This window comes from Bombina bombina, chromosome 2 (assembly GCF_027579735.1).
Source record: "Bombina bombina isolate aBomBom1 chromosome 2, aBomBom1.pri, whole genome shotgun sequence".
Lineage (NCBI taxonomy): Eukaryota > Metazoa > Chordata > Amphibia > Anura > Bombinatoridae > Bombina > Bombina bombina.
In genome coordinates this window covers 1,301,419,422-1,301,491,510 of record NC_069500.1, presented here as the reverse complement: position 1 = coordinate 1,301,491,510, position 72,089 = coordinate 1,301,419,422, and positions in this window count along the sequence as shown.

The following is a 72,089-nucleotide window of genomic DNA, read 5'->3' as shown; positions in this document are numbered from 1 at the left end:
TAGGCAACTGGAGATATTTTGTCAGTAATGACAAAAGGACCCTTCCATGATGGAAGAAATTTCTTCTTCTTAACTCTTCCAAAATTATAAAGATAAACTTTATCATTAATTTCATATTCCTTTTTGGAAGTTTTGAGATCATATTAGGTTTTAGCGGCAGTTGCGGACTTCTCTATGTTCCTTTGAGCAAATGCAAAAGCATATTGCAGATGCTTTCTTAAGTTTTCCACATATTGATATGTAGTAGCAGCATTTATTAAGTTCTGGTCTGATGTACGGTACAGTAAATGTTGAGGTAGAACCATTCTTCTACCAGTCATCATTCAAAAGGTGACATCTTAGTAGCACTACTTGGTGTTGCTCTTAATGCCATTAGGACTAGAGGTAATTTTACATCCCAGTCCTTACCTGTTAAACTCACAAACTTTTGAGTATTTTTATAATGGACTGGTTGTAACGCTCTACACCACTACTAGAGTAAGCTCTATATGCTATATGGAGCTTGATTTTAACCCCAGTATTTTCCACATTTTTGTCATCACTTCACTTGTGAAGTGGGTCCCCTGATCAGAATTCTCTCTCTCTGGGGTAAACCAAATCTGGAAAATACGTGGTTGATGAGCAATGCTGTGCATGTTGCAGCACTGTTGTTAGGTGCACTGATGCACTATACCCATTTAGTGAACAGACAGTTTACTGTCAACATGTATCTGTTACCTCTTGATGACCTAGTTACTGGACCAATAAAATTAATTTGCATGTCTGACCATGGCATTACCATACCCCTTTTCTACAATGGCGCTCTGTGCGTTGGCGCAGTGGGTTGGAACTGTGGACAGATTAAACAACCTTGACAGTAGGTTTAAACATCCTTCATCATATGCGGCCAAAAGGCATAGTCACACAATATTTCATATGTTAATTTGGAGACACAATGACCAGATCTGGAAGCATGAGACCCCTGAACTGGGTAGGCACCACCCATTGCTGGATACCAGTTTTGGAGGTTCTAATTAACAAACCATCCTGTAATTTGAATTGTGATTTGGACTTCATTAAGATTCTTAGATCTTCCTTACCAATATCGTCCTCTTTTGAGATGGGGTTGTTTTCAGGATTTTCTATATGTTTATAAAAAAAATACCTATAATGGGGTCTTCTTTTTGACTTGTGATCAGGTCCTCACTAGGAGAATCCTGACTCCATTGTACGAGGTTAGGCTCACTTTGTTGTTTAGCCTGGTTTCTGTTAATGGCTTCTACCTGAATTGCACCTATTAAGTGTTCGATATTAAGGAGTTCTCCAGTTATGGCTCCTTGTTTGGCTAATGGATCTGCAAGATCATTGCCTTCCTTGTCAGGACCTAGAATCCTGAAATGACCCTTGGTCTTTTTCCAGTGTATGGTTAAACCATTGGACACCACTAACATCAACCATGTTTGACTGGTTTGTTGTTAGTTTTCTGCATGCCATTTCTTTTCCAAGTTGGCAGGTATTCAACAAAACTGTCACGCACATAATTTGAGTCAGTAATGATCACAAATTCATGAATACCTTGTTCAGTAGCCATCTCAATGGTTTTTAGAACAGCAGTTAGTTCTGCTACTTGACTGGATCTTGGTCCAATGTTGAAACCTACAGAAATATTTGGGAATCCATTTGCCCAAGTTATACCAATGCCAGCGACTAATCTGCACTCATTATCAATAGTGGCATGGTAAGAACAACCATCAACATATACCCAAGGTAATGTTTGACAATGGTCCTCATTGTAATTTTTTTGGGGGGAAGTAATTGTTCCTCCAGGAAATCATCTTCTAATAACTCTTCCTCATGATCCTTAGCAGTACAGTCATGGAGCTCAGCTAGCCCCTGTGCGACTGGGTTCCTTTTGTTTTGCATATAGCAAATTTCTAAAGGCCAGCCTTATAAGGAAAGAGTGCAAGCTGTTATGCGGCTATTGAACAGGTTACCATCTCTTATTCTCTCACTTTGCAAATATAGCAAAGGCTGGTGGGCCGTTTCTACAATAATTTTCTCACCCTGTATATAGCTGCAGAAATTTTGTAGAGCGCATACAGTAGATAAGAGGACTTTTTCGCAATCACTAAATTTTATTTCTACTGGGGATAACATTTTGCTCGCATAAGCAATGACTTTGCTTAAATTATCATGTTTTTGGTTTAAAACATCACTCATGCTTAAATCTGTGTAACCTGTCTCTAAGTAGAAAGGTTTACCACCCTCAGGGTAAGCTAAGCAAGGTGCTTGAGTGAGTTTTCTCTTCAGCTCTCTTGTGGCTGACTCTTGAGCCTCACTACAGTGCCATTTCACATCCTTCTTTAGAAGATGTAGCAGTGATTTAGCTAATTCTGCATAATTATCAATACATTTGCGATAATAATTTGTCATACCCAGCAGGATCTTAATTCCTTTAAGTTAGTTGGGTTCTTAGAATTTATTATAGCTTCAACCTTTTTCTTCTGAGGATTTAAACCTTCAGAAGTAACTTCATGTCCCAAGAAGTTTACACAAGAGCTTTTTTGTAGGGATAATGTTTAAATTCTGTGATGTGTTTTTCAAAGTCTGTGCTTTTGATTAACACATCAACATAAGATAAGGTCCCCCTTTCCAGTGCATCAGGCATAGCCTTATGCATGAATACTGTAAATTCATGTCCTGAATTTATGTATCCAAATGGAAGTCTTTAGAATGCATATTGGACCTTCTGGAAGGAAAACACTAGCTTATACTAGTCCTCCTCATGTACCTTTATGGCCCACTATCCCTGTGCACAATCAATGGCAGTGAATATCTTAGATCCCTGCATCTGTGCTAGGCACTGGTCAGTGTATGGCACAGGCCAGCCAGACATGTACACTCATTTGTTCAGCTGTCTTAAATCAGCACACAAATGCCATTGTCCATTGGCCTTAAGAATACTGAGAATAGGATTATAATAAGAGCTTTGCACCTGTCTGATGATATCCTTTTCGTCCAAGTTCTTTATGATGTCTGCAAGAGCATCATAGGAGGCTAAAAGAAGTCTGTATTGTTTTTACGAATACAGGTTGTGCCTTGGGATCTGTTTGGATTCTCGCAATGTGTAGGTCTGTAGTCCCACATTCATAAGAATCCCTAGCAAAAATGTCCTGGTATTCCATCAGGATTTCTCTTAGCTGTTGGCCTTCATCATCACTGGAAAAGCCATTAGCTAAGGAGATTTGCTCTTTGACTATTTGCTGAAATCCTGAAAATATTTCAGACTGTCCTATCTCATAGGCATCTTCAAGCCTAGATTTGAGGTCCCCTTGATTATAATTTACATTACCCCCAGGATTCTCTGTGTTGGGGTATTCTTGTTCTCTGATCGGCTGATCAAATACCAGGGAGGCTTCTTCAATTTTACAGATGTCTTCCTCTGAGCTGAAAGGGTTAAATAGACTGAATTGTGAATAATCCTTCTGGCATGGATGCAAAGGATTGTTCTATTAACTGTTCTTCAGTTAAGTACCTTTCAGGTATTAGCCTAATTACATTATTGTCGAATCCAAAAGTGTAATAACTAGATTCCAGAGCATATCCTATGGTAGTTCACTTGGATAAGGTGATACCCTGTGGGGTCATGTTATGCACGATAACATGTATTGGAATAGTTCCAATATTTACCATAGGAGTATGTGTCATTGTTATACCCATATTTTGCATTCTCTTGGAGATGCAAATTAGTGCTTCAGAAGTTTTTAATTTCTGGCCCCTTCTTACCTGTAAGGGTAAGAGAAATTTATCAGCCCCAGCAGGGATTACAATATCACTAGACACCTGCATATTTACAGCATATGGCATTTGCTGGTTTGATTTCAGGGCTGCATTTTCATCCTGAAATATTTCAGGGTCCCCTTTCAACCTGCTCCAGAGGCAAAGGTTAATCAAATCTATTTGTATGGCATATCTATATTAAGAGATCATTGCCAATGTATATTTGATTATGGGGATTATTTAAAACTAAAAACAGGTGTTTTGCTGATTTATTACCTATGGAGATAGATAATAAATTTAGCTGTGATGTTATATCTTTCAGAGTTGTCATCCAGGTCATGGACCCAGTGATCTTGGGGAGAAAGATATTTAATCACCTTAGTTTCAGCTATCTGCTTGAATAAGCCTTTGTTTATGTAGCTAGCTTCCTGTTTTAAGCTTAATTTGGCATACTTGGATTTTCCAAGGTCATGCACTTACATAGGGATAAATATATCATCCTTAATTCTCTCAATTTCTGCAAGGAATTGGGAGTGATTTCCCCCTTTAGGGAATTTAGGACCCCCCTTGTGGAGAGATATGGTTAATACAACGCCGTCTAGGGAAATATTGGCTATCTTTCCTGGTGAAATTTTAAAAGTATTACCATCAGAGCCACTTAGGGGAGTCTGATTATCTGTTTGTAAGACAGTTATTTCAGGTACAGAGTTATTCCTGAAATGAATCTCCACAGCATCTGGCTTCTCTTCCACCACGTGACAGTTATGTCTGGTATGAGGTATGCTGGACCACTCATAATTAATAGGTCTTTTGACTTGTGACAGAATTACATTATTTATGCAATCAATTATGTTACTTAGTCGCTTAAAGGGACAGTATACTGTAAAATAGTTTTTACCTTAATGTGTTTACAATTGCTTTTTTACCAACTGCAGAGTTAAAAATGTATGAAAATTAGATTTTTAAGGCTTATTTGTGTATATTAAAGCTCTGATTTTTTTGTTTTGAAGCCACAACCTAATAAAATGGGTTGAGCTTGTAGGTATAATCAGATCTCATTACTGTATCACATTGTGCACATATACCTGCTTCTTTATCTTATATCTGTCCTTAAAACAATCACCAGTACTTTGAGAGAACAATGGAAAATCAACATTGTATTACCTTATCTCTGTTATATCCGACTGGGAGTGTAATTTCTTCTGCTGGCTGTGTTTACACAGCTTATCTATAGCTGGTACGCGCGGCCACAAACTTTCAGAATAGGTGGGGATACCACATGCTAAATTAACAATTTCAAATGCCAATATAAGGGTAAAGGAGCTACTTGTAAACAATTTAATACACTCCAGCAGGTAAAGTGGATCATTGGGAACAAATTAAAGGGGAGAACATTTTTGAGTAAACTGTCCCTTTAAGGAGATCAATACCAATTATTAAACGATCAGCTGGTAGACCCACTATAATGATAGGGTGTCTTATTACCCTGTTCCCCAGCTTTAGCTTTAACCATGCAGTACACCAGAGTTTGAGAGAGTCACCCCCAACAACTATCAGTGAACCTTCAAATTCAATGAGTTTAGGTTTGTGGGGCGTTTGCTCATTCAGCTGTGTGTAGTACCTGTGGGATAAAATATTTGCCTGAGATCCAGTATCAATTAATCCCATGATAGGGTTAGTATCTGAATCATGGAGCTCAGCTAATGCATAATATCTCCCTGCAGTTTCTACCATTTCACACATAAAATTTGCATGTTTACACATTTGTGGCCTTCGCCACATTTTACCTGTATCAACCACTTTACCTGATGCAGAAGAATTTTCACTCTTACCGGTCACTGCCTCTATAATAGGGATAACAGGGTTCCTGTGTACTGCATCTGTGGGAATAAGGTTTGGGGACAACTGCAAAAGAAGAGATTCATTAATGCTTCCAGGCTGAGGATACCTGTCATCACAATCAGACCCTACATTTCTGGGCTGTAGGGAGAGAACATGATTAGTACCATTATTGACATTTATTATTTCATTTGGTATTTATCTCCCCTCACTCTCAGGTAATACCTGAGTATTTATGACTGTGCCTGTGGCTCGCTGCTGGCCACTGACTGTACCTCTAAAAAAGGATTATTTGGGTGCTGAGTAGTCAAAGCTTGACTCATATTAGTAAATAGTGTACATAATTGATTTAACTGCGTACTGAGTTGGCCCACTTGATTGTACAAGCTATTTTTACCCATGGACCGATTTTTTGATATCCCAGGGTATTGATTCCTGGATCATTGGGATCCCTCAGAATCATAACTATTTTTTCTATTTTGATGCAGTTGCTCTTTTGGTTCAACTTGTCCAGCATTAATATCCTGGGGAGCACTATTTACTTGGGGTGTCTGGTTACCCTGAGAGGATTTTCGCCACTTTTGGTATTTATTTTTACGGGGATATTGATTACCTTGTGGGTATTCATCTCTTTGGGGATACCTATTTATCTGGTTATGCCCCCCCCCCATTTTGAGTATATTCGCTCTGCACCTTAGCCCTAGGTTGGGGAGGGGCAGACTCAAAACTTTGTGGGGAAGGCCAGTTTTCTCTGGCCACCTCCACATAAGTTTTCTTTTTAGACTCTAAATTTAAGGGGCTAGGTGACACCCTAGTTTTGGTCACAATTTTTGGGCTGGGCCTTGGTTCTCTTTTAACCCCCTGTTCACTGGACTGCTGAATAGAGTATATTTTTTTTACTCTCTCTGATCAGCCAATCCAATGAGCAGCTATCATCAAAATCTCTAGCCAGATTTATTTTGATGTGTGAGGGCAATGCTTCATAAAATAATTTTACAAATTCTAAACTTTCAAATATGAGGTAGTTTTTGGCCATACTGTAAGCACTTTTTAGTGCAGAAAGGAATTTGATTGGGTTTTGATTTGCGCCATACTTCAAATTGTATACAGCCACCTTAGCAGCTGTTGTTTTGCGATATGGCCCGTATACTCTTTTGCATTGTCACTTTACTTTACTCCAAGAATTAAAATTCATATCTTTTAGTGAAGCAATTTGTGATGCTTAGGCTCAAATACCCATACCAGAAATTCAATTTTAGATTTCCCATCATTTATATTTAATACAGCTAGAGCATTTTCATAAGCGTCTAACTGATAAATTATGGAAGCGGTCCCTTTTTTGGAAAAGGGGTGTACTGCTCTCCCTTAGGCATATTAGCATTATATGGGCTATCTGGGTAGCGGGCTCCACCCTCTGACTCACTATAACTACTGATTGGAACAGCCAATAGAATGCAAGCTCAATCCCATTGGCTGATTGGGTCAGCCAATAGGATTGAAGCTCAATCCTATTGGCTGATTGCATCAGCCAATAGGATTTTTTAGCCATAGAATTTTTTAGCCATAGAATTCTATCAGCCAATCGGAATTCAAGAGACGCCATCTTGGATGACGTCCCTTAAAGGGAACCTTCAGTGTACGGCTGGGACCGTATGAAGAGGATGCTCCGTGCTGGATGTCTTGAAGATGGACCTGCTCCACGCTGAAGGATGAAGATAGAAGATGCCGTCTGGATGAAGATTTCTGCCTGCCTGGAGGACGACTTCTTGCCGCTTGGATGAAGACTTCTCTCGGCTGGATGAGGATGGATGTCCGGTCTTTCAAAACTGTAAGTGGATCTTTGGGGGTTAGTGTTAGGTTTTATTAAGGGTTTATTGGGTGAGTTTTATTTTTAGCTTTGGGTTTGGGCAATGTAAAAGAGCTGAATGCGCTTTTAAGGGCAATGCCCCTCCAAGTGCCCTTTTCAGGGCAATGGGTAGCTTAGGTTTTTTAGGTAGGTTTTTATTTGGGGGGGTTGGTTGTGGGGGTGGTGGGTTTTACTGTTGGGGGGTTGTTTGTATTTTTATTTGCCAGGTAAAAGAGCTATTATCTTTGGGGCAATGCCCCGCAAAAGGCCCTTTTAAGGGCTATTGGCAGTTTAGTTTAGGCTAGGGGTTTTATTATTTTGGGGGGGCTTTTTTATTTTGATAGGGCTATTAGATTAGGTGTAATTAGTTTAAATATTTGATCATTTCTTTTTTATTTTGTGTAACTTAGTGATTTTGTTGTAATTTAGTTAATTGTATTTCATTAATGTAATTTATTTAATTTTAGTGTTATGTTAGGTTTAACTGTAAGACAGGTTAGGTTTTATTTCACAGGTAAATTTGTATTTATTTTTACTAGGTAGCTAGAAAATAGATAACTAATCAACCTAGTTAAAATAAATACAAACTTACCTGTGAAATAAAAATTAAACATACGCTAGATACAATATAACTATTAGTTATATTGTAGCTAGCTTAGGTTTTATTTTACAGGTAAGTATTTATTTAGTTTTAAATAGGAATAATTTAGGTATTAATTGTAATTTTTATTTGGAATTATTTTAATTAGGTTAAAGTTAGTGGGTGTTAGGGTAAGGGTTATGTTAGGGTTAGACTTAGGGTTAGGTTTAGGGGTTAATAACTTTAGTATAGTGGCGGTGACATTGGGGGCAACAGATTAGGGGTTAATAAGTGTAGTTAGGTGGCGGCGATTTTGAGGGCAGCAGATTAGGGGTTAATAACAGTAATGTAGGTTGCGGCGATGTTAGGGGCAGCAGATTAGGGGTTAATATGTGTAGTTAGGTGGCGACGAGATTGGGGGTGGCAGATTAGGGGTTAATAACTGTAATGTAGGTGGCGACGATGTTGGGGGCAGCAGATTAGGGGTGTTTAGACTCAGGGTTTATGTTAGGGTGTTAGGTGTAAACGTACATTTTTTTTCCCCGTAGACTTTAATGGGGCTGCGTTACGGAGCTTTACACTCCGTTATTGCAGGTGTTAGGCTTTTTTTTGCTGGCTCTCCCCATTGAAGTCTATGGGGAAATCGTGCACGAGCACGTCAAAGCAGCGCTGGTATTTGGGTGCGTTATAAAGCTCAACGCTTCCATATCGTCCGCAAATGCCTGCTTTTTGTAAACTTATAAGACCAGCGCTTTATGGAGTGAAATACTGCTGAAAAAGCTGCGGTCCTTACTTTCCCTATAGCGCTCAAAACTTGTAATTTGGGCGATTATTATTTTAGCTTAGTATTTAATTAATTTAAAACGCTAATACAATTTTGACAAAAAAATAATAATAAATATATATATATATATATATATATAGCAAAGTAGAAAACAGCACTCTCTGGACTTAAGTTTCAAACAAATAGTTTAATTGGTAACGTTTCGGGGAATGCTCCCCTTCATTACCAATTAAACTATTTGTTTGAAACTTAAGTCCAGAGAGTGCTGTTTTCTACTTTGCTACATTTCACCTACTCTAGCACCCTGGCCCTTGGAAAACTGTTTGTGAGAGTGCAACTGACTCCTTTTGCCTATATATATATATATATATATATATATATATATATATATATATATATATATATATATATATATATATATATATATATATATATATAAAATTTCTTTTTTTAAAATATAAAAAAAATTCTATAATCATTTTTACTTTACTATAAAATATATGATATCAATGTGATAAAGATGTAATGATTTCTAGGGGTTCCTCCAATTATGTAGATACTATTATATCTGTTAGAATATTACCATAAATATTATCTTAGCGGTGTAATCCTACGTGTTAGATATAACCTAGGTTACAATATTAATTATACTCTATTTCAGTGGTAACCTCTAAACGTATTATATATTTATGTAACAATATTTCCAAAGTTCTGATCAGTTAATCCTTATTAAAATACAATTATTATATTTACGTAGTAAATAGTGTATTAATTATGGCCAAATATATATATTTGTCTATGCTGTTACAATATTCTATACAAGGCAAGCTATAAAGATATTTCTATAAATTAATCTTAATTCCAAATGAATCGCTTTTAAAAATCACACCTTACCATTAAACTTACAAGGCAATTTGTAATTAGCTAACAACACAAGTCCAATGTCAAAATATGGATCACTAATTTACAATAGAATGCGAGGTCAATTCTATTGGCTGATCCAATCAGCCAATCGGATTGAACTTCAATCCGATTGGCTGATTAAATCAACCAATCGGATTTTTCCTACCTTAATTCCGATTGACTGTTAGAATCCTATCAGCCAATCGGAATTCGAGGGATCTTGGATGACGTCATTTAAAGGAACCTTCATTCTTCGTTAGGACTTCGATTGAAGAGGATGGCTCAGCGTCGGCTGGATAGAAGATGGCTCTGCTCCGCTCCGGAAGGATGAAGATAGAAGATGCCGCCTGGATGAAGATGTCTGCCGGTCCGGATGTCCTCTTCTGCCCGAATAGGATGAAGACTTCTGCCGGTCCGGATGTCCTCTTCTGGCCCATCGGTGCCCGGCTGGGTGAACACGGCTCAAGGTAGGGTGAGCTTCACTGGGGTAGTGTTAGGTTTTTTTAAGGAAGGATCAGGTGGGTTTTAGAGTAGGGGTGTGTGGGTGGTGGGTTGTAATGTTGGGGGGTATTGTATTTCTTTTTTTTTACAGGTAAAAGAGCTGATTACTTTGGGGCAATGCCCCGCAAAAAACCCTTTTAAGGGCTGGTAAAAGAGCTGATTAGTTTGTAATTTAGTTTAGGGAAGGGAATTTTATTATTTTGGGGGGCTTTTTTATTTTATTAGGGGGCTTAGATTAGGTGTAATTAGATTAAACTTCTTGTAATATTTTTTTATTTTTTGTAATTTAGTGTTTGTTTTTGTAATATAGTTTAGTTTATTTAATTGTATTTTATTATAGATAGTGTAGTGTTAGGTGTATTTGTAACTTAGGTTAGGATTTATTTTACAGGTAATTTTGTAGTTATTTTAACTAGGTAGCTATTAAATAATTATTAACTATTTAATAGCTATTGTACCTAGTTAAAATAAATACAAAGTTGCCTGTAAAATAAATATAAATCCTAAAATAGCTACAATGTAACTATTAGTTATATTGTAGCTATATTAGGGTTTATTTTATAGGTAAGTATTTAGTTTTAAATAGGATTAATTTATTTAATTATAGTAATTTTATCTAGATTTATTTAAATTATATTTAAATTAGGGGGTGTTAGGGTTAGACTTAGGTTTAGGGGTTAATAACTTTATTATAGTACCGGCAACGTTGGGGGCGGGAGATTAGGGTTTAATAATTGTAGGTAGGTTGCGGCGACGTTGGGGGTGGCAGATTAGGGGTTAATAAAATTTACTATAGTGTTTGCGAGGCGGGAGTGCGGCGGTTTAGGGGTTAATACATTTATTATAGTGGCGGTGATGTCCGGTCAGCAGATTAGGGGTTAATAAGTGTAGGTAGGTGGCGGTGACGTTGGGGGCGGCAGATTTGGGGTTAAGAAATATAATGTAGGTGTCGGCGATGTTAGGGGCAGCAGATTAGGGGTTCATAGGTATAATGTAGGTGGCGGCGATGTCCTGTCGGCAGATTAGGGGTTAAAAATATTTATTTAAGTGTTTGCGATGTGGGGGGGCCTCGGTTTAGGGGTTAATAGGTAGTTTATGGGTGTTAGTGTACTTTTTAGCACTTTAGTTAAGAGTTTTATGTTCCGGCGTTAGCCCATAAAACTCTTAACTACTGACTTTTAAATGCGGTAGAAGTCTTGACAGGAGAGGGTTTACCGCTCACTTCTTCCAAGACTTGTAATACCAGCGTTAGGCAAATCCCATTAAAAAGATAGGATACGCAATTGACGTAAGGGGATTTGCGGTAGCCTCGAGTCGCGGAAGAAAATTGAGCAGTGAGCCTCTACCTGTCAGACTTGTAATACCAGCGTTAGGTAAAAAGCAGCGTTGGGACCTCTCAACGCTGCTTTTTAAAGCTAACGCAGAACTCGTAATCTAGCAGAATGTTCGCACACTCGTGTCTCTGTAAGCAAAAATGTCAGCAAGCAGGATTGCAACAGTCACCAAGAAAATTTCCAGCAAAAAAGGGCCTATTCTCTTTGTACAAGGAGTTTTTGTCAGAGATCAAACTCCTCCCCATTTCTTAATCACCCAATTGGCTTGGATGCACACTTTTCAGAGCTTGTCCTTCATTTGTTATTTGGAAATGCCTCTCTTTTAGCAGTCAACCCTTTTGGCTGTTATACCAGTTTTATTCCATCGGGGGGCAGCAGACATAGAAAAACGGTTTCATTATCAATATTTGCTACAGTTTAATATATATATTTTGAAGTGTATATTTAATATACTATATTTTCTAGTATTAATAAACTTATCTGGTCAACATATATGGGACTGTTTAATATTACTGAAGATGTGCATATCAATACCAAACACGAGTATCTAGATTGTAAGTTCCCATGGGAATAGGGCCCTCAATTCCCCCTGTATTTTGTCTGTAAAATGTTGTCTTCTATCGTATTGTTTCTCCATTGTACTGTTATCCTTGTACCCATGGACAGCGCTGCGGAATCTGTTGGCGCTTTATAAATAAAGAATAATAATAAAAAAAAAATTTAGTATGTATTCCCATACATTCTAAATATTAGGCTTGTGCATAATCTATATAATATTACATATAATACATACTTCCTACTGACAGTGTCTCAAGAGATGTATTTTAAAGGCCTATTTCCATGATGGCACTTAGAAGGATTTTAATTTAATACTTTCAGTATGAATTTAATTAATATTTTAGTTCATATTCTGATATAATATTGCCGCATTTTCCAATTATCATCTTATATCATATACATACCAGCAATAGAATTCTGTAGCAATTTAATTAGATATACATTTTTGTATCTGATCTTATTCCATTTACTAATACTTAGTGCATAAGCTATATGATATTATTAAGGGCACACATTATATAGGCATTCATATATCAGTATCTACTAGTCATATCTGGAACCTAATTTTGTACATCAGATGTCTGAAAAACAAATGAATATGTTATTTATTATGAAATAAGTTAGACATTTTAAATTCACCATACAGTTATTTACTCAATATAGCAGACACTATCTAATATAGTACTGTTAGGCATTTCTCTAAGACCCATTTATTTATAATTTTTTTATTATTTATACAATAAATATTTGAAACATTTGAAAATTATATAATTCATATAGATGAATCTCTAACTTCTCCTTCTGCTATTAAGATTTAAGCTGCCAGTCCATCTGGGAGTTTGTGTATTGTTACTTATCATGGGACAATTTACACTGAAGTGTGCATGGCCACCTTTTCTGAAATGTGTTTCTAGATTCAGACATAGGGGCTCCCTGAATACAGGAGGTCCATTATCAGTTAACTTTATCACCAACTTATTCCAGCAGGAAACCTTTGAAATTTATATCTCCTAATTTGACAGATGTTTGCTTTTGAACACTGAGATGTGTATTATTTAAATTGCTGGTCATCCTGACGTCTTGCTAGCTTCAAATAACTAATTATTGTAGACTGTCTCTCTCTGAACAGCAGGAGATCTGAGTAAACATATTTTCTGTGCAGCAAAACCTACAGTATGGGATTTTAATGAAAGCTTTTATATATATATATATATAGATGAATTAATCAACATGATATCTATGCACATAGCTTCCAATGATATTTCACCTTTTACTTAACAAGGTTTAAAGGTTATAAAGTATGATAATATAACAATGTTGGTTGTGCAAAGCTGGGGGATGGGTAGTTAAGGCGTTATCTATCTTTTTAAACAATAACAATTTTGGTGTTGACTGAGCATCCTGGGAAATATAGTTCCAAAACCTCTGGAGGGCCAAGTTTGAGGATGTCTGGACTGTTGACTGTCCCTTTAACAAAACATTTTTTCCATATCTTTTCTAACTTATGGCTCAATAATTTTAAGTATTTTATCATCTAAGGCCATTTCATATCTAATGTTGTAAACTGTAAATAAACATTTGGATTAACAGCTTATTTTACTCAGTATTCCTACTCGTAATAGTTTAAAAATATAACTTTACAAGTTTACAAGTTTCATTGTGAACATGGAAAAATGGTGTCATATATTTATGATCGTATTGTATTTAATATAAATATAATCTGTTTTGCCTGTTTAGATAATTAGATTTTAGAAAATATAGTCATTTTGTATTTAAATTTTAATATTTATATTTATGTGAATAATATATGAATTATAATATAATTCAGCAATTTTAATGTGACAGAGCTGTGTCTAAATGTGACAAACGTAAACATTTGCAGATTTCTTAGCCTAGTTGATCAAACAGGAAGAGATTCAAACTATCCATTTCATGTGATTTTACAGATCCATACTGTGATCTGGAGGACAGACCTTAAAGGGATATTAAACACAACATTTTTCTCTTATGAATAAGATAGAGCATGCAGTTTTTAAAAAATGTCTAATTTACTTTATCACATTATCTTAGTATCTTTTGTTGAAAATCAGGGCAGACATATGCTTGCTTCGGAGCCGGCCCATTTCTGGAGCACGATATGGCAGCAGTTTTGCAAGAATATTATTCATTTGTAAGAGTACTAGATGGCAGCACTGTCTCCTGCCATGTAGTGTTCCAGATGCCTACCTAGGTATCTCTTCTACAAACAATATCATGGTAACAAAGCAAATTTCATAATAGAAGTAAATTGGAAACTTTTTTAAAATGGTATGCTCTGAATCAAAAAATTAAATGTTGGGGTTTCATATCCCTTTAAAGTAACATAAAACCAATTTTTTTTTCTTTCTTTCAGGATACAGCTAGAACATACAATTTTAAACAACTTTCCAATTTCCTTCTTTTATTAAAATGTCCTTTATTCCCTTGATATCCTTTGCTGAAGAAGCAGCAATGCACTACTGAGAGCTAGCTGAACACATCTAACCAGCTAATCACAAGAGACAAATGTGTGCAGGCATTAATCACCAGCTAGTTCCCACTAGTGTAGGATATGTCTTTTACCTATTCTTTTTCAAGAATGGATACCAAGAGAACAAAGTACAATTGAAAATAAAAGTGACTCTTAAAGTGTCTTAAAATGACATAATCTGACTCATGCAAGTTTAATTTTGACTTTCCTGTGCCTTTAAAGGGACAGTAAAGCCAAAATTAAACTCAAACATATTGGATATAGCCTAGTTTCTCACCTGTGGTACATGTATACCCCAGTATACCTGTAGCTTTGGTAAGGGGTACTCAGTAGCTTGTGTGGTTATCTATTAATTTAAAATATCTTTACTTTCTACTAAATATAATATACTAAATCTCTATGGTGAAACCACTAAAACCAACACAGATAAATTGTTAAATAAACTCTATGAGAGGGCCTCCACTATTTGCCAAACAGTTTATTTAGGAATCAATATATGTTAATAATAAGATAAATATTTACAGGTATATATATATAAATCTATTTTACAGATACAGTCCACATTTTAAGATACAGGGCAACTTTACTACACACTAACCACAATTTGTTCAATACTGCTAAAATAATCATAGGAATGTACTTAGCCATATTTCTTCAGAGTTTCAGCCATCTTTACAGCATGCCCAGGATAAAAAAAGAGAGAAAGGTTCTGGTGTTACAGTATTTTATACCCCAATTCAAAAGGGAGTGGCTTATCAAATGCCACTCAAAAAGACCAAAGGGAGTGTCTATAGTTCAGAGAGAAAGGTGTACCTGGGGGAAGGGATCCCAATAACAGCTAAGTGAATATTCCAGTGATAAAATGTCACCACATTCCCTCACTTTTTCTTCTCCTATGTTGCCCCGTTTTCTAGTTATACCCACTAGTACAGAAGAACACAGTGGGAGTGAAAACCTTACAGGAAAAATTCTCCCACCATCCCTTAAGACTCGGCGATATGAGCTCTTCTGTACTTTCCTAGGACTGTCAATTCCTAGTCTAACTTTATACAATTCATAAAAAAAAATGCATTTAAAATTATACATAGAAACACAAAATCCTATGCTAAACCCCATTAGCAACATTTATACAATGGTCTTAAATATTGGGAAAAGTTCATGTATGAGTGCATGAGTGTGGGTACACTAGATGGGTATGTGTGTAGTAAAATCTTTATTAAGAAAGTGTGAATTGTGCCTGTAAAACAAAAGTTATAATGGTTCACTGAAGTTCTTTGTTGTCATCTTTTGGCATCTGGTCCTTGCTTTTGGCATCTGGTCCTTGCTTTTGCTTTACCAAATCTCTCTCTTTGAACCACTTTGTTTTTTCCAAGACCCTCAAAGGAATGAAAAAAGATTAAAACCAGGCATATATTTACTTCACACTACAACACTCCATCTGCAGTAGAAATCACATTCACAGTTATTAACTTTAAGTTGGAAAGTGCCTCTGTTATTGCATCATCCCACTCGCACCCTTACTTAACTTATGTTGCTTGATTTATATGATTATTTACCCCTTTATGCTATATATATATATATAATTTTTTTTGGCCTAATGCACCATTTTACATCTCCATTGTGATACATTATACTTATTTAATTTGTCCAACGCCACCATCATAGCTTCATGGTAAGATCAGTCCTGAAGACACCTGAAAAACAACAATCTATAATATGTGTTATTGGGGAAAAACTGGAAGGAAAGGTGAGAAGCCTTCTATCTTCATTGGTTTTCTTCCTGCAAGATAAGACTTCAGACAGTTTACATAGAAATGGTATTGTATGTGGCCTCCCAAAACTAATCACAATGGAGGTATCTGTTATTGTTTATTTTTAGAAAGAGAATGCATCAATTAACTATACATTCTTAATATTGGCATTTAAAACTTAATAATGAAAAACACTTAAAATTATTAATTGAACTTAAAACTAAAGTACACATTACACAATACAAATGTACTGCAAACAAATATGCTTATAAACAAAAATGAATGATTTAATTTGAGCCCTCCAGCTCTGTCAGTTGCTTCTTTAGAAACCCAATTTGATCTCTCATTCTCCTGTTTTTTTGTTTGAGTTCCCAATAACTTAAGTTGGCCTTATTGTTTATCTCATTTGACCTCAGCCTCCAATTTTCTCCTCTGTTAATATCGCCATTTAAATTCCTGTCTCTCCAGTTTTCTGTATTTGATGCTCTACTATTCTGATTTCCACAAACATTCCTTCTATTACCCCTCTCTGATTCCTGCCTGTGAATAGTCAGATTATTCTCCATTGACTGCTTCACTGCAGAATTTGCCTTAATGGTGTATGGGTGATAATTCCACCACTTCTCAGCTCTAGTGAGCACCATATGGAGGTTTGTGGAGTTTGGATCATACAGCTTTACAAACTCCTGACATTTTCTGGGGAGAGCTTCAAGTACCCTCTGTATGTGAGCTGGTGACCCTCAGACCATTTGGGTCTGTGGCTGGCGCAGCACACACCAGAATAAAACTCTTTTTGCTACTTCAAATGGCCCATCTAGTGGTCTCATGGTAATTTCACTAATCTCTTTTTCTAGACTAGTAAAATTGAAAAAGGTTTTAACTATCCTGCCAGCCTGATCACATATACGTGAATTAAATCCTAATAACCTGTTGGCATAGGGGCCCATGGCATCTTGAAGCAATTCTGTCCATTCCGGCATGCTCATACCTAATTTTATGGCTTTTTCAGTTCCCTTGTGAAACCAATGTGAAAAGTTATTAAAGCTGTTTGTGGGGATTGTGCCCCACCATTTCTTAAAAATTTCTTTATCTGCTACAGTCATTGGCCTAGTCTGATTTGAAAAACCTGTAGGAACTTTCAGGTTGTTAAAATTCTCAGAAATTAAGACAGGGGCAATTGGAACAGAACTTGGGTTTTTAGTGGGGCCCATTTGCATTTTATCTTGTTTTACTACTTGTTTTGGCTCTTTCCTTTGTGGCAGTAAGTTATCACTATCTGCATTGTTCCCAGAAATATCACTAATTATTTTTCCTTTTTGTCCAATTTTCATCTGTAACTCAGTAATTTTGTTTGAGTATTCAACAAGATAATGTCCTCCAGCACTGGTGATGGGAGTGCAAGCCTGAGGAGCTCCTGCCAAAGCTCCAAACAAATCAGTATATACAAAAAGTTCAAGCAGGACCTCCACTTGTACAAAATTGCCAATTTTATTGCACCAAGACACAAAGATCCATGACGTTTCGGGCTCAAATGCCCTTAATCATATGACTTAAACATACTACACACCTCTCTTAAATACCTTATACCACAGGTGTTGCTAATTATAACATTAACCAGTATCAAAATTTAACTCTTAAGTGTAAATGCCACCTAGTGGTCAGTATATAAAATAACATACAATATACTTTGAAAAAAAGTCTAAAAGTGCTACATATATGCAATGAAGTATACAAGAACACTTTTTCACAGAATTTTTTTACAGGAAAACATTTTTTTACAGAGAAACATCTTATAGAATAATTACTAATCCGGAGGAAAGGATTTCTTCTTCACAGTGTTCATAATAGGGGGAGTAGAATCTAAAGGAATTCAAAAAGGCTTTGTTTAGTATTCGTTACTGCTGTGTTCTGTTAATTTTAATTGACGTTGTAATTTACTGGTGTTAGTTAAAGCAGAAAGCTTAATACAATCTCTGTCAGTCTGTGCGTTATCTAACTTTAATTTAAGGTCTTTATTTTGCTCTGTCAGGTCTCCAATAATGTCCGTTAATCTCTTTATTGTTGAAATCACTGCCTGCGCTATCATACATTTTCTTTTATTATTATTCTTCTTTTTAAGAGTTAATACCTGTGTTAGTATATCTAAAACACTTTCACACTTGTTGTTTTTAGCTTCTGGTATGAGGAATGGACCATTATATTTCTGAATGTAATTGTTAAAGTAATCACAGATTTCCTGTGAAATATAGTTTTTTTCCAGACATTTTTAACAGATAGCCATTAGAACTAAAATAATAAAAAAATATATATCTATATATATATATACACTAGAATAGTGTGTCTCTCACAGCATAGTATTTTTTTTTTTTTTTTTAAATGTTAACACAGGATGTACAAGATACCATTGAGATGCTAATTTTACACAACAAAGGACATAGCAGTTAAGCCATGTAGAAGGGGTAGTAATTAGATCTGTTTTTAAGCAGGTCAGCATTCCAGCAGAGGTGGTAATATAGTTAAATTTAGTTTTTCTAACCACTGCTCATTATTCTTTATTTTAAATCTGGGGAACAGACTTAGAATAGTGTGTCTCTCACAGCATAGTTTGCCAGACTATTTTAACTGCCCCAAATGCAAGGAATTATCATCTCTATAGGGCAATGAAACACCAGACTAAACAGAAATTAAGCAGAACAAAATTAAAAAATTAAATATTGTTCTCTTTTAAAAGGTGTGAACCATCAATAATACTAACCTAAATAAAATAAATGAACAAAGCAAAGCAAGGAATCCTTTTTACTGATATTTTCCCAAATTGAGGAAAAATTATAAAAATATTTTAAGTACAGGAAGATTCTAAAGAACTTCTAAATGCTAATTTCAACTGTAGTTTTAGTTCCAGGATCTGCTCCAAACACAGGAAATGCAAATTTTTAACTTTGTTACCCAAAACAAAGGTTACACCTTTTGTATTCCATACAAACTTAATTAAAAATCTGAACAAAGAAATGGAAGAAGAAGGAGGGAAAAACAAAATATGCTTTAAACTGCTTATGGCTTAGCATATTCCCAAAATTAAACTGTAATTTCTTAACTTTAAATTCTACACAATTTCCCATACAATTCAGAATTAAATTTCTGTATAGGGCAAGCTTCAGCTCTGGGTGTAACACATTCAAAGAAATGAATCCTTTGTAAAAAGAAATAAATAAAAAAATGTGCAAGAATATTACAATCTTTATAAAAATGGACATTATATTCAATCACTTTAGCCTTACTGTGGCAGCTATTAAATAGTACTGTAAAGCTTTTGTTTGTAAAAACATTTAGATGGGACCAACACAACACATGTCTCTAAAATTCATTAGAAAACTGATAGAAAACTGGCTCAACAATAAAAGTATCCAGTTTCCAAAAACAAGAAAAATACAAGAGTTAAAGGGACAGTCTAGTATAATCAACTTCCCAATTTACTTCCATCATCAAACTTGCTTTTTTTTCTCTTGGTATTCTAAGTTGAAGCCAAACATAGGTAGGCTCATATGATAATTTCTAAGCCTTTTAGGGTTGCCTCTTATCACATGCTTTTTTTTAAAATCTCTTTTCAACACAAAGAGACAGAAAATACACATGGGCCATATAGATAACACTGTGGGGGTTATTTAAGATATAGCAGGCTACAAAACAGGCTTGCTGAAACCAACCATTATGTGCTTCCCCTATGCAAATGCAAATTTATACAGACAGGTTTTTTAAAGCCATGCTTTTCTTGAGAAACATACAACAGGTCTTTGAAACCAACCACTATTTGCGCTTTTTAAATAAAGTACTACATACAAAAACTTTGCTATAAAACACCAAATCTACATTTACTGCAGTTAAATTTAAAATAAATCAACATTCATTTGATTCCTGCAGAACTAAATGGCATATGGATTCGTCTACAACTTCATGGCTGCCAAAATGTGGTTATCTATTAATTTAAAATATCTTTACTTTCTACTAAATATAATATACTAAATCTCTATGGTGAAACCACTAAAACCAACACAGATAAATTGTGAAATAAACTCTATGAGAGGGCCTCCACTATTTGTCAAACAGTTTATTTAGGAATCAATATATGTTAATAATAAGATAAATATTTACAGGTATATATATATATATATAAATCTATTATACAGATACAGTCCACATTTTAAGATACAGGGCAACTTTACTACACACTAACCCCAATTTGTTCAATACTGCTAAAATAATCATAGGAATGTACTTAGCCATATTTCTTCAGAGTTTCAGCCATCTTTACAGCATGCCCAGGATAAAAAAAAGAGAGAAAGGTTCTGGTGTTACAGTATTTTATACCCCAATTCAAAAGGGAGTGGCTTATCAAATGCCACTCAAAAAGACCAATGGGAGTGTCTATAGTTCAGAGAGAAAGGTGTACCTGGGGGAAGGGATCCCAATAACAGCTAAGTGAATATTCCAGTGATAAAATGTCACCACAGCTTGTACTTTCATTATATTGTTGCCCACATTCTCAGATATTCCCAATTGCCTCATTATTTTTTTTACCTAATAATAATCACCTGTTGCAGTTGGGGGTACTTCAAGAAAAAAGTGTACCTTTAGGGGTACTTACTACGGAAGGGTGAGAAACAATGGAATAGATCATGACATTTAAAAAAATAAATTTATTTTATTTAATTACAACAGAATTAAAGATTAGAATGAGTGGAACCCATCAGGCAATGCATAAAAAGACAAAACAAAGTTTTCCCACAGCCTCGGGTAAATCAAGATACAAAAAATATACAATAAAGGCCCACCCTGCATTCTGTTATCATAGATTTATACATGCTATTTTGTTTGTCATTAACAAATATAAAATAAAACAACACCAGTTGCTGTAATATTCAAGAGCCTGTTGTAAGCTTTTTAAACTTTTGTCTTCCATACAACAAAAAACACTTAAAAACAAAAAAAGAACCAAAACACAGAAACAAAACAAAACAACATGGAGAAGAAAAAAAGAAAAAAAGGGGGGGGGAGAAGGGGAAAAAGAGCAGAGATGCATGAAGACGACAGGTTACCACACACCCAGCAGAACAAGTTCTGAGTTTCTAAATGGGTAGATTAAATAATCAATTTCATTGGAGAGAAGAGTTTTAATGAAGACTGACCATTTCAGGAAGAACTCCCCTATGTCACATTCATCATTCAAATTGGTATCAATCTGTTCCAAGATGCATTGTTTCTTCAAACAGTTCTTAATTTCTGGAATACTGGGGGTGGCTCTCCCTTTTCATTTCTTAAAGATTAGATATCTAGCTGCTAATATAGCCATATTAATGATTTTATTATTACCTCCTGATTCTTCAGGTCTGTCCAGAGGAACAATATGTGCACCAATGTTAGAGTCAGAGAGGAGATCCCTAATGTCTTATTGAGCCAATACTGTAATTTAAACCAGAAATATCTGATTCTTGGGCAATCCCAAATGATATACACCAGATTGGCTGATAATAACGAGCATTTGGGGCAGCTATTAAAATTAGGATTCCCACACCTAGAGCCTTTCTCCAGTGTAAAATAAGTCATGAAAAGTAATTTGGTGTGATATTCTCTCCAAGAAGAGGAAAGAGTAGTTCGCATAACTTCTACAATTGAGGACTGTGCAAGACTAACATCCACACTGGTTTGCAGTATTGATGCAGCCCATTTGGAAGAGATCTTTTCCAAATTGAGAGCACCCTTAAGGGAACTTAGAGATTGGTAACAGAAAGAGATTGACATGTGCCCGTTTTTGACTAGAGCAAGCCAATTCTCAATGCTCCCCAGGGACCAGTTCCAGCCGAAGTCACTTGTTAATTTAAGCGCAAAATGTCTTGCTTGTAAATCGGCAAAGAAGTCCTTTTGAGGGAGATTAAACTCCCCTCTGAGGAAGCCAAAAGTTTTAACACACCTCCTATTGAAATCTAACAAATGAGAGACATTACCGAGACCTAAGTTATTCCACCTTTGAAAAAGTGCCGATTGGAGCTACGCTTGAAATTGGGGGTTACCCAGCAGCGGCATGTATTTAGAAACCCTATAGTCTAGATCTAAAGAGTTATAAATCCTCCTCCAAGCCTGTAGTGGATTAAAAATAGTTCTAAGTTTTTTCACTTCACGAGGTATAAAACTGACAGAAGTGTATAAGTTACACTTCTTTCCAGCTCGCTATCTGTGACATAATCTCTCTGGAAAAGATCCAGTCCATTACTATACGCGCAAGAAAAACAATTATAGAGTCAGAGATCTGGCAGAGCGAGCCCGCCGTATTACCTAGAAAGAGAGAGTTTAGGTAATGAGATTCTAGTTTTTTTGTTCTGCCAAATAAGCTGCCATATTAACGATTTTATTATTAACCTGCTGATTCTTCAGGTCTGTCCAGAGGAACAATATGTGTACCAATGTTAGAGTCAGAGAGGAGATCTCTAATATTTTATTGAGCCAATACTGTAATTTAAACCAGAAATATCTGATTCTTGGGCAATACCAAATCATATGCACCAGATGGAGTGTTCTGAAGAACATAAAGGAGTTTAGGGAGGAGAATCATCATATATGGGGCTACTTGACCGGAGAGGGAAAGGATGAGATTTTGCCAATTTTTCAGGTTTTCTTTGATTTTATTTAGCACCAGGAGAATATTTAAACTGTACCAGCTGTCTGGGTTAGAGGAGATTGAAATACCAAGGTACTACTCATACTCTGAACACTATGTTTAGAAAAGACTCTTTGGTTTGCTTAATCCACAGAAGTTCAGATTTTTTGTTGTTCACCCTGTATCCAGAAAAAGATCCAAACTTATCAATAATTAAGAGGAGCTTCAGAAAATAGGTGCAAGTGTTTGTGATATATATAAGAATGTCATCGGCGTAAAGAGCTATTTTAAGCTCCTTCTTGCCTATCCTAATGCCTTCCAGTTGCTGTCTAATTAAAATAGCCAGGGGTTCAATGGAGATGTTGAAGAGAAGAGGAGAGAGGGGGCACCCCTGTCAAGTTCCTCTCCTTAACATTATATCTGAAGAAATCATGCCATTTACTAGCATCTTTGTAGAGGCCTTCTTGTATAGATTGTCAATGAACTTAAGAAAGCTACCTCTAAGGCCAAAGCGGTGAAGAGAGAATAGTAAGTGATCATAGTGAACTAAATCAAAGGCTTTTTCAGCGTCAATTGAAATAATTGCTAGGTCAGAGGTGCCCTCTCCCCCTCCACACCCCAGTCTGTCCATGGTTTTGAAATAATCTATGGTAAGAAAGACTTCTCTTACTTTTTTTCTCAAGAGTTCCGTTTGAATAAGAATCCAGCTTGATTTTTGTGGATGATGCTAGGGAGAAGGGATTGAAGCCTTTGTGCTAAGATAGAGGTAAGTAGTTTATAATCCGTATTCAACAAGGATATAGGTCTATGTGATTCTTTCTTACCAGGGTCCTTCCCTTGCTTTAAAATTAAGGTGGTATAGGAAGCAGCAAAATTAGAAGAAGCCAGATTACCCTCAGTATACATATCATTGAAAAGCAAAGTTAAATAAGGCACAATTACAGGAGATAATATCTTATAGAGTTCATTGGGGAGAGCGTACAGGCCAGGGGCTTTATTTAAAGAAAGATCTTGAATTGCTCTAGACACTTCTAGCTCAGAGATAGGAGAATTGAAAGTTTCGGCTAACTCAGATGTTAAAGTCGGATAAGAGATTTTACTCCAGATATCCTCACGCTCTAGGTTGTTTGAGGTCTTGAGGGAATACAGATCTTAATTGTAGTCTGAGAAAGTCTTCAAGAGCTCTTCTGCTGTCGTCAAAGTTTTACCTTCACTCTGAAGGGAATAAATTAAAGATGAGCCTTTATCCCTCTTCACTAAGTTTGCGAGGAATTTCCCTGTTTTTTTTCCATGTCTAAGTAGCTTAGCCTGGAATCTTAGATATTTCTGAGTAGCCCTAAATAGAAGGAAAGAATCCCTTTCCTTTAATGCTCGAGTGTATCCCGCCCAGCTCTCTGGTGTTTTCTCTAATAAATGGCGATTGTATGAGTTAGATACTGACTTCAGGACTTCCCTTTCCCTTAGTTTGAATTTCTTTGTCCTAATTATACTGTAGGCTTATATCTCCCCACTAAGAACTGCTTTTGCGATTTCCCAGAAGATAGCAGATCGATTAACGTACTCCTGGTTGAAGGAAGCATATTCCTCAAACTTAGATTTAAGCCAGTTTTTTAACTTAAAATCTGATGACAAATATACAGGAAAATAAAACCCACTATTTCTAGGATCAGGATCACTAAGCTGAAAATCATGAAAAATAGGAGCATGGTCCGAAATGAAATAGGAAGAATTCATGATAAAAATCTCAATTTACACAGTCATCAGTTCAGTTTCATCTAGTAGAAGTAGATCGATTCTAGAGAGTGTATTATGTGCCTTAGAAAGGCATGTGAAATCTCTGGTGTCAGGGTTTTGTGACCTCCATAGATCCCTAACCCTGAGATTCAGAAAAAGCCTGATAAACAGTTTTGATTCTAAATGATCTCTTTACTTTTAAGCCAGTTCAATTTTTACCATTAGGAATCTCCCCTCTGAATCTGCGTTAATATGAAGAACTTCATAGTTTATCTTTTTCCCTAGGAGGATCGTGACACCTCCTTTCCTCTCCACGCTGGGAGAGGAAAGGACTTCCTTGACCCATGAACATTTAAGCTTTAGGACTTCCTCCAGTTTTAGATGGGTTTCCTGTAAAAAGGCAATATCAGTGTTTATATTTTTCAAATGAGATATTATTGTTTTCCGTTTAATAGGAGATGTAATGTCTCCAATGTTCCAGGAGGTTAACTTAAATCTACATGCCGCGTCCATCATCTAAGGAAAAAAGGAGAGGGAGAGAAAAAAACGAAAAAACTTCCATAAACAAAACAGATAACATCCCAACCCTAGTTAGTTCACCTTTTTCCAACAACCATAAGGACCAGGCCACAGAAGAATTAATACTTAGATAATACAGTAGTTTACTATGTAGCTCCTCTATTAAGCAGGAGGATAAGTCTCAGCACATAATTTTTCTGCATCTTTAGCAGAGTCAAAAAAATGTGTTTGGTTGTCCACCGTTATCTTCAGCCTAGCTGGATATATTAAGGTAGCTCAGAGACCCTGATTAATTAATCTCGTGCAAATTGGGGCTAAATCTCTCCTCTTTGCGGATGTCTCCGCAGAGAAATCCTGAAAGAGCATAATTTTTGCGTCTCTGAGATAAATGGGCTGATTCTTTTGAAAGAATTGCAGCAACATGACTTTATCTTGGAAATGTAATGTTTTGGCGATAATTGGCCTAGGTCTTATGTTCTCTTTGCCAGTTGTGTGCCAGCCTAGCCTATGTGCCCTCTCTAACACTATTTGGGGCTGAGAATGCAGAATTTCTAGGCGTTGCGGTATGGTAACAGTTAACAATTTATTAAAATCCTCATATAGCTTTTCTTCTGTTACTCCAATAACTCTGAAGTTGTTCCTTCTAGAAGGATTCTCTAAGTCTTATAGCTTACTCTGAATTTTTAAAAGGTTGGTGTTTGTGGCTTCTATACTAGAGACCAGTGATTGGATGTCCAATGGCTCACTTTGATGCGGAGGGTTGATGGCAACAGGATGTAAATCCGCCGAGGTCTCGAGAGTGTTCTTGTTCTTTCTGTCCCTTTGTATAACCGCCATAACTGAGGGTGAGGTTTTAGGGTGAGTGTTAAAAAATGTATCCATGTACTTATAAAGGTGAGAGAAACAGTGATCAGTTCTCCCAATTAGTGTGGGAGAGTACAAAGTGACAGAGCCCCCTGGCAAGATGAAGTGAAGAAAAGACTAGCAAGTAAGAATGATTATTGTTTACCCCCCCCCCCCCAAAAAAAGAGAGAGAATTAAGTACACCTCCCAAGTGAATCTGTGAGTAAATGTGATCTGTGACTATTGATGAGAAAAAAAAATAAAGTGAAGTGCTTAGAAGAATTCTAGGTCAGTTATGGAAGGTAACAAATGATGAACACAGACCTGCCAGAACAAGAGTCAACCAAGAGGCACCACGCAAGCAACCGTCCTATCCAACTGTACCAAAAGAGACAAAATCATAAATAATAAAAATGAGCATCCAGGAGTTAATTCTTGCCTATCCCCACAAACAAACACCTCTATGAACAAATGGAAAATGAAGAAAGTTTTTCAGTTATTTCTATGTGGGGATAGGGAAAAATCCCATTGGTATAGAAATTCCCTATTACGGCAACCCCAATACAGAATGGAAACGGTACAAAGGAAAAGGAGAGAGACAAATTAGTAAAAAAATCACTTTTTTTAGTTTAGAGATACCAATTCTAGAAGGCCCCCACCTTGGGGAAAGGAGCAGAAAAAAGTTTTATTAGTCTCAGGTAACCTAGTAACCCCCAGATGGCTTTAAGAATTAGGGTCAGGGAGCTAATCCTAAAAAAGAAGGTTCTCTTTTTTTCCCTTCTCTCCCCTTCCCCCTTTTATTCCTTTCTCTTTTTCTCTCCTTTGCCAGGCCAGTTTACAAAGTACCAAAACTATGAGCTGTGTGAAGGAGTTATTGCTGCCTCAAGGCCCATATAATGCAAAGTACTAAACAATTATTTACACAGCTTAGTTATAAATTGATGCAAAAAAAGAACACAAAAAAAATGTTCAACCAAAGCATTACTGTTTGATGTGACCAACCAGGAAAAATTACAAAACCAACTCTGAGCTACATATATGGTTAGAGTGTCCATGGTAAAGGAGTGGACCAATATGCATTTTAAAGAAATTGAGTGTTCTTCTGTCCCAGTTCTTAGATTGAGTTAATATGGGATTCCTGCACCTCAAGCCTGCACAGGGGAGGTGGATGCTTTACCAGGACAGTACAAGATTTTTTAGCCCAGCAGAGAAAGGAAATCGTAAGAAGACAAGAGGATCCCTAAAGGGTAGAGGACCAAGCAGTAAGACCCACACGCCACTCACAGTGAGTCCAGGGTATACCCCACATCACACTGGGCCAGACCTCAGAATGAGCCAAAGAACTCGAAGCCGGCACAAAAGAAGCTTAAAAGTGCGGTCTATGTCAGACCTCCAATGTGGCAACCTCCAAGGCAGCCGTCAAAGAAGCCCCTCACGCATCACCGGTGGGAGGAGGCAAGCAGCAAGAACCGGGCAGAATCAGGACCCCGATGGAAACGCTCCTCAAGCTCAGCCACACCAACAGAATTTCCTCAAGGGCCTGCTGAATCCAAGGGGTGAGACAGACCGCCTTACACACAGCCACGGTAGGTGAAGTGGAGCGACATAGCAGGCAGCACCTTGGTCCTACGTGGAGGGCCTGTGCACCTGGGAGGCAAAGTATAGCACCCCTCTCGCAGCACTGGTGGGAGGGGTGACATAGCAAAGCAGGTAGCACCTTGGTCCAAGGTAAGAACCCGTAGGAACAGGCAGGAAGGATAGACCGACCCTCTCACAGCACCAGTGGGAGGGAATAAGCAGTGGATCAGCTAGTGGCTTAATCTTAGAGAGGCCTGCAGGGATGCCCCAATTCTGGTTCTTGATTCACCGTAGGTCACGTCTGGGTCGATCCGTAGTTAGTCTCGATCACACAGGGATCAGAGCAGGTAGGCAGCAGCCTGGTTCGTGAAGGCACTTAAGGTATTCAAGCTCAGATGTGAAGTAGCCGGGCGGACAGGGATTTACCCCCCTCACACAGCACCCCTGGGAGGGCGAGGAGGTCACCAGCTGTAGTCCTTGAAAGAAATACTTGTTAGAGGAGGTATAGGGCTAATACCAAGTGATGTAAACAAGGAGGGGGCCAGTCCTTTAGAACAGTAGAATTGCAAAATCAAGTTCATAATAAAAAGACAATTCAATAGATCTTACTCTGAATTTTAAATAAATAGAATTTTCTGACAAATTTCAAAGTTTTACTTAAAGGACCACTATATATAGTAGACTTGCATAATGAATGAGTGCATAATAAAAACACAATTCAATAACACTTACTCAAAATTTCAAATAAGCAGTAGAGGTTTTTTTCAGACAAATTTATTTTTTCCCCCATTTACCGGCCCCCTATATCATGTGACAGCCATTAAAAGAAATGTCAAATTTATTTCTATGTTCACATTTTTTTAATTCTCATGCACATCTGGAATACTACAGAATTTGTTTCCTCTGAAGATTATATATGAATTTTAATGAGGGTATGCGTATTAAAGGCATATGAAAAATAAAAAAAATATATTGTGATTCAGACCGAGCATACCATTTTTAAAAAGTTCTTCGACTCAGTGCTAGATTAATGCTAACAGCGATAAGGGGTATAAGGGGTTTGCAGACGTCGGAAGTAGTGTGTGTATTACAAGTTGAAAGTAAACGCATTCGCTCGAGTACAATTCATTTTAATGCATGTTGTTTTAGTGCAACTTCAGAGCTCTGGTTAACTGTTATGCTCTAATATTGGACAAAACACATCAAAAATACATTTAAAAGTACAGTTACACCCATAATAACACTAATGTTTTTTTGGTTTGTTTGTTTTTTAAAATTGCATAAGAAAGGTATAAGTTGCTCAATTATATGACCACATGATTAAGGGGCATAGTTCCCCGAAACGTCGTGGCTGTTTGACTCTGCACTTGTCTCCAATAAAGCATTGACAATTTGGCATTCTGGTGAGCTTCATCCTTATTGTTTTCAATTATATGAGGTCTCAGGTTAAAGAAATATGTATATGAATGTATATATAAATGTCTATATATGTCTACATATTATTTATGTATTTATACAGTATCTCACAAAAGTGAGTACACTCCTCACATTTTTGTAAATATTTTATTATATCTTTTCATGTGACAACACTGAAGAAATGACACTTTGCTACTACAATGTAAAGTAGTGAGTGTACACCCTGTATAACAGTGTAAATTTGCTGTCCCCTCAAAATAACTCAACACACAGCCATTAATGTCTAAAACGTAGGTAACAAAAGTGAGTACACCCCTAAGTCTAAATGTCCAAATTGGTCCCAATTAGCCATTTTCCCTCCCCGGTCTCATGTTACTCGTTAGTGTTACAAGGTCTCAGGTGTTAATGGGGAGCAGGTGTGTTACATTTGGTGTTATTGCTCTCACTCTCTCTCATACTGGTCACTGGAAGTTCAACATGGCACCTCATGGCAAAGAACTCTCTGAGGATCTGAAAAAAAGAATTATTGCTCAACATAGAGATGGCCTAGGCTATAAAAAGATTGCCAAGTCCCTGAAACAGCTGCAGCACGGTGGAAAAGACCATACAGTGGTTTCACAGGACAGGTTCCACTCAGAACAGGCCTCGCCATGGTCGGCCAATAGAAGTTGAGTGCATGTGCTCAGCGTCATATCCAGAGGTTGTCTTTGGGAAATAGACGTATGAGTGATGCCAGCATACGTATGAGGGTTCCGACCATACACCACACATTGCATCAAATTAATCTGCATGGCTGTCGTCCTAGAAGAAAGCCTCTTCTAAAGATGATGCACAAGAAAGCCTGCAAACAGTTTGCTTAAGACAAGCTGACTAAGGATATGGTTCAGCTGGTGTCAAGCATGTGTGGTGGCAACCAAGTGGGGAGTACAAAGACAAGTGTGTCTTGCCTGCAGTCAAGCATGGTGGTGGGAGTGTCATGGTCTAGGTCTGCATGAGTGCTGCCGGCACTGGGGAGCTACAGTTCATTGAGGGAACCATGAATGCCAACATGTACTGTGACATACTGAAGCAGAGCATGATCCCCTCCCTTTGGAGACTGGGCCGCAGGGCAGTATTTCAACATGATAACGACCCCAAACACACCTCCAAGACAATCATTGCCTTGCTAAAGAAGCTGAGGGTAAAGGTGATGGACTGACCAAGCATGTCTCCAGACCTAAACCATATTGAGCATCTGTTGGGCATCCTCAAACGGAAGGTGGGGGAGCGCAAGGTCTCTAACATCCACCAGCTCTGTGATGTCGTCATGGAGGAGTGGAAGAGGACTCCAGTGGCAATATGTGAAGCTCTGGTCAATTGCATGCCCAAGAGGGTTAAGGCAGTGCTGGAAAATATTGGTGGCCACACAAAATATTGACACTTTGAGCCCAATTTGGACATTTCCACTTAGGGGTGTACTCACTTTTGTTGCTAACGGTTTAGACATTAATGGCTGTGTGTTGAGTTATTTTGAGGGGACAGCAAATTTACACTGTTATACAGGCTGTACACTCACTACTTTACATTGTAGCAAAGTGTAATTTCTTCAGTGTTGTCACATGAAAAAATATAATAAAATATTTACAAAAATGTGAGGGGTGTACGTATGTGTATATGTGTATTTACTGACATATATACACATTTAAACAAATAAATACATATGTATACATAAATAGACATATCTATAAGTGCATTGAAGCCCTTTGCAGTCAAGTAGCTGAAAACATGAAAAATCATATTTATGCAATGTTCATATTTAATAATGCGCTTAAAGGGACATGAAACACAACATTTTCTTTCATGATTTAGGTAGAACATACAATTTTAAACAACTTTCCAGTTTGCTTCTATTATCAAATGTACTTAATTCTCTTGGTATCATTTGTTGAAGGAGCAGCAATGCACTACTGGTTTCTAACTGAACTCATGGGTGAGCCAATGACAATCGGTATATATATGCAGCAACCAATCAGCAGCTAGAAATTAGGTTCTTTGCTGCTTCTGCGCTTTTCTAGATAAACCTTACAGTAATGAATAACAAGAGAAAGAAGAAAATTAAATATTAAAAGTAAATTGGAAAGTTGTTTAAAATTGTATGCTCTAGACTAAAACATGAATGTCTAATTATGACTTTACTGTCCCTTTAACCGTGTACTGTAAATATTTAACATTCCAATGTTCTTCACTTCTTAATATTTATAAATATATATTCCTATATGTATTTATATATATATATATATATATATATATATATATAAAACTATATATAATCATATATATATATATATATATATATATATATATATATATATATATATATATATATATACACAGGTAGCCCTCAATTTACGCCGGGGTTAGGTTCCAGGAGGAATGGTTGTAAATAGAAACCGTTTTAAATTGAAACCCAGTTTACAATGTAAGTCAATAGGAAGTGAGGGAGTTAGTTTCCAGGCCCCTCTCAAATTGGACATAAGTTTCCAGTTTCCAGGCCCCTCTCAAATTGGACATAAGTAACCTATAATACATTATTTTTAAGGCTTTGAAATGAAGACTATAAATGCTAAACAGCATTATAAACAGTATCAAATAATGACACAACATAGAATGCATCATCAAACTAAGTTTAATGAACAAAAACATTTTTTTACTTGCATTTTTCTGCAAAAAAGGTCTCTGCATCGAAACAGTAGCATACACTTTTAACTAGCTATTCTATGCATTCCAGTTTGTACCGATTTATAGGCACCCTCACCTCAAGCAGCTGGGATAGAAGAAGAAAGGGAATTTTCCCTCACGGCTGCTAGATCTTGTTGCTTTGAATGCTGCTCGATAGCTCAGGGCTGATCTGTTCACACTGATTAATTTCAGCCTGCTTGGCTTGCATATCTTTGCTGCAACACAATCGGACAGCTCCACCTACTGGCCTGCCCTTATTTTAATCAATGTGCTGCTTCTCAGTGCTTTTCAATAGCACTCACATGACCGAAAATAAAGGGCGTTATTCTGAAACGGAACCAAATTGAACCAGTGCAAAACGAGGGCCACCTGTATATATATATATATATATATATATATATATATATATATATATATATATATATATATATATACACACACACACATACACACACAGTACTGGGCAAAAGTATTAGGCCACCATTAGATTTGTTGTTTTAGCATCTTTATTTTTTGGTCTCTTTTTTAAGATACAAACAGAAAATAAAGGAAATATGTATAACAAAATGGCTTCTTCAGGCAAAGGTCAGTATTTAGTGTGACCTCCCTTGGCCCTAAGAACATCTTGAACTCTTTTGGGGAGTTTTCTGATGTAATCTTCTGGTATATTATACCAGGCTTCTTTCAGCATTTTCCAGAGTTTTTCTTTAGATTTAGGTTGTCTTTAATTTCTTTCTCTGTTCAGGTGATCCCATACTGCCTCTATAATATTCAGGTAATCTGTTTTTCTCTTCAAATATGATTTTACTGGATTAGCAGTGTGCTTGGGATCGTTATCATGCTGAAAAATAAAACCATTCCCAATCAGGCACTTTCCAGGAAGACAAAATCACCAACACCACTGGCAGAAATGCAGCATCAAACCAGGACAGACCCTCCACCGTGTATCACTGAAGGCCACAAGCACTCAATTCTTCCATCTCTTTTTAACTTATCTTCTCACATATTGTCGACGATTGGACCCACAAATTTCAAACTTGGATTTGTCTCTCCATAATAAATATTTCCACTGATCTTCATTCCAAACTTTGTTAGCTTTAGCATATCCTTTTCACCCTGTTCCCCTTTCCAAAAAAGTGTTTTTTTTTGCTGCTACCCTTTCACAAAGACCATTCCTAATAAAGCTTCTTCGGACTGTCTTTGCATCCCGATGAAGCTGCTAGTTGCTTAGCCAGGTCCTTGCTGGACTTCTTCTGGTCTCTCAAAGAAGAAACTCTGAGAAACTTCTCATCAGATTTTGAAAGTTTTCTTGGCCTTCCAGTTCTTTTTTTTTGTCCCTGATTCTTCAAATTTCTTTATAACAGTATCCAGTTTGTTTGCTGATTTCCCTTTGAGCGTGGCCTTGCTGATGCAAAAGTATGATTTTATGTCTGTCAAATTGTGTTTTGTGATTGAAAGTTGGTCTTATTAGTAAGCTTCCAATGAATAAAACTCATACCTTATGTGTATGTAATGTTCAAGCATGTCTTGCACAACCTTGGTGTAATAGACCTTTTTCACAGCAGTCATTTTGACATGAAATAATAGGGCAAATACAGGTGTTAGCAATGACATTATTTAGGATTTCATTACATTTAGGTTTACGAGAGCCAGGTTCCTGTTATTACTCAAGTGTAAGAGAAGGTCACACTAAATACTTGCCACTTTAGCCTATAGAAGCTGTTTTTTTTTCTGTTTTTTTATACTGCATACAAATATCATGTATTTTCTGGTTTTATTCTAATAAAGAGACTGAGAAATAATTATATATGGTCATTATACTATTGCAAAAACAACAAATCTAATTGTGGTCTAAGACCTTTGCACAGTACTGTATGTATGTATGTATGTATATATATATATAATTTATTTATGAATAAGTAGAACATATTCTTCTATGTGAACAACATTGGAATGTGAAATATTAATATTTTATGTCGGGGTAGCACACTTGAAAAAATGCGACCGGGTTTGTGCTTGAGTAAGTGTGTTAGTCCCCCCCCCCACACACACACACACACACTTTTTACGCTCCATTTAATCTATGGGGAAATACATTAACGTGGTTGTGATATTCTAATTATGGATTTTTGCAAGCGCCAGGTTAGTGTGCGTGCAAAAACTTTTTTACTTTCAACTTTTACTTCTAGCAGAGTTAGCGTGCAAGCGGGACCAATAAATAAAGTTTTGAATAAGGGTGTCTTGGAAACCCAATAACTCACACGACTAACAATTAGGTAACGTGATTTTAATCATATCTCTACAGAGTGTGAATTCAGATATTAGAGCCAAAATACATAATTAGATTATTTAAATTTTTAATAACAAAAGACAAATACAGGTTACACAGTGCCAAATTACAAAAACAGAAGACATACAAAAGAACAAACAATAAATTATATGGTTCTTTAAAATAAAATGGGACATAAATTAAATACAATACCTACACTTTGCACATATTAACCAAGTTTCCAGTAGGTATGTGGGAACTTACTTCAGATGTTTTCTCATATGATGTCCCAGGCAAGTTTTGCTAATATGTTTCTGTACATTCAATTATATCTCCCTTTGTGTTGTCACAAAACTTACCTTAACCCCCTAACCCCTCCTTGCAAGTCCTTAACCCACAGTACGAAGCGATACCATGCACCAGGAAGAAAGGGAAGGGGAGGTCTTTAGATTAATGCATTCTTTAGCAAACACAGATGTTACACAAAGAAAGAACATTTTAGATTAACCATACCACCTCTGCTAGATGGCTATTCTAGGTATTAACTACTCCTTGTGAGTGTATTATGACAAACAGACTAAGGGGGGTAGTTATCAAGCCGTCAACCTCAAATACGCTGGAATTCTGCAGTGTATTTGTGGCGAGGCTGATTCGCCTTAGTTATCAAGCCCTAGATACCGGCAAAAGTAGAATTTGGTGACGTAAGCTTCGATCCGCCGGACTCAGTCCGACACAGATCGATTCTTACGTCACTCCACAAGTGAGGCACAATCTGACTACTTTTGCTAGTTATCAAAAAACTAGCAGGTACGCTTGGCACTTTTCTGGCCCAGCGTACCTAGTTTTCAAACCGCCGCCCTGGAGGCGGCGGATCCCATAGGAATCAATGGGAGTCTGACCATAGCGAAAGTTCATGTTCGCTGCTGCCAGACATCCCATTGATTCCTATGGGAGATGTCTGCACCTAACACCCTAACCCCAAGTCTAAACACCCCTAATCTGTCCCCCCCTACACTGCCGCAACGAAATAAATGTATTACCCCCTAAACTGCCGCTCCCGGAGCCCGATGCAAGCTATACTAAATATGTTACCCCCTAAACCGCCGCTCCCGGAGCCCACCGCCACTCTAATAAACTGATTAACCCCTAAACCGCTGCTTCCGGAGCCCACCGCAAGCTATAATAAATATGTTAACCCCTAAACCACCGCTCCCGGTCCCCGCTGCAACTATAATATATGTATTAACCCCTAAACCGCCGCTCCCAGACCCCGCCGCCACCTACATAATACCTATTAACCCCTATCCTGCCCCCCCTATACCGTCGCCCTCTATAATAAAGTTATTAACCCCTATCCTGCCGATCCCGGACCTCGCCGCAACTAAATAAATAGTTTAACCCCTAAACCGCCGCTCCCGGACCCCGCCGCAACCTATATTAAACTTATTAACCCCTAATCTGCCCCCCCTACTCCGTCGCCACCTATAATAAGTTTATTAACTCCTATCCTGCCCCCCCTACACCGCCGCCACTGTAATAAAATTATTAACCCCTAAACCTAAGTCTAACCCTAACACCCCCTAACTTAAATATTAATTAAATAAATCTATATAATATTTCTCTTATTAAATAAATGAATCCTATTTAAAACTAAATGTATGTTAGAAAAAAGGAGGGGCACCTGCTCTAAAAACTCTAACACTTTGTGAGAAATAGCTGTTTTGCAACAATAGTAGTAATAGTGATATATATGCGTGCTGCCACTGATACAGTGTACCCGTGTCACTGTTAGGAATGTGGATGGGAAAGAGGAAATCAAGAGGGCGCACAGCTTGGCACTGGAATAGATATTAGCTATTTGTGAAGTAAGTTTGTTACTTTCTAAACAATGATGTTAAAGTAGTGGAATACAGGAAGAGGGCATAAAAAATAATAAATAATAATAATGTCCTTGGATAGTTATTGTATTCAAAAAAGTTCAGTATTATACTTTAGAATATTCGACACTTCTATGTCTGAGGTGAGTGAATTTGTGCTTGACAGAGGTAACCTCAATCATATGAGGTAAGTTGTAGACTTGTTTGGGTTAGAGATGTTTCTTTGGTTCTTGTCCAGTCGATTTGGCTTTGTTCTTTACTGGAGGAATCTTTCTTTTAGTGAAACCCTTTGTTTCCAGGGGACTCCCGGCAGCGGTATGTTGTTTTGAATGAAAATCTTGGACTCTCTGGTATCGTTTGTTGAAAGGCAATGGAAAATCCTGGACTCTCTTTGTCCTCTTGGTGATGAGAATCTGGGTTGACTCAGGTGTTGAAAGGCAATGGAAAATCCTGGACTCTCTTTGTCCTCTTGGTGATGAGAATCTGGGTTGCCTCAGGTGTTCATATCGGTTGAGATGGAATGAGAAAAGAAAACAAGAACATAGTGTAATAACGTTTAAATAAAAAAGCTCTTTTTATTAGAACTAAGTGAATGCGCTTACATCAAATGCCCTCAATCAAAGTATGAGGTAAGTAATAGACATGGAATAAGTATTTCGATCTCCTGGTCAGTTCTCTGGTTGGCTGCAGTGCAAAGTTTGCCCAAATGCAGTATGTGGATCTTTTGTACAGTTCAGCCTGCTAGTGGGAAACAGATAGCTGAACGCTATATGTGGTTCTTTAAAACAGCTCAACCTGCTGGCTGTATAGTGTGGTCAGTAAGACCAATGTGTTTTAATGCTATTAGGCTAAAGCGCCTGTGTTGTCAGTTGGTAGATTCAAATTGTACGTATGTGATTCCCGCCGGTCTTAGGTATGATACACAGCGGGATATGCTCACAGAGGCATATGAATGATAGTGGGTACAATAGCTCAAAGTTCTGTTACCCGTTAGTTTGAATATGATGCCGTGCCGCAATGTAGCAAAAGGATGTCCGCCCACCTTTAGATAATCCTTACGCGTTTCGAAGTGATCAGTCACTTCTTCATCAGAGGTAAAAAGTGGAAATACTAAATACTTACCTTTAAAATAAACCCTAATATAGCTACAATATAAATAAAAATTATATTGTAGCTATCTTAGGATTTATTTTTATTTTACAGGCAAATTTCAATTTATTTTAACTAGGTAGAATAGCTATTAAATAGTTATTAACTATTTAATAGCTACCTAGTTAAAATAAAGAGAAATTAACCTGTAAAATAAAAACTAACCTAAATTACAATTACACCTAACACTACACTATACTTAAATAAATTATTCCTATTTAAAATTAAATACTTACCTGTAAAATAAACCCTAAGATAGCTACAATATAATTAATAATTACATTGTAGCTATTTTAGGATTTATATTTATTTTACAGGTAACTTGGTATTTATTTTAGCTAGTTAGAATAGTTATTAAATAGTTATTAACTATTTAATAACTACCTAGCTAAAAGAAATACAAAATTACCTGTAAAATAAATCCTAACCTAAGTTACAATTAAACCTAACACTACACTATCATTACCTTAATTAAATAAATTAGCTACAAATAATTACAATTAAATTAAATTAAATAAACTAACTAAAGTACAAAAAATAAAAAAAGCTGTTACAAAAAATAAAAAAATAAATTACAAACATTTAAAACATATTACAACAATTTTAAGCTACTTACACCTAATCTAAGACCCCTAATAAAATAACAAAGCCCCCAAAATAAAAAAAAATGCCCTACCCTATTCTAAATTAAAAAAAGTTCAAAGCTCTTTTACCTTACCAGCCCTTAAAGCCCCAAAGAATTCAGCTCTTTTGCCTGTAAAATAAAAATACAACCCCCCCCCCAACATTAAAACCCACCACCCACATACCCCTAATCTAACCCAAACCCCCCTTAAATAAACCTAACACTACCCCCCTGAAGATCATCCTACCTTTAGTTGTCTTCAGCCAGCCGACCCACCGATGGAACCGAAGAGGAGATCCGGAGGGGAAGAAGTCATCATCCAGTCGGCGCTGAAGAAATTTTCCATCCGATGAAGTCATCATCCAGGCAGCGCAGAAGAAATCTTCCATCCGATGAAGTCATCATCCAGGCGGCGCTGAAGAAGTCTTCCATCCGATAGAAGTCTTCATCCATGCGGCGTCTTCAATCTTCATCTGGAGCGGAGCGGAGCCATCTTCAGACGAGCCGACGTGGAGCCATATCAGGATTCTATCAGCCAATCGGAATTAAGGTAGGAAAAATCTGATTGGCTGATTGAATCAGCCAATCAGATTGAAGTTCAATCCGATTGGCTGATCCAATCAGCCAATCAGATTGAGCTCGCATTCTATTGGCTGTTCCGATCAGCCAATAGAATGCGAGCTCAATCTGATTGGAATCCTATCAGCCAATCAGAATTGAAGGGACGCCATCTTGGATGACGTCCCTTAAAGGAATATCCATCCGTTGGTAGTCGTCGGGAAGAAGAGGATGGCTCCGCGTCGGCTCGTCTGAAGATGGCTCTGCTCTGGATGGATGAAGATTGAAGACGCTGCATGGATGAAGACTTCTATCGGGTGGAAGATTTCTTCAGCACCGCCTGGATGATGACTTCATCGGATGGAAGATTTCTTCAGCGCCGCCTGGATGATGACTTCTTCCGCTCCGGATCTCCTCTTCGATTCCATCGGTGGGTCGGCTGGCTGAAGACGACTAAAGGTAGGATGATCTTCAGGGGGGTAGTGTTAGGTTTATTTAAGGGGGGTTTGGGTTAGATTAGGGGTATGTGGGTGGTGGGTTTTAATGTTGGGGGGTTGTATTTTTATTTTACAGGCAAAAAAGCTGAATTCTTTGGGGCATGTCCCGCAAAAGGCCCTTTTAAGGGCTGGTAAGGTAAAAGAGCTTTGAACTTTTTAAATTTAGAATAGGCTAGGGCATTTTTTTATTTTGGGGGGCTTTGTTATTTTATTAGGGGGCTTAGATTAGGTGTAAGTAGCTTAAAATTGTTGTAATATGTTTTAAATGTTTGTAACTTATTTTTTTTATTTTTTGTAACTTAGCTTTTTTTATTTTTTTTGTACTTTTTTTGTACTTTAGTTAGTTTATTTAATTTAATTGTAGTTATTTGTAGCTAATTTATTTAATTAATGTAATGATAGTGTAGTGTTAGGTTTAATTGTAACTTAGGTTAGGATTTATTTTACAGGTAATTTTGTATTTCTTTTATCTAGGTAGTTATTAAATAGTTAATACCTATTTAATAACTATTCTAACTAGCTAAAATAAATACCAAGTTACCTGTAAAATAAATATAAATCCTAAAATAGCTACAATGTAATTATTAATTACATTGTAGCTATCTTAGGGTTTATTTTACAGGTAAGTATTTAGTTTTAAATAAGAATAATTTATTAAAGTATAGTGTAGTGTTAGGTTTAATTGTAACTTAGGTTAGTTTTTATTTTACAGGTAATTTTCTCTTTATTTTAGCTAGGTAGCTATTAAATAGTTAATAACTATTTGATTGCTTTTGTACCTAGTTAAAATAAATTGAAAGATGCCTGTAAAATAAAAATAAATCCTAAGATAGCTACAATATAATGATTATTTATATTGTAGCTATATTAGGGTTTATTTTAAAGGTAAGTATTTAGTTTTAAATAGGATTAATTTATTTAATAAGATAAATATTATTTAGATTTATTTAATTAATATTTAAGTTAGGGGGTTTTAGGCTTAGTGTTAGACTTAGGTTTAGGGGTTAATAATTTTATTACAGTGGCGGCGGTGTAGGGGGGGCAGATTAGGGGTTAATAAGTTTAATATAGGTTGCGGCGGGGTCCGGGAGCGGCGGTTCTGGGGTTAAACTATTTATTTATTTGCGACAAGGTCCAGGATTGTCAGGATAGCGGTTAATAACTTTATTATAGGTGGCGACGGTATGGGGGGGCAGGATAGGGGTTACTAGGTATAATGTAGGTGGCGGCGGTGTCCGGGAGCGGCGGTTTAGGGGTTAATACATTTATAAGAGTTGCGGCAGGGTCTAGGAGCGGCGGTTTAGGGGCTAATACATTAATAAGAGTTGCGGCGGGTCTAGGAGCGGTGGTTTAGGGGTTAATAACTTTATTGAGTTGCGGGGGGCTCCGGGGGCGCCGGTATAGGGGGTAGAACAGTGTAGTTTAGTGTGGGTGCTTAGTGACAGGCTAGCAATAAAGCTGGGAAAAAGCCGAAGAGCAGCGAGATCGGATGAGTGATAACTATCACAGTCCGCTGCTCATAGCCCCATACTTGGTGCGCAGCTTTTTGACAGCTTTATTGATAACTTAGGCGAAATTTTGCAGGTCTGCGGCGGCGATGGTAGGCGAGCTTAGGCGGTCATATTGGACCGGCGAAGGCAGGTAAAGTAGACACGTTGATAACTACCCCCCTAAATGTCAATATTGAAAACAGGATCAGTAAAATGCTGCTGGTACAAAATGATATTTAAGTTGTAATTTACTTGCAAAATGCTTCAGTTCAGGGCTGCTTTTTTTAATTCAGAGCTATCAGAAGATCCAATTTCTCCTTCTGCATGTATCCCTTTTTAGTTATACATTAAACCAAACACAGGATAATGTAGTTTTTAGTGTAAATACATATTTCTATATATATCTGTATAAACCTCTAACTGTATATCTATTCCTATAGATATATAGGTATAGATATATATTTTATGTTTACATTATCATATATATATATATATATATATATATATATATATATATATATATATATATATATATATATATATATATATATATATATATATATATATATAAAATAAAAAACAATTCTAAGTGAATACTCCTGAATGCAATATGCTGCACACACCTATAATTACTTACATAGATCACCATCCCAGTACAACTCTGTGTTCAGCTCATGTTGTATTTGGTTTAGTTTTTTATGGAATCATGTCTGTTGAAATTAGCTAAACTGACTGAACAATGAATAAAGTATAACTAGAAAATATAACCATAAATCAGTTTTTCTTACACACGATTTCTTTATTTTGACAATTTGGCCAAATGAAGAATCAGTGCCATCTAGTGGCTGCCTGATATATTGCACTGAGGCGGCATATCTTAGGTCTGAATTTTCGTAATGCACTTAGACCACTGAACACTAACAATGTGCCAACAACTTTAATGAAAATTAACTTGTCAAAATGGGCATGATTTAAAATTCTATACAAAAATTAGTTTCTCTATAAAAATGTAAAGGACTGGTAAATACAGGAGGCTAATCTTATAATGCGTTTTGAGTGAAAGTAATTCATACTTGATTCTACTCCCCTCTGAGGATTAATTCCAACTGAAAACCAACTGAATTTGCAATTTTTTTTATTATGTATTACTTTAGTTAGAAAAAAAAGCCTTTCCAATACTGAAAAAACCCATAATTAAATTCTAAAGATTTTAGTTAACTCTAATAAATTGTCTTTTATTTTCAGCATCTTGCAGTGAGTATGTTTCCTAATGTTCATCTACCATACTGTGGTTTGATTAGTCTGGAGTTCCTGATTAGTCAATTTATTAATCATTCAGGATCGTATGGTATATTTCACTGTCAAAATTGATTATTTATGAACATGCAAATATTATTCTGTCACTAGAAAATAGAAAAAAATTGTAACAGCTGCAATATTTAAGAATGTTAAAAATCCACTGTCAATAGATTTTTGCATAGCATATTGATTTTATCTAATTTTGGGGTTGCCAGTACCTAAGATGTGGGTAATCAGTAGGGGGTGAGGGAATAAAATCAACCTTACAAGCTACCTGATTAACCCCTTCACTGCTGGGAATAATAGAAGCGTGTTGCGCGCAGCTGCAATTAGCTGCCTTCTAATTAACAAAGAACAATGGCAAATTCATATGTCTACTTTTTCTGAACGAAGCTTTTACAATCATTTGTGTCATGATTGCACCAGCGGAATGTAAATAATTTCAGTGAGAAACCCAAAGTTTGTGAAAAAGTTAACGATTTTTGATCGCTTGGTGGTGAAATGGTGGCATGAAATATACCAAAATGGGCCTAGATCAATACTTTGGGTTATCTACTTAAAATATAGATATAGTTTTGATGGAGTGATAGCAAAAATGCTAAAAAGTCTCAGGTATTTTGGGCAAGTTTTTTTTCTGAGTAGTGAAGTGAAGGGGTTAAGGAACCTGAAGTAAAATTGCCTGAGATCCTTATTTTGGGTTGGGCATATTGATCCTCTTAGCTGAACATAGACTCTCCCCATTTCTAAATATTTTAAACAGGAGGAAACGTTGATTACCCATGTTGTGTGGTTCCTGTATTTGACATCAGTAGCTTCTGCACTGACCTGTGCGCTCCTCTCACATGCCGCCTGTCTCTTTACTTACTGTGGTACTCACCTTACACCCTTGCTGTCTATGTATATTTTTATTAGTTATACAATCAGGAGATGCAGAATTCAGTGGTGCTAATTGACACCTACGAACAAGCAAACTATTGATAAATCCTGCTGCTACCTTTGTAACTGCTAACAATAAACACCAATCAGGGATCACAGTGTGTACAAAGTAGTATGAGAATGGCAGGCAGCTTGCAGGAGGAACGGAAAGGAAACAGGGCTTACAGGAAATGGTAAACCTACAATAGTTTCTCTTGAGTCTCCCATTCAATGGGGCTTATTTATCAAGCTTGGAAGTTTGGGGTTATATTTAAAGATACTACACTCAAATTTCCCTTAAACTTAACCCAGTGTTTATGATTAGACCTCCTGACTAATCAGAAAAAGAATTTATGTAAAAAGGTGTGTTAGGGTTAGCGCTAAATTAAAGCTTAAAAAGGGTGTAAAGATCTAAATTCTTTAAGAGTATAAATACTTCTTATATAGTGATGTTCATAAAAACATTGTGTTTCATATTAAAAATTTAATGAGAATTAAAAATACAAATAAAAATGGATGCCGGCATCAATTGTATATGGATAGTTAAATACAATGTATATAAATGTAACATGGAACAATTGACAAATATATCAAAATAAACCAAATAATTTAAAAACAATTTAAACAGGTTTGAAATGTTATACTTTAAAGGGAAAATAGCGATTATCACCGTGCATATAGGTGTTAGATATTTGCGTTGATATTACCTTATATGCAGAGATTTGTGTGTATTCACTATTGCAATGGACCGGGACTCTCAGTGTTTAGTCCTGTATTGATTAAGTTTTTTTGAAACAGTTTCTATTTGTCGGCAGTTCTCTCAAGAGAAATAAAAGGTCAAAGTTCCAATTTTCGCTGCCGTATGATGTCCGTGTCCTGATGTTTGTGATGGCTTTGTGTGCGTATCATATACGCCGTGTCGAATGTCAGCGTGACAGTAAAATCTCTGTATTGTTGTGGGGAGATTTCTCCTTGTGGTTAGTTGCCTCCAAGTAGTTCCGGAGCAAAGTTGAAGAGAGGTAAATTGTTTACTGAGTCCCCGCTGTATTATTTCACAGCGTTAGTATATAAGAAGGATAGTGATCAGATCATGGGTTAGGAATTATACTTATAGAACTGCACATGCTTATGATTAGTTCAAAGTACCCAGCCTACTGCACTATATCCGACTTAAATGAAAGTATCCAAAAGTAACAATGTTTCCAGTGAGCAAAGTTCTACGCGTTTCAGCCGCTTGGGCCTTTATCAAGATCCTCATCGAGCTTGATTCTCATTTATCAAAGGCTACAGACCAGCAAAAGTAGAATTTTGTGACGTAACATACGATCCGCCGGTCTCAGTCTGATACAGATCGATGCTTACGTCACTACAGATGTTCCCAATGCAAATTCAGCACTATCTGACTACTTTTGCTAGTTATCAAAAATCTACCAGGTACGCTCGCCACTATTCCGGCCCAGTGTACCTGGTTTTCAATCCGCTGCCCTGGAGGCCGCGGATGACATAGGAATCAATGGGAGTCTGAAAGCAGCGAAAGCTTATGTTCACTGCTGCCCGATATCCCATTGATTTCTATGGGAGAATAAAAGTTATGTTTACACCTAACAACCTAACATAAACCCCAAGTCTAAACACCCCTAATCTGCTGCCCCCTACACTGCCGCCACCTACATTATACTTATTAACCCCTAATCTGCTGGCCCCTACACCGCAGCCACCTACATTATACTTATTAACCCATAATCTGCTGCCCCAACACCGCCGCCACCTAAATAAAAGTTATTAACCCCTATCCCGCCGCTCCCGGAGCCCACCGCAACTAAATAAAGTTATTAACCCCTAAACCCCTGGCCTCCCACATCACTACCACTTACTAAACCTATTAACCCCTAAACCCTCAGCCCGGCAAATCACCATAAACTAAATTAAACTATTAACCCCTAAACCTAACAACCTGCTAACCTTACATTAAATATTAACTTATCCCTATCTTTTATTAAATTTAAACTTACCTTTAGATTTCATTTAAACTATGAATTAATCTACCCTATTATACTAAAATTACATTAAACTATATTAAATTAATAATTAACCTACCCTAACTATTATAATAAAATTACATTAAACTATATTAAATTAATGATTAATCCAACCTAACTTTTAAACTAAAATTACATTAAACTGTATTAAAATAAAAATTAATCTAACCTAACTTTTATACTAAAATTACATAAAACTACAAATTAAATTAACTATATTATATATTTAAACACCCAACCCTACTCAAATAATTTAAATCTACACTAAAATATTACAAAGTTACAAAAAACAAAGGCCTAGATTTGGAGTTTGGCGGTAGCCGTGAAAACCAGCGTTAGAGGCTCCTAACGCTGGTTTTAGGCTACCTCCGGTATTTGGAGTCACTCAAAAAAGGGTCTAACGCTCACTTTTCAGCCGCGACTTTTCCATACCGCAGATCCCCTTACGTCAATTGCGTATCCTATCTTTTCAATGGGATTTTTCTAACTCTGGTATTTAGAGTCATGTCTGAAGTGAGCGTTAGAATTCTAACGACAAAACTCCAGCCGCAGAAAAAAGTCAGTAGTTAAGAGCTTTCTGGGCTAACGCCGGTTCATAAAGCTCTTAACTACTGTACTCTAAAGTACACTAACACCCATAAACTACCTATGTACCCCTAAACCGAGGCCCCCACACATCGCCGCCACTCGATTACATTTTTTTAACCCCTAATCTGCCGACCGCCACCTACGTTATACTTATGTACCCCTAATCTGCTGCCCCTAACACCGCCGACCCCTATATTATATTTATTAACCCCTAACCTGCCCCCCACAACGTCGCAGCCAGCTACCTACAATAATTAACCAAAATGAAAAAAGTTCAAGCAGCACCTCCAATTGTACAAATTATTCCAATTTTATTGTACCAAGGCACACAAAAACATGATGTTTCGGGCTCAAATACCCTTAATCATATAACTTAAACATACTAAACACATCTCTTAAATACCCTCTACCACAGGTGTTGCTAATTATAACATTCAATGTCACAGAATTTTAACTCTTAAGTGTAAATGCCACCTAGTGGTCAGTATAAAGAATAACATATAATATACTTTAGAAAAAAGTCTAACCATGCTACATACATGTATTGAAGCATACAAGAATACTTTTTTTAAAAAAAAAATTCAAATTTTTTTTACAGAAAAATAATTTCTTTCAAAATAACAATTCTTTTACAGAAAAACCTCTTATAGAGTAATTACAGATCCAATTTAGAGAAAAAAATCTTTTCAGAAAAATCTAGAGAAAAATATTTAGATCTATTTCACGGTTCATACCCTTTGGGAACATACAATCTAACCTATAGATCCACATAGATTCTCTTTTCTTTAAAATTAATTCTCTATTACCACCTCTACGAGGGATGGGAACATGATCAATTATTTGGAACTTTAATTGAGTGATTGAGTGACCTTTTGATAGAAAATGACTAGAGACTGGGGCATTTAGATCTTTACATCTTATATTTGATTTATGTTGGATAATCCTATCCCTTACCCTCTGGGTAGTCTCGCCAATGTAAATCCACCCACACAGGCATTTGATAAGATAAATCACATAACAAGAGTTGCATGTAAGAAAAGCATTAATTTTATATACTTTGCCTGTGTGTGGATGTACAAAGGTAGAACCTTTTACCATGTTGTTACAATTTGCACAGCCTAAACAAGGGTAACAACCCAAATTTTATTCGGTAATATAACCCTGCTTCAATTTTTTACTACCTATATCAGCCCTCACCAACTTATCTTTAATGCTGGAGCTTTTCCTATAAACAGATATTGGACTATTAGAAAATGATTGCACACCTGGATGGCATTCTCTCAACATAAACCAATACTTATTAATAATCCTTTTTATCTTTGAGCTTTGTTTACTATATTCTGATACAAAAATAATTCTATCCTTCTTATCCTGTTTCTTAATGGTATTGGTGCATGTGTCTTCACTAGCCCTTTTCACTTCCTCATGCAGTAGGTCCGTTGGATAACCCCTATTACTGAATTTCTGACCCATTTCTTTAAGCCTTTTAGTAGCAAGTTCTTTGTCAGACACTATCCTCTTGACTCTTGTCATTTGGCTTCTAGGTAGAGATCTAATCAAAGCCAGTGGATGAGCACTTGTAAAGTGCAACAAACTATTCTTGTCTGTACTTTTCTTATATATATATGATTTTAAAATTCCACCTTCTTTATAAACCAAAGTGTCAAGAAAATGTAAGGATTGTTCATCCCAGGTGAGGGTAAACTTAATATGTCTAGTGGCACTATTAAGATCACCCACAAATTTAAGAAGGGATCCAATGTCGCCCCACCAGACACCAAAGATGTCAAAAAATATGAATGTATTCTTAACAAATGTTCATTGGACATTATAGTTCTAACTGTTGAATACTTACAAAAAGCCATAGATGATCAGAAGGCCGAAATTAAAAGGATTGAAGATGCCCTGAAAACTGATCTCTTAACAACTGATATAGAGACAAAGATAGCCGAGATCGATAAAGAAATTATGGATATGAAAAAAGAACTACAGATTAAGAAACGAGAAAAATTTTACAGAGATGAGCAGGATTACTTGCACGGAACAGTTTACCGGTGGACGAGGGACAATACCGGAAGGGACCGCTACCTCACTTCCGGTTGGGCCAGACGCGGTAATCGCTACCAGAGACGAGAAGCGACTACCATGGACTCACAGACGGACAGCTCTCCGGGGGAGTCCGATGCAGGAAGCGACGTGGCGGTAAAAGACACAACCGCAAAAGGCTTACAAGGGAAAGTGCTGCAGAAGGAGCGGCAGCACCAGCAGCGTTCAACGAGGAGGAAGAACAAGACCTAGTGGTAAATATATCCGGAACCCCACTGACTGCCATTGAAGGAAAAGTTTTTAATAAGGGACTCTCCTTTTGTCCAAGCAGCAATTGTGATTTCTTTAATCTGGAGCAGGACTTACATAGATTGTTTAGGAACATTAAGTTGAAATCTTTTTTTGCCAACAATGAATTTTGTGGAAATGCTAAAATATATGCAGATTTAAGTATTCGTAAATTTGGTTTAAAGAATAAGAGCAACTTTGTCCCTAACAACTATAACCACTGTATTGATACATACATAGAATTGGTCAAAAAAGATATTAATAGGCTTAAAGATGATATGTTTTGTGGTAAAGGTACTGTCTACAAGAATCACAATAGGATTGCTAATGTTGACAATCTTGGTAAAACTGAAAGGGAGGCCCTTAATTTATTGAAAAATAATAGAAATGTTATTTATAAACAGGCGGACAAGGGCGGTGCCTTAGTGGTACTGGATAAAGGATATTATGTGAATGAAATTAAAATGCAATTGAGTGACACAAGTGTATATAAATTACTAAACTTCAATCCAACATTGATAATACAAAAAGAAATAGGATTCTGTTTAGACAAAGCTTTGCAAAATGGTATAATTGACGAAGAGACTAGGAAATTTCTTTTTATTGAAAATGGGATAATACCTGTTTTTTACACTTTACCCAAGGTGCATAAGCATATTGAAAGACCACCTGGGAGGCCAATTGTGGCTAGCACAGAATCTATCTTTTCGAATATTTCTATCTATCTAGACAAAATTTTAAGGGGTTATGTTGAACAGTCAACCTCATACATAAAGGATACTGGTGATTTCCTTGATAAAATTAAGACCATAGAAACACCAGAAAGATGCATTCTCTACAGCCTTGATGTGGTCAGTTTATACACCTCAATTGAGCATGAAAGTGGGATTGGTGCAATTAAAAATATATTGATTACTAGTGGTGTATACACTGACTCACAACAAGATTTTTTATTGAATTTATTGACCATAATCCTATATTGTAACTATTTTTTGTTTGAGGACAACTACTATATGCAGGTGAAGGGTACAGCGATGGGATCCAATGTCGCCCCTACCTATGAAAACTTGTTTATGTCTGCATTTGAAGAAAAATTTGTTTATCAAAATGAGATGTTCCATCTGTATGGCGCCACTTGGTGGCGCTATATAGATGACATCTTTGGTGTCTGGTGGGGCGACATTGGATCCCTTCTTAAATTTGTGGATGATCTTAATAGTGCCACTAGACATATTAAGTTTACCCTCACCTGGGATGAACAATCCTTACATTTTCTTGACACTTTGGTTTATAAAGAAGGTGGAATGTTAAAATCAGATATATATAAGAAAAGTACAGACAAGAATAGTTTGTTGCACTTTACAAGTGCTCATCCACCGGCTTTGATTAGATCTCTACCTAGAAGCCAAATGACAAGAGTCAAGATGTCTGACAAAGAACTTGCTACTAAAAGGCTTAAAGAAATGGGTCAGAAATTCAGTAATAGGGGTTATCCAACGGACCTACTGCATGAGGAAGTGAAAAGGGCTAGTGAAGACACATGCACCAATACCATTAAGAAACAGGATAAGAAGGATAGAATTATTTTTGTATCAGAATATAGTAAACAAAGCTCAAAGATAAAAAGGATTATTAATAAGTATTGGTTTATGTTGAGAGAATGCCATCCAGGTGTGCAATCATTTTCTAATAGTCCAATGTCTGCTTATAGGAAAAGCTCCAGCATTAAAGATAAGTTGGTGAGGGCTGATATAGGTAGTAAAAATTGAAGCAGGGTTATATTATCGAAAAAAATTTGGGTTGTTACCCTTATTTAGGTTGTGCAAATTGTAACAACATGGTAAAAGGTTCTACCTTTGTACATCCACACACAGGCAAAGTATATAAAATTAATGCTTTTCTTACATGCAACTCTTGTTATGTGATTTATCTTATCAAATGTCCGTGTGGGTGGATTTACATTGGCGAGACTACCCAGAGGGTAAGGGATAGGATTATCCAACATAAATCAAATATAAGATGTAAAGATCTAAATGCCCCAGTCTCTAGTCATTTTCTATCAAAAGGTCACTCAATCACTCAATTAAAGTTCCAAATAATTGATCATGTTCCCATCCCTCGTAGAGGTGGTAATAGAGAATTAATTTTAAAGAAAAGAGAATCTATGTGGATCTATAGGTTAGATTGTATGTTCCCAAAGGGTATGAACCATGAAATAGATCTAAATATTTTTCTCTAGATTTTTCTGAAAAGATTTTTTTCTCTAAATTGGTATTTGGATTTGTTTAAGATTCTATCTTTCCAAATGTGATTATTATGAAAAAAAGAAACCCTTTCTTCCGGATCTGTAATTACTCTATAAGAGGTTTTTCTGTAAAACAATTGTTATTTTGAAAGAAATTATTTTTCTGTAAAAAAAAATTGAATTTTTTTTTTTTAAAAAGTATTCTTGTATGCTTCAATACATGTATGTAGCATGGTTAGACTTTTTTCTAAAGTATATTATATGTTATTCTTTATACTGACCACTAGGTAGCATTTACACTTAAGAGTTAAAATTCTGTGACATTGAATGTTATAATTAGCAACACCTGTGGTAGAGGGTATTTAAGAGATGTGTTTAGTATGTTTAAGTTATATGATTAAGGGTATTTGAGCCCGAAACGTCATGATTTTGTGTGCCTTGGTACAATAAAATTGGAATAATTTGTACAATTGGAGGTGCTGCTTGAACTTTTTTCATTTGAATTACAAGTTTGGAGCTTTGGCAGGAGCTCTTCAAGCTGGCACTCCTATCACCAGTGCTGGAGGATAACATTTTGCTTTATACAATAATTAACCCCTAATCTGCCGGCCGCAAAGCGCCGCTACTAAAGTTATCCTTATGTACCCCTAATCTGCTGCCCCTAACACCGCCGACCCCTATATTATATTTACTAACCCCTAATCTGCCCCCCTCAACATCGCCTCCACCTGCCTACACTTATTAACCCCTAATCTGCCGAGCGGACCGCACCGCTACTATAATAAAGTTATTAACCCCTAATCCGCCTCACTAACCCTATAATAAATAGTATTAACCCCTAATCTGCCCTCCCTAACATCGCCGACACCTAACTTCAATTATTAACCCCTAATCTGCCGACCGGAGCTCACCGCTATTCTAATAAATGTATTAACCCCTAAAGCTAAGTCTAACCCTAACACTAACACCCCCCTAACTTAAATATAATTTAAATCTAACGAAATTAATTAACTCTTATTAAATAAATTATTCCTATTTAAAGCTAAATACTTACCTGTAAAATAAATCCTAATATAGCTACAATATAAATTATAATTATATTATAGCTATTTTAGGATTAATATTTATTTTACAGGTAACTTTGTATTTATTTTAACCAGGTACAATAGCTATTAAATAGTTAAGAACTATTTAATAGCTAAAATAGTTAAAATAATTACAAAATTACCTGTAAAATAAGAATTTTTTAAAGAAAAGAGAATCTATGTGGATCTATAGGTTAGATTGTATGTTCCCAAAGGGTATGAACCATGAAATAGATCTAAATATTTTTCTCTAGATTTTTCTGAAAAGATTTTTTTCTCTAAATTGGTATTTGGATTTGTTTAAGATTCTATCTTTCCAAATGTGATTATTATGAAAAAAAGAAACCCTTTCTTCCGGATCTGTAATTACTCTATAAGAGGTTTTTCTGTAAAACAATTGTTATTTTGAAAGAAATTATTTTTCTGTAAAAAAAAATTGAATTTTTTTTTTTTAAAAAGTATTCTTGTATGCTTCAATACATGTATGTAGCATGGTTAGACTTTTTTCTAAAGTATATTATATGTTATTCTTTATACTGACCACTAGGTAGCATTTACACTTAAGAGTTAAAATTCTGTGACATTGAATGTTATAATTAGCAACACCTGTGGTAGAGGGTATTTAAGAGATGTGTTTAGTATGTTTAAGTTATATGATTAAGGGTATTTGAGCCCGAAACGTCATGATTTTGTGTGCCTTGGTACAATAAAATTGGAATAATTTGTACAATTGGAGGTGCTGCTTGAACTTTTTTCATTTGAATTACAAGTTTGGAGCTTTGGCAGGAGCTCTTCAAGCTGGCACTCCTATCACCAGTGCTGGAGGATAACATTTTGCTTTATACAATAATTAACCCCTAATCTGCCGGCCGCAAAGCGCCGCTACTAAAGTTATCCTTATGTACCCCTAATCTGCTGCCCCTAACACCGCCGACCCCTATATTATATTTACTAACCCCTAATCTGCCCCCCTCAACATCGCCTCCACCTGCCTACACTTATTAACCCCTAATCTGCCGAGCGGACCGCACCGCTACTATAATAAAGTTATTAACCCCTAATCCGCCTCACTAACCCTATAATAAATAGTATTAACCCCTAATCTGCCCTCCCTAACATCGCCGACACCTAACTTCAATTATTAACCCCTAATCTGCCGACCGGAGCTCACCGCTATTCTAATAAATGTATTAACCCCTAAAGCTAAGTCTAACCCTAACACTAACACCCCCCTAACTTAAATATAATTTAAATCTAACGAAATTAATTAACTCTTATTAAATAAATTATTCCTATTTAAAGCTAAATACTTACCTGTAAAATAAATCCTAATATAGCTACAATATAAATTATAATTATATTATAGCTATTTTAGGATTAATATTTATTTTACAGGTAACTTTGTATTTATTTTAACCAGGTACAATAGCTATTAAATAGTTAAGAACTATTTAATAGCTAAAATAGTTAAAATAATTACAAAATTACCTGTAAAATAAATCCTAACCTAAGTTACAATTAAACCTAACACTATACTATCATTAAATTAATTAAATAAAATACCTACAATTACCTACAATTAAACCTAACACTACACTATCAATACATTAATTAAATACAATACCTACAAATAACTACAATGAAATAAACTAACTAAAGTACAAAAAATAAAAAAGAACTAAGTTACAAAAAATAAAAAAATATTTACAAACATAAGAAAAATATTACAACAATTTTAAACTAATTACACCTACTCTAAGCCCCCTAATAAAATAACAAAGCCCCCCAAAATAAAAAATGCCCTACCCTATTCTAAATTACTAAAGTTCAAAGCTCTTTTACCTTACTAGCCCTGAACAGGGCCCTTTGCGGGGCATGCCCCAAGAAGTTCAGCTCTTTTGCCTGTAAAAAAAAACATACAATACCCCCCCAACATTACAACCCACCACCCACATACCCCTAATCTAACCCAAACCCCCCTTAAATAAACCTAACACTAAGCCCCTGAAGATCATCCTACCTTGTCTTCACCTCACCGGGTATCACCGATCGGTCCTGGCTCCAAAATCTTCATCCAACCCAAGCGGGGGCTGGCGATCCATCAACCGGTGGCTGAAGAGGTCCAGAAGAGGCTCCAAAGTCTTCATCCTGTCCGGGAAGAAGAGTAGATCCGGACCAGCAACCATCATCTTCCAAGCGGCATCTTCTATCTTCATCCGATGAGGACCGGCTCCATCCTGAAGACCTCCACCGCGGACCCATCTTCATCCGGCGACGTCCAACTGAAGAATAACGGTTCCTTTAAGGGACGTCATCCAAGATGGCATCCCTCGAATTCCGATTGGCTGATAGGATTCTATCAGCCAATCGGAATTAAGGTAGGAATATTCTGATTGGCTGATGGAATCAGCCAATCATAATCAAGTTCAATCCGATTGGCTGATCCAATCAGCCAATCAGATTGAGCTCGCATTCTATTGGCTGTTCCGATCAGCCAATAGAATGCGAGCTCAATCTGATTGGCTGATTGGATCAGCCAATCGGATTGATCTTGATTCTGATTGGCTGATTCCATCAGCCAATCAGAATATTCCTACCTTAATTCCGATTGGCTGATAGAATCCTATCAGCCAATCGGAATTCGAGGGACGCCATCTTGGATGACGTCCCTTAAAGGAACCGTCATTCTTCAGTTGGACGTCGCCGGATGAAGATGGGTCCGCGGTGGAGGTCTTCAGGATGGAGCCGGTCCTCATCGGATGAAGATAGAAGATGCCGCTTGGAAGATGATGGTTGCCGGTCCGGATCTACTCTTCTTCCCGGATAGGATGAAGACTTTGGAGCCTCTTCTGGACCTCTTCAGCCACCGGATGATGGATCGCCAGCCCCCGCTTGGGTTGGATGAAGATTTTGGAGCCAGGACCGATCGGTGATACCCGGTGAGGTGAAGACAAGGTAGGATGATCTTCAGGGGCTTAGTGTTAGGTTTATTTAAGGGGGGTTTGAGTTAGATTAGGGGTATGTGGGTGGTGGGTTGTAATGTTGGGGGGGGTATTGTATGGTTTTTTTTTACAGGCAAAAGAGCTGAACTTCTTGGGGCATGCCCCGCAAAGGGCCCTGTTCAGGGCTGGTAAGGTAAAAGAGCTTTGAACTTTAGTAATTTAGAATAGGGTAGGGCATTTTTAATTTTGGGGGTCTTTGTTATTTTATTAGGGGGCTTAGAGTAGGTGTAATTAGTTTAAAATTGTTGTAATATTTTTCTTATGTTTGTAAATATTTTTTTATTTTTTGTAACTTAGTTCTTTTTTATTTTTTGTACTTTAGTTAGTTTATTTCATTGTAGTTATTTGTAGGTATTGTATTTAATTAATGTATTGATAGTGTAGTGTTAGGTTTAATTGTAGGTAATTGTAGGTATTTTATTTAATTAATTTAATGATAGTATAGTGTTAGGTTTAATTGTAACTTAGGTTAGGATTTATTTTACAGGTAATTTTGTAATTATTTTAACTATTTTAGATATTAAATAGTTCTTAACTATTTAATAGCTATTGTACCTGGTTAAAATAAATACAAAGTTACCTGTAAAATAAATATTAATCCTAAAATAGCTATAATATCATTATAATTTATATTGTAGCTATATTAGGATTTTTTTTACAGGTAAAAATTTAGCTTTAAATAGGAATAATTTATTTATTAAGAGTTAATTATTTCATTAGATTTAAATTATATTTAAGTTAGGGGGGTGTTAGTGTTAGGGTTAGACTTAGCTTTAGGGGTTAATACATTTATTAGAATAGCGGTGAGCTCCGGTCGGCAGATTAGGGGTTAAAAATTGAAGTTAGGTGTCGGCGATGTTAGGGAGGGCAGATTAGGGGTTAATACTATTTATTATAGGGTTAGTGAGGCGGATTAGGGGTTAATAACTTTATTATGATAGCGGTGCGGTCCGCTCGGCAGATTAGGGGTTAATAAGTGTAGGCAGGTGGAGGCGACGTTGTGGGGGGTAGATTAGGGGTTAATAAATATAATATAGGGGTCGGCGGTGTTAGGGGCAGCAGATTAGGGGTACATAGGTATAATGTAGGTTGCGGCGGTGTACGGAGCGGCAGATTAGGGGTTAAAAATAATATGCAGGGGTCAGCGATAGCGGGGGCAGCAGATTAGGGGTTAATAAGTGTAAGGCTAGGGGTGTTTAGACTCGGGGTACATGTTAGGGTGTTAGGTGCAGACGTAGGAAGTGTTTCCCCATAGCAAACAATGGGGCTGCGTTAGGAGCTGAACGTGGCTTTTTTGCAGGTGTTAGGTTTTTTTTCAGCTCAAACAGCTCCATTGTTTCCTATGGGGGAATCGTGCACGAGCACGTTTTTGAGGCTGGCCGCGTCCGTAAGCAACTCTGGTATCGAGAGTTGAAGCTGCGTTAAATATGCTCTACGCTCCTTTTTTGGAACCTAACGCAGCCTTTATGTGGACTCTCAATACCAGAGTTATTTTTATGGTGCGGCCAGAAAAAAGCCAGCGTTAGCTACGCGGTTCGTTACCGACAAAACTCTAAATCTAGCCGAAAGTTACAAAAAATAACAAACACTAAGTTATACAAAAAAATAAACACTGTTACAAAAAATAAAAAAGAAATTATCAAAGCTTTAAACTAATTACACCTAATCTAAGGGCCCTATGAAAATAAAAAAGCCACCCCAAAATAATAAACCCCCTAGCTTACAATAAACTACAAATAGCCCTTAACCCCTTAAGGACCAAGGCCATTTTTCAATTTCTTTCCCTAAAGGACCAGGGCTATTTTTAAATTTCTGCTGTGTTTGTGTTTAGCTGTAATTTTCCTCTTACTCATTTACTGTACCCACACATATTATATACCGTTTTTCTCGCCATTAAATTGACTTTATAAAGATACCATTATTTTCATCATATCTTATCATTTGCTTTAAAAAAATGATAAAATATTAGGAAAAAATGGAAAAAACACACTTTTTCTAACTGTGACCCCCACAATCTGTTACACATCTACAACCACCAAAAACACCCATGCTAAATAGTTTCTAAATTTTGTCCTGAGTTTAGAAATACCCAATGTTTACATGTTCTTTGTTTTTTTTGCAAGTTATAGGGCCATAAATACAAGTAGCACTTTGCTATTTCCAAACCATTTTTTTTCAAAAATTAGTTACATTGGGACACTGATATCTGTCAGGAATCCCTGATTAACCCTTGACATGTGTATATATTTTTTTAGAAGACATCCCAAAGTATTGATCTAGGTCCATTTTGGTATATTTCATGCCACCATTTCACCACCAAATGCAATCAAATAAAAAAAAATGTTTTTCCCAAATATTTTCACAAACTTTAGGTTTCTCACTGAAATTATTTACAAACAACTTGTGCAATTATGGCATAAATGGTTGTAAATGCTTTTCTGGGATCCCCTTTGTTCAAAAATAGCAGAAATATATGACTTTGGCATTGCTTTTTGGTAATTAGAAGGCCGCTAAATGCCACTGCGCATCACACGTGTATTATGACCAGCAGTGAAGGGGTTAATTAGGGAGCATGTAGGGAGCATCTAGGGTTAATTTTAGCTTTAGTGTAGTGTAGTAGACAACCCCAAGTATTGATCTAGGCCCATCTTGGTATATTTAATGCTACCATTTCACCGCTAAATGCGATCAAATTAAAAAAAAACGTAAAAGTTTTCACAATTTTAGGTTTCTCACTGAAATTATTTACAAACAACTTTTGCAAGTATGGCATAAATGATTGTAAATGCTTCTCTGGGATCCCCTTTGTTCAGAAATAGCAGACATATATGGCTTTGGCATTGCTTTTTGGTAATTATAAGGCCGCTAAATGCCGCTGCGCACCACACGTGTATTATGCCCAGCAGTGCAGGGGTTAATTAGGTCATTTGTAGGGAGCTTGCAGGGTTAATTTTAGCTTTAGCGTAGAGATCAGCCTCCTACCTGACACATCACACCCCAGGATCCCTCCCAAACAGCTCTCTTCCCTCCCCCATCCCACAATTGTCCCCGCCATCTTAAGTACTGGCAGAAAGTCTGCCAGTACTAAAATAAAAGGTATATTTAAAATTAAAAAAAAAATTGTAAAGCATATTTACATATGCAGCTGTGTAGGATCCCCCCTTAGTCCCCAACCTCCCTGATCCCCCCCCCCCCCCCAAACAGCTCTCTAACCCTCCACCTCTACCTTACTGGGAGCCATCTTGGGTACTGGCAGCTGTCTGCCAGTACCCTGTTTGCAAATAAAAAAAATTTTTAGGTTTTTTTTTATTTTTTTTCCATTTTATCTGTAGTGTAGCTCCCCCCCCCCCCCACAGACAATTCCCCACACGCTCCCAGATCCCTTAGATTTACTTTTGTTAGGGATTTTATCCCCCCTTACTGCCAGTCTTATATAATGATTTTGCTGTAGTGTAGCGGTTCCCACCCGTTCCCTCCCCGTGCACGCGCCCACCCACCGGCCCCGTGCACGCACGCGCTCCCGTGCGCGCACCCAACAACCCCGCCCCCGATCCCGCCCCCCTCTCTCTTCAATTTGTCACCGATGGCAGCCCACCCGCCTCCCACGGTCAGCTCCCACCCACCAACGATTGCGGCCATCGATGCCGGTGCAGAGAGGGCCACAGAGTGGCTCTCTCTGCATCGGATGGGGGAAAAATGTTATTGCAGGATGCCTCGATATCGAGGCATCACTGCAATAACCGTAAAGCGGCTGGAAGCGATCAGGATCGCTTCCAGCTGCTTTAATCCCCAAAGTCATACAGGGTACGTCGCTGGTCTTTAAAGACCAGGTTGTGTGCGACGTACCCTGTACGACTCATGTCGTTAAGGGGTTAAAAGGTCCTTTTGCGGGGCATTGCCCCAAAGTAATCATCTCTTTTACCTGTTAAAAAAATACAAATACCCCTCCAACAGTAAAACCCATCACCCACACAACCAACCCCCCAAATAAAATACTATCTTAAAAGCCTAAGCTCCCCATTGCCCTGAAAAGGGCATTTGGATGGGCATTGCCCTTAAAAGGGCATTTAGCTCTTTTGCAGCCCAAAACCATAATCTAAAACTAAAACCCACCCAATACACCCTTAAAAAAAAACTAACACTAGCCCCCGAAGATTTACTTACAGTTTTGAAGATCCGACATCCATCTTCCAAGAAGCCGGGAGAAGTCTTCATCGAAGCGGCAAGAAGTCCTCAAAGAAGCTGGCCGAAGTCTTCATCCAAGCCTGCAGAAGTCTTCACCCAGACTGCATCTTCTATCTTCATCCATCCGGCGCGGAGCGGCTCCATCTTCAAGACATCCGACACGGAGCATCCTCTTCCTTCCAACGACTACCGACGAATGAAGGTTCCTTTAAATGACGTCATCCAAGATGGCGTCCCTTAGATTCCGATTGGCTGATAGAATTCTATCAGCCAATCGGAATTAAGGTTGAAAAAATCCTATTGGCTGTTGCAATCAGCCAATAGGATTGAGCTTGCATTCTATTGGCTATTCCAATCAGCCAATAGAATGCAAGCTCAATCCTATTGGCTGATTGGATCAGCCAATAGGATTGAAGTTCAATCCTATTGGCTGATTGCAACAGCCAATAGGATTTTTTCAACCTTAATTCCGATTGGCTGATTCTATCAACCAATCGGAATTGAAGGGACGCCATCTTGGATGACGTCATTTAAAGGAACCTTCATTCGTCGTTAGTCCTTCGGAAGAAGAGGATGCTCCGCGTCGGATGTCTTGAAGATGGACCGGCTCTGCTCAAGATGGATGAAGATAGAAGATGCCTTCTGGGTGAAGACTTCTGCGGGCTTGGATGAAGAATTCGGCCGACTTCTTGGAGGACTTCTTGCCGCTTCAATGAAGACTTCTTGTCAGGGTTTTTACCTGTTTTGTTTGCCATGTGCTGCTGGCAGCCATTTTACTTACCTCTCTTGCAGACTATGGTGCATTGTGGGGGATGCTGCTCATTTCCTGCACTTCCTTTTATGGTCAAACTGGTGTGCATCATCCGTGTGAGACAGGATGCAGTCTCAGAATTGTGATGTCATCACTTATTATTTAAAGGGCCTCTGTTCAGTATGCTTCGCCTTAGCATTGTCTCAGACCTGTTTGTGAGAGCTCCTGTATATTACCTGGCAACCTGACGTCCCTCCTGGTTTCTGACTCTGCTGTTTTCCTTGTTCCTGATTCCGGCTCGTCTGACTACTCGCTTTGGCTCCTGACTTGGCTCGTCTGACTATTCGCTTTGGCTCCTGACTTGGCTCGTCTGACTACCAGCTCTGGTTTTTGATTCCTGGCTTGTTATTTGTCTTGTGGACTTTTTATTATTTTTTGCTATTAATAAAGGTGTGATTATTGAAGGGACACCATCTTAGATGACGTCATTTAAAGGAACCTTCATTTGTTGTTAGTCCTTCGGAAGAAGAGGATGCTCTGCATCAGATGTCTTGAAGATGGACCTGCTCCGCTCAGGATGGATGAAGATAGAAGATGCCGTCTGGGTGAAGACTTCTGCGGGCTTGGATGAAGACTTCGGCAGACTTCTTGGAGGACTTCTTTTCCGCTTTGATGAAGACTTCTTGTCAGGGTTTTTACCTGTTTTGTTTGCCATGTGCTGCTGGCAGCCATTTTACTCACCTCTCTTGCAGACTATGGTGCATTGTGGGGGATGCTGCTCATTTCCTGCACTTCCTTTTATGGCCAGACTGGTGTGCATCATCCGTGTGAGACAGGATGCAGTCTCAGAATTGTGATGTTATCACTTTTTATTTAAAGGGCCTCTGTTCAGTATGCTTTGCCTTTGCATTGTCTCAGACCTGTTTCTGAGAGCTCCTGTATATTACCTGGCTACCTGATGTCCCTCCTGGTTTCTGATCCCTGGCTTGTTCCTGACTCTGCTGTTTTTCTTGTTTGATTCCTGGCTTGTTATTTGACTTGTGGACTTTTTTTTTTTCAAAAATAGTTTTATTTTGCAGGTAGAAAATTATACACTGTGTATGTACTTTTGTTAGAGTTACAATTCAATATGGCTTTACAGCTGCGTAGATTGCACATACACAATGCTGTTAACAAATAAACATACAGTAAAAAAGAAAAGAACAATAAGTCATATAATAACACATGAAACAAACACACTGTGCCTCCTGGTATCTCTCATGTATTCCCCCTCTAATACTTCTATATCATCTTCCACTTCCCATACCAATATCTCATGTCATATGTTTTGGCGTTTTATGTCTTACGGATGTTATGATGTGTGGGAGTCAAACTTATTCCTCAAGTATTCTTCCCAGAGAATCTTAATCTGTATGTCTAACCTTCGCTGTTTAAGGTAATGGTATTCCTCTAGCAGTATGGAGCGGTTGCACTCTTGCACCCACAGCTCAGTGGTCGGAATTACGGAGCTTTTCCAATTCTTGGCTATCAGTATCTTAATACTATTACTTGCTATATTAAATAATTTAGTTTGCTCTGGAGTGAATTTTTTGGGGACGATGTGGAACAGCCACAAGAGTGGGTCTACTGGTAAGGCTTTATCTAATAACCTTGATGTTTCCTTTGAGATTTCTTCCCACACTGGGATTATTTTAGGGCAAAGCCACCAGATATGTGCCATATGGCCCATTTGGTTATGACACCTCCAGCACAGGTTGGAGGCATCCCTGAATATTTTCTGGCATCGTGATGGCGTAAGATACCATCTGTGCAGAAGTTTCATGTTTAACTCAATAAGATTACTAGATGTGACAGATTTCTTAATGGCTATGAATATCTTAGAAGGGTCAATGTGTGATATCTGGATTCCTAATTCTTCCCCCCATCTGTTGATGAAGTGAGGGGTGTGACCTGGTGCATTTTGTTTCAGTAGTGCATATATCACTGATAGTGTGTGTTTTGTAGGAGATTCTTTATGGCACAAGGACTCGAGTATTGTCAGTGGCCTCAACATATTCCTTTTATGCGGGTGCCCTGATAGGTAGTTATAACACTGCATATAAAAATACCAATCTCTAAAACAATTAAAACCTTTTTCAATTAGGGCCGTTCTAGAGAGCAACTGAGTTTCATTCCCTAGATGACATATCATCAACTCCCTGTCCGGTTGTGTATCATTTTTTATCTTTGCCAATAGACCAGGGGCAAATTCCCTATTAGAGATGAAAGAGGTGAGAGGAGAGTAGTTTGACAAGATGTTAGGGTACTCTACAAGTGTCCTTTCCCATATCAACATGGTCTCCTGTACTGTGTGTGCGAGATGAACCTGAGGCGATCTAGTAATTGACGGCGTCCAGCACCGTGTGCCCAAGTGTAATGAGCCAGCTATGTCATGTTCGAGGCGAACCCAGATTTTAAAGTTGAAGTTAGTATACCAGTCCACTATTCTCTGTAAGTGTGTGGCCTTCCAGTATGCGACTAAGTCAGGTACACCTAGCCCCCCGTTATCTAATGTCTGATACATGTCCTTCCTATTGATCCTTGCGTGGCGTTTGTTCCATATGAATTCAAAGATTTTATTTTTCAAGGACGTAAGGAAAGTGCGTGGGAGGGCTATGGGTAGTGTCTTTATGATATATAGTATTTTTGGCAGGATACTCATCTTGAAAGCGTTGATCCTACCTATCCAGGATAGGGGTTTCCTACGCCAGGAGGACAGGGTGCTTATAATGGTCGATTGAAGAGGTAAGAAATTTGTCTCGAATATTTGGGTAATCTTTGGGGTCAGAAATATCCCTAAATGTTTCAATTTGCTATTTTGCCATCTAAATGTACATACTCATTTAATAAGTGGTAGGTCCCCCTCTGGGATGTTAATATTTAGGATTTCTGATTTACTCTGATTGATAAGAAAGTTTGAGATCTTTCCAAATTCATCTAGCTGCCTTAATAAGCTTGGGATAGATTGTATGGGATTCGTTAAGAAAAAGAGCACGTCATCTGCATACAGAAGTAGCTTATGTTGATGTTCCTTAACCTTTACCCCTTCAATGTCTACTGTGGATCTAACCTTTAACACTAGCATTTCTATTACACAGGCGAACAAAAGCGGGGATAGAGGACATCCCTGCCTGGTTCCGTTAGATATCCCGAATGGGGCTGACAGAGATCCATTTACCCGGACTATAGCTGTTGGGCAATAGTACATTGCAAATACCCTATCTACAAATGTCTCGCCAAGGCCCATTCTCATAAGGACCACCCGGAGGAACTGCCAGCTGACCCGGTCGAACGCCTTTTCAGCATCAGTGGATATTACCACTGTAGGTATACCACAATGGTTCACATAGTCGATTAAATTAATGGCCCGTACAGTGTTGTCTTTAGCTTCTATTGTGGGAACAAAGCCCACTTGGTTAGCGTGAATTAAATTTGGAAGTAAGGCGTTCAACCGGGCCGCCAGCAGTTTGGCGTATATCTTCACATTGGTGTTCAGTAGTGAAATCGGCCTATAGTTCTCGACTCTCGAGTGTTCCATACCTTCCTTTGGGATCAGTGTTATATGTGCGGTCAGAGAGCTACTAAGAAATGGGTCTTTACTGGAGATGGAGTTAAAAAGGGTCAGCAAATGCGGGGCAAGTATCTTACTGTACTTTTTATAGTATAAGTTAGTGAAGCGTCATGGCCAGGGGCTTTACCAGTCGGTAGGTCTTTTATGGCCGAGAGGAGTTCTTTCAAAGTAAAGGAGGAATTAAGAGATTATTTTTGTTCCTGGGTGACCTGTGGTATGTCTAAATCCTTGAGGAAGGATTCTATGAGGGCAATGTTAGATGTGTCAGTAGAAGGTGTATCAGGCAGGTTGTAGAGGGACTCATAGTATGCGCGAAATGCCTCTGATATGTCAGAAGTGGAGTAAGCCATGTTTTTCCCTGATCTACTGATAGATAAAATATATGAGCGGTGAGTTCGCCGTCTCAGTTTGCGAGCCAACAATCTACTACATCTATTATCGGTGTCGTAGTAAGTTTGTTGTAGTTTGAGTGTGAGTAATTTACAATCTTTGTCTAAGAGGGTATTAACTATTTCCCTCTGCATCTGTAGATCCTTTTTCAGTGTTGTGTCCGTCTGTGTTTTTTTAAGTTTCTCCTCAGTCATAGTAATAGTATTCAGTGCGTTCTGTAGTGCAATGCGCTGTTGTTTATGGTTATGGGATTGCATGCTGATAAGATCCCCCCTAAGTGTGCTCTTATGTGCCTCCCAGACAAGTCTAAAATCAGTTATGGATGCTACGTTTAGTTGAAAATATTCCTGTAGGCGATTCTGTATCTTTTCTTGGTATAGTGGGTGGTCTAATAAATTATTGTCTAGTTTCCAAACAAATGTGGAGTGTGGTGCTGAAGGCCATTCAATAGAACAGGTCACCATAGAGTGATCTGTCCATCCAGTGGGGTTTATTGCCGACCTAACTGCCAAGGACAGGCAGGATGCATCTAGAAGAATGTAGTCAATGCGGGAGAAACGGGAGTGTGGGAAGGAAAAGAAAGTGTATTGGCGGTCTACCGGATGTTATATCCTCCAGGTGTCATGTACTGCTAGGTCTCTGATATGTTATTTGATTCTATAAAGAACCCTATTTGGTGTTGAGGAGAGCCCAGTTGATGTGTCTAATGCTGTGTTGAGGGAGACATTAAGGTCCCCACCTAGTATCAACAGTCCCCTTTTAATCTCTAGTATGGCATCTGAAAGGCATTTGAAAAAGATGTCTTGTTGGGTGTTAGGAGCATATACACAGGCCATTGTGACTATTGTGTTATAGAGTTTGCCAACCAAGATCAAATACCTGCCCTCTCGATCTCGTGCTAAGCTAAATAAAGTAAAAGGTATGCCCTGTTTGATTAAGGTTCCCACCCCGTTAGTTTTGCTGTGATTCGATGCGAAGTATGCCTCTCCAAATTTGTATCTAAACGTTTTGGGCTCTTTCTTGTGGAGGAAGTGGGTTTCCTGTAGCATTATTATATCCCCTTTGTTGTCTTTAAAATCCTTAATAGCTATACTCCTCTTGTTTGGGGAATTAAGACCCTTGGCATTGACTGTTATGATGTGCAACTGCGTGTTATTGGGAGCCATCATATATCAATGTAATTACGAGCTGTCGATTGGCATTGAGGCTAGTGTCTATCAGGTGAGAGCTATATGTAGCTATGAGAGTGAGATACGACACAGAATATATCAGTACGTAGGTATTAGAAGGTGTAAGTGTGATTATGCAAGCACAGTGTGTTAAACAATAACCAACATCAAAGGTAACAAAAACAAAAGCAAAAATTAACGAGTAACCATTAATACATGTAAAAACATCACCGGGGAGACTTAAGAACAGTCCCCCGACTTGTGGACTTTTTATTATTTTTTGCTATTAATAAAGGTGTGATTATTTTTGCACTTCTTGTCTCAGTCTGATTCCTGGCACCCTGACATTACTCAAAGGCCATGAATTCTGATGGTGCTGATAAGCCACCTTTACCTGCCATAATTTCCAGGATGGATGAACAAGATCACCGCTTGGATCAATTTGCACTAGCCCTGCAAACCCTGCTGACTCGCACTGCACATTTGGACCAAATTGTCGCTGCTCCTGTTTCCACTGATGTACCTAGTCCTACCAGGAGCATGTCCGGTTCTGCACCTCTACCTCAGCAATATGGAGGCGATCCTAATCAGTGCAGAGGGTTTTTAACCAGGTGGTCATTTACTTTGAGATGTTACCTCAGGCGTTTCCCTCTGACAGAGCTAAGGTGGGATTTCCCATCTTGTTACTCTCTGACACAGCTCTTGCCTGGGCTAATCCCTTGTGGGAGACTAATAAACCTGTGATTTCAAATACCCTGAATTTGTGGCCTCCTTTCGAAGGGTATTTGATGTTCTGGCTCGCTCCTCCTCTGCTGCTAAACGACTCATGTCCATTCAGCAAGGTACAAGATCTGTTGCTCAGTATGCCATTGAGTTCCATACACTTGCCGCAGAGGTAGGTTGGAACAATGAAGCCCTTGTTGCCACCTTCTTTCATGGGCTCTCTGATGCGATTAAAGACGAAGTTGCTACCAGAGATTTACCAGAGGATCTTGAGGCATTGGTGTCTTTTTTTATTCTAATTGACATCAGACTAAGTGAGAGGCCCTCTTTCAAGGAGCGCTTGCGGAAGCCTCCTGTTCAGTTGTCTCCTACATGTTTGTTCCCACCCATGCCTCCCTCTCCTCCCTTGCCTCCTGGTCCAGAGTCACCAGGTACTGCTGAGCCGATTCAGTTGGGATTCACGCATCTCTCTGCAGCAGAAAGGGCCTTTAGGAGGAGGGAGGGGCTCTGCCTCTATTGTGGGTTACAGGGCCACCTTTTGAAGTCTTAACCTACACGGCCGGGAATTGCTCACACCTAAGGTCCTGTTGGATGCAGACCTTGGGTGGTTTATCCTCATCCCCGGAACCGCTAAAGAAGAAACCTTTGGTCACGGTTGTCCTTTCCTGGGTGGACTCCTCCATAGTCACCAAGGTTCCTGTTGACTCCGGTGCTGCAGGCTATTTCATTGACAGTGCTTTTGTATCAAAACACTCCATTCCTGTTTTGCCTCGGTCCGTTTTGCTTGCTATTGAGGCCATTGATGGCGGGCCCCTTCAGCCCGCACTCATTACTCACTGAACTGCTCCGTTATCCATGGCTGTTGGGGCTCTCAATTTTGAAACCCTCCAGTTCCAGGTGATAAACTCTACACATTTTCTGGTTGTTCTGGGTTATCCCTGGCTCCAAAAGCACAATTCCAGTCTCGATTGGCGCAGGTCCGAAATTTTGTCGTGGTCTCCGCAATGTATTTACACCAGTTAAAGTCATGTGCACTTCTTCGGTATCTCAATTGCCAGAGGAGTACCGAGAGTTCCTAGATGTTTTTGACAAGGTGCGTGCTGGTACGTTGTCCTCCTCCTCTTACTATTGTGCCATAGACCTGCAACCCGGAGCCATTCCTCCTCGGGGCTGGGTTTACCCTCTGTCTGTTGCGCAGAATTGTGCTATGGTGGAGTATGTTGCCGATGCTCTGACGCGGGGGATCATCCGCAAATCCTGCTCTCCTGCAGGGGCTGGCTTCTTCTTTGTGAAGAAAAAGGGTGGCGAGTTAAGACCATGCATCAATTTACGGGTCTTAATCGTCTTACCATTAAGAATGCTTACCCTATTCTGCTCATTACAGAACTCTTTGACCGCCTCAAGAGAGCTATGGTCTTTACTAAATTTGATTTGAGAGGAGCGTACAATCTCGTTAGGATTAAGGAGGGCCACGAATGGAAAACAGCATTTAACACCAGGAGCGGGCATTATGAGTATCTTGTAATGCCCTTTGGCCTATGTAATGCTCCTGCTGTTTTCCAGGAATTTATAAAATATGTCCTACGAGATATGTTGCAACAGTGTGTTGTGGTGTACTTAGACGACATCCTCATACGCTCACCCATACTTGAGGCTCATAGTTCTGATGTTACACGGGTTCTTCACAGACTACGTGAGAACAGCCTGTTTTGTAAACTCGAGAAATGTTCCATCAGACTCAAGTAACCTTCCTAGGTTATGTTATCTCCGTTGCAGGGTTCTCCATGGATCCTGACAAGTTATCTGTAGTTCTGCAGTGGCCTCTCCCAGTTGGTCTTCGGTCTATTCAACGTTTTTTGGGGTTCGCCAATTACTATAGAAAGTTTATTAAAAACTTTTCTTCTTTGGTCAAACCTATCACAGACATGACCCGTAAAGAGAATAATCCACTCCATTGGTTACCTACTGCTATTAAGGCATTTGATAGTCTTAAGACTGCCTTTGCTGCTGCTCCAGTTCTGGCTCATCCTAACCCTGTCCTGCCTTTCGTTCTTGAGGTTGATGGGTCTGAGATTGGAGTAGGTGCCCTCTTGTCTCAACGTCCTACGCCTGACAGTTCCTTGCATCTGTGTGGTTTCTTCTCTAAGAAATTGTCTCCAGTGGAGAGCAATTATGAAATTTGGTGACAGGGAATTATTGGCTATAATTTTGGCACTCAAGGAATGGAGGCATCTTCTCGAGGGTACTAGCGTGCCAGTGCTCATTCTTACTGACCACAAGAATTTAACTTATCTTTCTGAAGCAAAAAGTTTGTCACCCCGACAGGCTAGATGGGCGCTATTTTTGTCTCGGTTTAATTTTGTGGTCTCCTACCTGCCTGGTAGTAAGAATGTTAGGGCTAATGCCCTTTCTCGACAATTTTCACCTCTGTCCAAGGAGGAGTCTGTACCTACTCCAGTTTTACCTCCTGACCATATTTTGGCTACCATACGTACTAATTTGACTTCTCCATTGGGAGAGGAGAACCTGGCTGCACAAACCAATGCACCTCCTGAGAAACCTAGTGGTAAGTGTTTTGTTCCTGAGAATCTTCAAACTAAACTTTTGCACACTTACCCCTATCCTAAAGCCGCAGGTCACCCAGGCAAGAACCAAATGATTTGGTCTGTCACTCAACAATTCTGGTGGCCAGGTCTTCGTTCTGATGTTACTGCGGATGTTGCCTCCTGCTCAGTTTGTGCACAGAATAAGACTCCTCAACGTCTTCTTGTGGGTCTCCTTCAACCTATTGCTAATGGTGAGCATCCTTAGACACATCTTTCCATGGATTCATTGTCGAGCTCCCAGTTTCCAATGACAATACTGTTATGCTTATGGTGGTTGACCATTTTCTAAAATGTCATATTGCATTCCCTTGAATAAGTTGCCTACCGCTCAGGAACTTGCTTCAATTTTTGCCCAGGAGGTCTTCCGTTTACATGGGTTACCCAAGGAGATAGTGTTGGACCGTGGAAGTCAGTTTATCTCCAGATTTTGGTGTTCCTTTTGTGCTCAAATGGGGATCCAGTTTTCCTTCTCCTCGGCATATCACCCTCAACCCAATGGGGCTGCGGAACGGTCTAATCAAGCTCTGGAACAGTTCCTCCATTGCTATGCCTCAGATCACCACAATAATTGTTCTGAACTGTTACCTTGGGCTGAATTTGCTCGTAATAGTGCTATTAATGCTTCCTCCAAGTTATCCCCGTTCATGGCGAATTATGGGTTTCCACCATCCTTGTTGCCCGATTCATTCATGTCTCAGGGTATTCCGGCTTTGGAGGAGCATCTCCGGCAACTCTGTTCCACGTGGGTGCAGATTCAGGATTGCCTTCATCGTTCTATGCAGCGTCAGAAGTTCCAGGCTGATCGTAGGCATCTGCCCGCGCCTTCCTACCAGGTTAGTGAGAGAGTTTGGCTGTCCTCCTGCAACTTGAACCTTTGTGTGACTTCCAATAAACTGGCTCCCCGTTATGTTGGTCCTTTTTGAATACTTCAACGGGTCAATCCTGTGACTTACGCTCTTGACCTTCCTCCTGCAATGCATATCTCCAATGTTTTTCATGTCTCCCTCTTGAAACCATTGGTTTGTAATCAGTTTACCACTGTGTTGCCTCGTCCCAGTCCTATCTTTGTTGACAACCATGAGGAGTATGAGGTCAGCAGCATTATTGACTCTCGTATGTCCAGGGGCCGTGTACAGTATTTGGTTCACTGGGGGGGCTACGGTCTGGAGGAGCGTTCATAGGTTCCCTCCTCTGATGTTCATGCTCCCGCCCTCCTCCGTGCCTTCCATGCCCATTTCCTCAATAAGTCTTTTGTCCTCCCGTGGGGGAGGGGTCGTTGAGGGGAGGGTACTGTCAGGGTTTTTACCTGTTTTGTTTGCCATGTGCTGCTGGCAGCCATTTTACTCACCTCTCTTGCAGATTATGGTGCATTGTGGGGGATGCTGCTCATTTCCTGCACTTCTTTATATGGCCAGACTGGTCTGCATCATCCGTGTGAGAGAGGATGCATTCTCAGAATTGTGATGTCATCACTTATTATTTAAAGGGCCTCTGTTCAGTATACTTTGCCTTTGCGTTGTCTCAGACCTGTTTGTGAGAGCTCCTGTATATTACCCGGCTATCTGACGTCCCTCCTGGTTTCTGATCCCTGGCTTGTTCCTGACTCTGCTGTTTTCCTTGTTCCTGATTCCGGCTCATCTGACTACTCGCTTTGGCTCCTGACTCGGCTCGTCTGACTATTTCCTTTGGCTCCTGACTTGGCTTGTCTGACTACCAGCTCTGGTTTTTGATTCCTGGCTTGTTATTTGACTTGTGGACTTTTTATTATTTTTTGCTATTAATAAAGGTGTGATTATTTTTGCATTTCTCGTCTCAGTCTGATTCCTGGCACCCTGACATTTCTCCCGGCTTCTTGGAGGATGGATGTCGGATCTTCAAAACTGTAAGTCGATCTTCAGTGGTTACTGTTAGGATTTTTTAAAGGGTTTATTGGGTGGGTTTTATTTTCAGATCAGGGTTTTGGGCTGCAAAAGAGCTAAATGCCCTTTTAAGGGCAATGCCCATCCAAATGCCCTTTTCAGGGCAATGGGGAGCTTAGGTTTTTTTAGTTAGCTTTTTATTTTTTATTTGGGGGGTTGGTTGTGTGGGTGGTGGGTTTTACTGTTGGGGGATTGTTAGTATTTTTTATTTACAGGTAAAAGAGCTGATTACTTTGGGGCAATGCCCTGCAAAAGGGCCGTTTAAGGGCTATTTGTAGTTTATTGTAGGCTAGGGGGTTTATTATTTTGGGGGGGCTTTTTATTTTCATAGGGCCCTTAGATTAGGTGTAATTATTTTAAAACTTTGATAATTTATTTTTTATTTTTTGTGTAGTTAACGCCCAGATTACAAGTTTTGCGGTAACAGGGGTGCTAACGAGCAGTTTATGCTCACTGCTCACCTACTGACAGCGCTGGTATTAAAGGTTTTTACAAACCCAGCGTTAGCCGCAGAAAAGTAAGCGGAGACCAAAATTTTGCTCCACATCTCACCTCAATACCAGCACTGCTTACGGTAGCGGTGAGCTGGCTAAACGTGCTTGTGCACGATTTCCCCATAGCAATCAATGGGGGAGAGCCGGCTGAAAAAAAACCTAACACCTGCAAAAGAGCAGCGTTCAGCTTCTAACGCAGCCCCATTGATTCCTATGGGGAAATAAAAGTTATGTCTACACCTAACACCCTAACATGAACCCCCGAGTCTGAACACCCTTAATGTTACACTTATTAACCCCTAATGTGCCACCCCCGACATCGCCGACACCTGCATTATATTATTAACCCCTAATCTGCCGCTCCGGACACCGCCGCCACCTACATTATACTTATGAACCCCTAATCTGTTGCCCCCAACATCGCCGACACCTACATTATATTTATTAACCCCTAATCTGCCGCCCCAATGTCACCGCAACCTAACTACATTTATTAACCCATAATCTGCCGCCCCCAACGTCGCCGCCACTATAATAAAGTTATTAACCCCTAAACCTAAGTCTAACCCTAACACCCCCTAACGTAAATATAATTTAAATAAATATAAATAAAATAACTACAATTATCTAAATTATTCCTATTTAAAACTAAATACTTACCTATAAAATAAACCCTAAGCTAGCTACAATATAACTAATAGTTACATTGTAGCTATCTTAGGATTTATTTTTATTTTACATGCAACTTTGTATTTATTTTAACTAGGTAGAATAGTTATTAAATAGTTATTAACTATTTAAGAACTACCTAGTTAAAATAAATACACATTTACCTGTAAAATAAAACCTAACCTAAGTTACAATTACACCTAACACTACACTACAATTAAATTAATTCCCTAAATTAACTACAATTAAATACAATTAAATACAATTATCTAAAGTACGAAAAAAAAACCCCACTAAATTACAAAAAATAATAAAATAATTACAAGTTTTTTAAACTAATTACACCTAATCTAATCCCCCCAATAAAATAAAAAAAGCCCCCCAAAATAATAAAAAGCCCTACCCTATACTAAATTACAAATAGCCCTTAAAAGGGCCTTTTGTGGGCATTGCCCCAAAGTAATCAGCTCTTTTACTTGTAATACAAAGTACAATACCCCCCACCCAACATTAAAACCCACCACCCACACACTCAACCCTACTCTAAAACCCACCAATCCCCCCTTAATAAAACCTAACACTAACCCCTTGAAGATCACCCTACCTTGAGAAGTCTTCACCCAACTGGGCCGAAGTCCTCAACCAAGCCGGGCAAAGTGGTCCTCCAGACGGGCAGAAGTCTTCATCCAAGCCGGGAAGAAGAGGTCCTCCAGACGGCCAGAAGTCTTCATCCAGACGGCATCTTCTATCTTCATCCATCCGGCACGGAGCGGGTCCATCTTCAAGACATCCGACGCTGAGCATCCTCTTCTTTCTTGATCCGACAACTGAATGAAGGTTCCTTTAAATGATGTCATTCAAGATGGCGTCCCTTCAATTCCGATTGGCTGAATTCTATCAGCCAATCGGAATTAAGGTATAAAAAATCCTATTGGCTGATGCAATCAGCCAATAGGATTGAACTATATTATAGGTAAGTATTTAGTTTTAAATAGGAAAAATTTAGTTAATTGTAGTAATTTTATTTAATTTTCTTTAAATTATATTTAAGTTAGGGGGCGTTAGGGTTAGACTTAGATTTAGGGGTTAATAACTTTAATATAGTGGTGGCGACGTTGGGGGTGGCAGATTAGGGGTTATTAAATGTAGGTAGGTGTTGGCGATGTTAGTGATGGAAGATTAGGGGTTAATAAAATTTAACTAGTGTTTGCGAGGTGGGAGTGCATCGGTTTAGGGGTTAATATATTTATTATAGTGGCGGCGATGTCCGGTTCGGCAGATTAGGGGTTAAAAATTTTATTTTAGTGTTTGTGATGTGGGGGGGGGCCTCGGTTTAGGGGTTAATAGGTAGTTTATGGGTGTTAGTGTACTTTTTAGAACTTTAGTTGAGTTTTATGCTACGGCGATAGACCATAAAACTCTTAACTACTGACTTTTAAATGTGGTACCAGGCTTGACAGGAGAGGGTCTAACGCTCACTTTTTAGAAGACTCGTAATACCGGCGCTATGCAAGTCCCAAATAGGATACGCAATTGACGTAAGTGGATTTGCGGTATTTTCAAGTCTGGCCGAAAAAGTGAGAGCGGTACACCTGTACCTTCAAGACTCAGCGGGCGTTAAAAACAGCGGTGGGACCTCTCAACGCTGCTTTTTAAGGATAACGCAAGACTCGGAATCTAGCCTTTAGTGGCCTAGATTTAGAGTTCGGCGGTAGATGGGCTGTTAACGCCACGCGTGTTTATGTCTAACGCACGTCAATGTTTGACTCCGGTATTTAGA